At 35.2% G+C, this 72,089-nt stretch overlaps 1 protein-coding gene across 1 annotated transcript; it reads right to left on the bottom strand.

Annotated features, from left to right (window-relative positions):
- Positions 1–33,701: 33,701 nt before the first annotated feature.
- LOC113290711 (uncharacterized mitochondrial protein AtMg00810-like) lies at positions 33,702–64,428 on the bottom strand. The gene is made up of 2 exons (XM_026540295.1): positions 63,997–64,428; positions 33,702–33,989 (listed from the first exon to the last, which is right to left on the bottom strand). Exons 1-2 carry the CDS (start codon positions 64,426–64,428, stop codon positions 33,702–33,704), a joined length of 720 nt encoding a protein of 239 aa, XP_026396080.1.
- Between the last annotated feature and the right edge of the window lie 7,661 nt (positions 64,429–72,089).

The following is a 72,089-nucleotide window of genomic DNA, read 5'->3' as shown; positions in this document are numbered from 1 at the left end:
TCTAACACCATAATTTCTTGTAGTTAGGATATTTTCGAGAAGGATTTTGCAAGAACATGTAATTCAGTCTTGTATTGAACACGGAAGTGTGTCAATGCTTCAATACACTGATCTTTCTTCAGCATATTCTCTCTTTCCTTCTTGCTAAGCAAATCTCTCTTTTTGATCTTAATCCTTGATTTCTCGTCCAGAGATGATGCAGATTTATTCTTCAAGAGATATTTCTGATCTAGCATCTTATCAAGAGAAGACATTGGATCCAGACCCATAGTTCGGACAAGGAATGACCAAAGAATATAAGGATCTTTTTATTTATTTTTTCGAAAATATAATATTACCATAAATACGAATATCTTAAATATTTTCAATTGCTAGATTTTATTCCCGTAATTTACACAAAAGTGCCTTGAACTTTCTTCTTCCTCACATAAAAATTGGCACACAGTAAGGAAGATGTTCTAATACCGTTTAAGTGGTATTAGTGTGAGATTTTCTCCCACTATGGAATCTAGAACATCAAGAGTGTCCTTCATCTAGTACCATATGGAATAATCTATTTTCATTACTACTGGTTAACGAAGCATCTTGAGATTGATTGAGGTTGCATATGCAACTTTTAGCAATTCTGTTCTTGAGACAGTTTTTGCATTTTGTCTTATTTTTACCTTTACCATTAGATGATTTACAAACATCGGAAGACATGTCCATTTTTAAAATGGGTAAATCACTGATGGAGGAGGAAGAAATAAGATTAATAACTAATGAAATATTAGTTGTTTCCCCTTCCTCAGAATCATATGAATCAGAGGTCTCATGAAGAGTTACAACCAGTGACTTGCCTCCAGTGTATTTATTAAGATTGGGACAGTCTTTAGCAATATGACAAAACCATTTACACTTGAAGCATTGTGGCTGATATTCATCGTCATCTTCCTGATCTTTCTTGACTGGAACACGATCATGTGGACGAGACGATCGATGAGTATCTTTAATGAATCTCTTACTCCTTTTCTTTAAGAGATCTCGAAACTGTCTAGTGATCAGTGATAATGATTGTTCAATTTCATCATCAGACAATTCTGCAATCTGTTCATTTGAATCATCCAAATGTCTATTTTTCTCCATTAGAGCTTTCAGAATATTTGCAGCTTTAAAAGCAATTCCCTTAGTTTGAATAGACTGTGATTCATGATCAAAGATATTTAACTTTCCAACGAGTGTGCTTCGTGAGATTGTTGAAAGATCATTTGCTTCTATGATACCATGTTTCTTAGAATTGTATCTTGATGGCAACGATCTGAGAATTTTGCATACTATATCTTTTTCAGAGATAGTCTTTCCAAGAGAGAAAGAAGCATTAATTATCTCAGAGAGTTTGAGGTAAAACTCTTCAAAAGTGTCGTCATCCATTCGAAGGTTTTCCCAGTCGGATAATAGAGTTTTAATTCTAACTTATTTCTCTGAAGTGTTTCCTTCGAATACGATCTGAAGATTATCCCAAGCTTCTTTCGAAGTTAGGAATGTTGATACATGATGTTGCAGATCACGACTTACAACATGTACAATAACATTCAAACCATTTGAATTCTGCTTACCAAAAGCCTTTTCTTCAGTTGAGTAATCTACTAAGCGTTTAAACTCAGTTTCCGAATTTACTACTTTCGGGCGATCATAACCATCGACGACTAATAGCCATGTATTAAAGTCTCGTGATTGAAGAAAAGATATCATAGCAAATTTTCACCATAGATAGTTTGATCCGTCAAATCTTGGCGGTACGTTAATCGAAGTTGATTCACGAGAACTCGAATTCATTTCTAATAGGTTGGATCGCACCAAACACAGATTGTTAGATCTTTTCGTATGTGCCTGCTCTGATACCAGTTGAAAAGACGAGGGTAACCAAACATACCTCAATCTAAATATTTTCCACCTATAAGTCCTTTTCCGAAAGTGATTGTCTATGGACTAAGTCGAGACAATACAACTAATCGGTTCATACTTCGTGTGATTGTCTATGGATACGAGATCGAGACAATACAACAACGAAGTATGTTTACTTGATAATAGGTTCCGACTTAACCAAACTCTAGGGATTATCTATCAAGTAAAATAGGAATTAACGTTTGTGCGATTTACTTTAAATTATAATTACGGAAAATAAAAGTAAATGACACAGCAAGATTTTGTTAACGAGGAAACCGCAAATGTAGAAAAACCCCGGGACCTAGTCCAGAATTGAATACTCTCAGAATTAAGCCGCTATAAAAAATCAAACTAACTTCGTATAGTTGAGACCAAGAAACTAAACTTATAGTTCACCTAGTTCCCTCAGTATCCCTGCGCCTCCAACTTGTTAATAAGTCACACACTTGGAACAATTCCTATGGTTCGTATTCCAAACAGTAAAGGAACAACAAATATGTTCGGTAACAACTCTTTTCAAACAACGTGATATGAGTTTGACAAAGGCTCTTCCGTTTAACCAATAAACTCCTTTGTCGGGTCCTTAGATCAATCTCTCAACAACTACCGAAGTAATTGTTAGAATATGCAATCAATACTATTAATCACAAAGAGGTGTATTGGTGTCGATCTACGCAACTAATCAATCGAATCTATCACAAAGATAAACCGATTATAGTTGGATCCCTTTCCAGCCGAAACAAGTATTGTGCACACCAAAGATTATGAACCCAGAAAGTCTTCTTGTCTTCAAATCTTATTTAATCTTCAATCAGCACCTGCACACAATCAACTTGAATCTCTTGTGATCAATAACAAACAGAACGGAGTCTGTTAACGTTGAACTATCACAAGACGTCTTTAGATCTACAAACAGTCTAAATATCCCCATCGAAATTTCGATCTAGTTTGAGTGAATCTTATATCAGAAGAGAAGATTCTCAAGCATAAACAAACTAGGTTCAATCAAAGTTCAACAACCGTTAGTCAATCAAATCAATCGAAAACTAATAATAAACTGCAATTATCTAGTTTCCCAAAGAAGTCTTTAAACTGAACGGCCGAAAGAGATTTCTCCTAATTAGGGTACTTTCCTCTCTGATAGGCGGCTCCACCAGTAACAACACAACTGAGTTTGTTTTGCTGGCTCTGAGGATTAGTTTTCTAGAAATTCAAACTTCAATATTTATAGACAAGGAAGTTTGGACACCAAGGAATTTCCAAAACCGAATATTTTCAAAGATATGCAATAAACACAAAATCGGTTTTCATAACTCCGGGAAATGCATTGTCCAAATATTGACCGAAATCCCAATAGAAAAATCTATAATCAGTAAATGCACATTACTAATTATTATTTTATAAAGATATGCATTTAATTGCTGGAAATAAATAGCATATAAAAACTAAGAAACCTTAATTAAAAGATTCTCAATTTATTTCGATCTTGGGATTATCCTTTAGCTATTAAGGAATATCTTTGAACAATTAATGATACGAGTTACTGTACATGTTCAAAGTGTTGACATCTTTACTTTACAAGTCCTTTTTCATACTTACAATCTTGGAAACGATTTGCCACACTTCCAAACAAGTTTAGAATTGGTTCTTCTGAATTCCAAGAACTATGTGATTGATTATCCTATCAAATCACCAATTATGGGTTTCACGGTTCTACCAAAACAAGTTCGGTTCTACCTCCATGTGAGTACTGTGCATAGTCATGCTAGTTACCAAAATTCGGTTGACTAGGTACTAGGATCGATTCCCCACAACTTATGGTAACTACCTTTATTCGGTTGCACATGTACATAGGATAGGTTCCCCAAAAACTAAAAACTTGTTGCACATGTTCATAGGATCGGTTCCCCATCTGCTAAAAACGTGTTGTACCTCTTACAAGGATCGATTCCCTCTTGTAAATATTTTACACCTGTTACTAGGATCGGTTCCCCAATGACTAAATAAAAGTTGCTATTTTACAAGGCATTGATGATACCATCTTGAGTGATTACTTAAGATCGGTTTCACTAATAAAAGGCATACTAATACATAAGTCAGGCCTTGTGAATAATTTTACCAAGATACATAAACAAGTTTATGAGCGGTTATACTAAACACACATATTGGTAATTCAAAATAGATCTGCAATGAATAACAATACCAATAAGCCTAGAGATTTCCCTTTCGATTCACAAAACGAGTTTATGAACTTACTTCCTTTAAACGAATGTAAAACATAGTTTCCTAGGATGAAATCTTCACTCATACCTATACATAATCACAATAGTATTCATATGATCATGTCGATATCTTATACAAAAAGTTTAATGGTTAAGCAATAAACCTCGTATTGTATTCCTTAATACTATGTCTAACTAGAGTATTATACACAGCTTTGCAGTTATGTTTTCAATATGCACGACTTGAAAGATATGTTAGGGAATGAAACAGTTCAAGTCAAATATTACTAACCTCAAGAGGAAGGATGATGTTGTCGTTGTAGCTCCATACTTCTTCACATTCTTCAAGTCTTCATGTAATACTTGTAAGTCTCATATCCTAACACTTTCAAGCTAACCTGTATGAAGTTGACTCTAGTATATAATCAAGCGACTCTTTAAATGAGTTTTGCTTCACTAAAATATGACAACCAAACTTGACATGCAAACGATTTGTGGGTTCAACCGAGCTATGCTCTAACAACTTCGAAACATTCCTAAATAACATCAATGACACATATCACTGTTCCACCTATTTTCGAATGATAAACTTGAATCATGATTTGGTTTCGAACAATCAATTATTATTTACCGAACTTGATCAAGTATGAACAATGTTTATTAATTAAGCTTAGTCATTATATTTCGTGAAATTCGTAAACTAAATAATTAGTTCTCTACTCGAAATTCTTGTTTATGCAATCTAGTCTAATTAGTTATGCAACAAACGTGTCAAGGATAGAAAAGTGAATATAACTTGAGAAATAGGTGGTTCAGTCTTCACTTACCTTTTGTTGATGAAGTTCTCCAAAAGCTTCGGTTGATCTTCGTCTTCAAACGGTAGAACGCAAATGATGACTGGTTCGTTTCTCAACTACCTCTATCCTAGACCGAGATTTAACTAATTGTAGACTAGAAATTAAAATACAGTTTTGACAACTAAAATTGACAACAAGCTTGAGATAACAACACTTGTGAGTTCGACCGAGCAATGCTCTAAATATCTCCCCCTTTGTCAATTTTAGTGACAAAACTATTAATACATATGGATAACAAAAATAAAGCTTCGAAAAACTCCTCGATCCATCATGTCTTGATTTCCTTGGTTTCTTCAACTCTCCTTGAACTCTTCGTTATTTCAAGTCGCAATGACTCTGAACGTGTTCAACTCAGCATCACTGTTGTTGAAGATCCGTAGATAAATTAATATTGTGGGTGTTCAACTGCATATTTTCCATGGTTTTTATTTACTTGCATTTCATTGTGATTACGGATGAAAGTATGGAGACATACTCAAAAGAAAGTATACTATTGATTTATCAACACCTTAAAAACTAGGTGGTGACAGTATAAATATAGTTTGTGAAGTTGCATCTTCTTCGTAAGCAAATGCTAATGAGCAATAAGACAGTGGTATAGGACATCAGGTGTCACAACCATCGCCTCCTAAGACCAATGGTAACAATTCAAATCTATTAACCGGGGATGACTTGTATATATGGTTGTTTGTATGTGTATCAAACTTGTTATTTCGACATGATTCATATATGTAATCAAAGGGATGAATTACGAAATCTTCAAGCTATCCCGGTATGCCGTGTTGTTGTTTTCACCTCTTGTGCACAATTCCTTCGCCAAGATTGATATTATTAGAATGAGATTAATGATGTTACCCCGTAAGTGGTAAGCTTTTATACCAACAAGATTCCACGTTACCTTAAACTGTAGCTTGAATATGGATTTTATCTTATTTTTTTAGTTAACTTAGCCGGGAGAAGCTAATATTCTAAAGTTAAAAACGACAGTTTCTTATTCGTTATAATACTCTTTTATTTAGTAATGAAAAAGCAGGGGTCTAACAACCACACCCAATATTTCTCTTAGCAATATGTATGGACTAACTCCAATATACTTTCAAGAGAATCAACTAGACAGTCAGACTCAATCTTAAGAAAAGTATATCAAAGAGTTGTATCTCAATTTCTCAATTCAATACGCAATCAAAAAAATAGGAATTTGCGAGCCCGGTTGAATATAAGAAATAACTTGGACGGTATCAAAAATCAATATCCAAGTGTCAATCAATTTAATCAACAACCAAAGGTTGGATTCACAATTTATTGAACTTACGCATAACCTGTGATATTTCAATTATATAAACAAATATAATGCGGAAAAGAAATAACACAAACACCGGAAAATTTGTTAACGAGGAAACCGTAGAAAAACCCCGGGACCTAGTCCATATTTGAACAACACACTGTATTAAGCCGCTACAGACACTGGCCTACGCCAAGTTAACTTAGGACTGGAATGTAGTTGAGACCTAACCAATCTCACACTGATCAAGGTACAGTTGTGCTCCTTACGTCTCTGAATCCCAGCAGGACTCTACGCACTTGATTCCCTTAGATGATCTCACCCACAACTAAGAGTTGCTACGACCCAAAGTCGAAGACTTGATAAACCAATCTGTCTCACACAGAAAAGTCTATTGAATAGATAAATCTGTCTCCCACAGATAAACCTATGAGTTTTGTTCCGTCTTTTGATAAATCAAGGTGAACAGGAACCAATTGATATACCATACTTATATTCCCGAAGAACAACCTAGAAATATCAATCACCTCACATAATATTAACCGTATGGTAGCGAAACAAGATATTATGGAATCACAAACGATGAGATGAAGATGTTTGTGACTACTTTTTATCTTGCCTATCGGAGATTAAATCTCGAGCAAATCTTAGAGAAGATAGTACTCAATCACGATAGAAAACAACAAGATCAAAACACGCAACTACAAAGAAAATAGTTGGGTCTGGATTCACAATCCCAATGAAGTCTTCAAGTCGTTAATCTACAGGGTTTCGTGAAAAACCTAAGGTTAAAGGAGAATCAACTCTAGTCGCAACTAGAATCACACATGAGGTGTAGGAATTAGGTTTTCCAGTTGCTAGAGTTCTCCTTTATATAGTCTTCAAATCAGGGTTTGCAATCAATGCTACCTTGGTAACAAAGCATTACTGTTAGATAAAAACCTGATTAGACTCAAGCTAATATCTTTCAACCGTTAGATCGAACTTAGATTGTTACAAACAAATGAAAAATGACTTCATTTAGATAATAGTAACCGTACCTAAACATGTACACCTTTGTTGGCTCAACAATAGTTAACCGAAGTTATCCATATGAACACTTTCATATCAACCTCATTTATCTTAACCATAACTAGTTCAAATGACTCAAATGAAACTAGTTCTAGAGTTGTTCAATTGCTTATATTCTCATAGAAGTATACAAGACACAATCGAAGCAAAATCGATTTTGATTCACTCGAATCAAGTCATGAACATTTTATTCATGGTTTTAAAAATATTGCATTCCTTATTATATAAATGTATTAGTTCATGAACAAATCGATTTTAGAACTTAACTTACTCAGGTATTGATAAGCACGTAAATACCACATTTTATACCCATATTTATATTAGCTAGGATTCTATATTTTGGCTAATATCACTATTTTAGTGCTTTTGTAGAAAGTACAAGTGAATTTGATCGTCGGAAGAAAAAGGACTAAAGTAGGAGCTACAATGGTGTTTGCCACTGAAAAGTCCCAATGCCGCAGCGCACAACTTTGAGGACATTAAGAATTTGCAAGGGGCAGTCATCTTGCCAAACCATAATGGAACCATTTCCAAGCCGCAGACTAAACACAAGCACCTGAATTCCACTGGGGTCTAAGTTATGAAGTTGGAGAGGTGGCTTGTTCTACCAACACCGCATCTTATCTGTATCTTCTACCACACCTCGTTTCCTTGTAAACAAAAAGAAAGTCTCAAGCATGTGGTATTGTTATTAACGAGAAAAAAATGGTTTTGAGCATTATCTTTCTTCAAGTGTTCAAGAGCAGCTGCCGTACTTCTTATTCATGGTGCGAGGTCGAGAAATTACAGACGAGTGGTTGAAAGTCAAAACGTTCTTAACTACATCAGGATTCTTTACGTTCTCCTCTTTACCTCTTTGCTCATGAAGACGAAAATAATTCCAGGAAGTAACAGTCATTCTAGGAAGGGCTGTGTCCGTTGATGTTTATGTATGTTGGATGAATTTGTATGGGGCTTCCGGTATCGTGAATGGGTTAAAGTTCGAATTCAAGCTACATAGAATGGAGATGTCATTCCACATAAGGATTCAGTCCATGAAGAAGATTCAAGTGGTGTTCAGTCGATGGAGAATGGCTGGGTCTGTACTCGACATATATGGATTGTGGTTCGAATTATGTACAAGGAAGATGGATATGATGGATGAACTGTTGGTGGCAGTGGTGATTTGTACAAGCTGCTGACACCGGTGGAGGACAATGTTGTGGACTGAATGCGGCAACGACAAGCCATGATAACTGGTGGCTGAACTTGGACTGAAATCTGGTCGAAATGGAGGTTGAATGTGATGAGAATATCGGGTATAGATTGAATTATGAATGAAGGAACAATTGCTGCTACTGTTTAGGTTATGAGATGAACGGAAGTTGGTTGGTCAGACGATGGAGTGATGCCTAGACAGGCGGAGACGAAATGGTCGGTGCAGAGATGTGGTTGGACACGAACTGCAACAACAATGTCAAAGGAAGTGGGTCTGTGGTTAGTTCATTGAGAGAGGGAGATGGGTTGGCTGAGATGGCAGCGAAACAAGGAGCTGAGTTGCAGCCGTGGTGGTGATCGATCGGCAGCGAAGCTGGGTTTGCAGATGGAGTTGAATTGGAATTCAGGGAGTTGAAGTAAGGGTGCTGGAGTTATTGTTGTTGTTACTCGATTCAGCCGGTGGTTACATGGCCAGGTATTAGGAGTTGGTGACGTAACCGGACTTGGTAAAGAACAGAATGGAAAGTGGCCGGATTAGAAAGGAGTCTGAACTTGGAATATGGGCGGAGACTTGGATTGGGCCTTTGGAAACTTGTTTGGTCCGAGGTAGAGTCTCAGCATCATATATAAACACTAGGGCTACATACTGAAGAGGGGATCCGAAAACTAGAGGCCGACGACTAGTGAGAGACAACTGAAAATAGAAGGAGGGTTTGGAGCAGTCGTAAAGGCCATTGAAGATCAAATACAAAAGGGAAAGAGAAGATTCTTGTGGTTTATTTTCTTTTCCCTTGTTATTATCATTTTTAATGGGTTTTAAGAAACCCATAATCATGTTTGTCTAAATTTATGTAACTAGGGTTTATGTTGGAACCACGTGAAGTTTTAGGCCATTTTGATTTGAATAATATTGAACAAAGACTATTATGATTTGATTTGATTAATTCCATGATCTTATTTATTGATTAATAATAATATGGGTTGTTGTTTCACCAGTTTTGTATAAACTTTGTGCATAATTGTTAGGATAACAAATATATTTGTCTACTTATTTGATATTCCATGCTGGGATAAATCTTTTGATGGGGTATTATTTGTGAGCCTGTATTTAGTTTCGTATAACTTTCTCGCTAACACAATTTTATGGTGCATGCTTTGGTTTAATATTTTGACGTGCCATGCTTAGGGTGTCTCAGTAATATTTGCGATTCTAATACTTATAATAGGTGATGTCGATAGAAGGAATGATAAATAATTCATGAATTATGTTTCATTTCTTTAATTGAATAGAAGTTGTGGTGAATACAGAAGTTGTGGTGAATACTATAAACCCTGGTTATCGACTTTTCCTGTTGAATTTATTTTATTTGTTTTTTTTTATAATTCTAAAAAATCCAAAAACATCACTGCCTCGTGGGAACGACCCGTACTTGCCGTTGTTTACATTGTAGACGCCGTGGGATTGCGGTTATTACATATAGGGTTTTCTGGAATCCTATCAATTTTTGGCACCGCTTCCGGGGACTTGTGTTTATGCTAGAGTTTTCAGATTTATTTTTTTGCATCAGGGTACTTCCTCCTAGAGTCAATGATTGTATGCAAACCAAGGAGATTCTTTAGTGCCTTCCAAGGTTTTGCGTGGATAGGTAGGGTTCGGAGTAAAGGTTTTGTGTGTACAGCTCTGGTAAACCCTCCCGAGACTATATCTCGGTCACTAGAGTAAGTAGTGGCGCCAAAAATTGATGGTATTTTTACAGTGGTTGTAGAAGTGTTGTGAGAATTATGGAGTGATTGGGGCGAGAACGGAGTGAAGAACAAGAAGTTGCAGAGATTTCTGCACCTGCAGGAAGAGAAGAAGACGAAGAACAATAAGCTGTCAAAGCCTGTCGTTAATAAACCGTGGCTTATTCCCAGCAACAAAACCATTTTGGCGCCGCCGACGCGGACTTGTTTTTAGGTTTATTTTTATTTATTTTGTACAATATTTTTATTTCATTTCAGGTTTTATTTTTTCCTTTTTATACGTTTCTCTTTGTATTTGTTTTCAAGAATTTTTTAAGGATGATGACTTCTTCTGAGGAGACGTCACCTAAGATGACGTTGGCGAAATATAAGCGTAGGAATTCAAATTATCAGGCAACCTCATCTGAGATGACGCTTGGTGAATATAAGCATAGGCAATGTTATGGAGTTTCTGCTCCACATGAGGTAAGTGAAGAATCGCCTCTAATGATATATGATAAGTATTACAAATGCACACCACTTAGTTTGGAACAAAGAATGAAAATTATGGAATGCCAAAAGTTATTTAATGATGATGATGATCAGTCTTGTAGTGACTCTCTGTTCCAGACAGAATTTGTGGTTGACCATGTGGATGATTGTGTAGATGATTTGCCTAATTCCATTGATGAATCTATCTCACAGGATAATTCACCCAACTTAGAGGTTGTTTCTAGACCCCTAGACTTCCAAAAGTTACCTAATTTAGGGTTAGAATTGTATGCTTCTAAAATTTTGTTGGAATAATTTGCATCTAAATACCCAGAGGATTTACCTATTTCTGATACCATGCATGAGCCAATTGACAATTTCCCAGTCTCAGTAGTATCCCAATATTATGTTATTTATGCACTTCCTTGTGAAGTAAAAACCAGGTTTCGGGGTAACTTTTTCTTTTTGATAGTTTAAGTGTCTCCGCATTGTCATGACATAAATGTGAAGCTGTTATTTGTGAATATAATATTTTGGGTTGATTCCCAAATTTTCAGGTTATTAGTTTATAGGAATCTTTTATGTGCATTCTAGTAGGTATATTTGTTTATTTTATTTTTTTGAATTTCCCATCTTAATTTTTATGTTGGATGACTCAATTACATTGAGGACAGTGTAATGTTTAAGTGTGGAGGAGCGGTTAACTTTTTACTTTACTTTTTTCAGGAACCAACTGTTGAGCGGGTCAAAAAAAATTTATAATTGTTAGGCTTATGACCAGCTGTGTAGCGGGTCTATTTTCATGTATTTTCTTATTATGACTAGTTGTATAGCGAGTTTTGAAAAAAAAACAACGAATGATCAGCTGTGTAGCGGGTCTATAAAAAAAATATTATGATTGTTAGAGTTATGACCAGCTGTGTAGCGGGTCTTTTTTCTTTTTTCTTGCACTTGATGACCAGCTGTGTAGCGGATATAAAAAAAATTGATATGACCAGCTGTGTAGCGGGTCTTTCTTTCTCTCTTATTATATGACCAGTTGTGTAGCGGGTAAATTTCTTTTTTTGCTCGAGGACTAGCAAAATGTAAGTGCGGGGGAATATGATTAGCACACAAGTGTGACACATTTTCACCCATAAATACATCATCTGGGACTCATTTTATCACTACTAAACTTGTTTGTAGGTGTTTTGGGACAATAAACATTTTTAGAAAAATTAGCTTGAAAATTTGTTAAAGGCACCCCGGAGGACATTTGCTAAGAGGACTCCAAATTTGGATAAGAATCACCCATGGCTATGTACTTCCCAAATTCATTCTCAGCACCCACCTACTAAGAGTACCCCTACTATGGAAAGGGGCACACCCATCTTCTTCACGGGAAACTGTCTTTTTTTTTGTCGGGAAAAGAAAATCTCAGCTGTGTGAGATTCTGGTCGTGATTTTATGAGGATTTTTGTGTCTTTAATACTTTATTATCTTCTTACCATAACAAGAAGACTTTGTAAGTGTCTAGAGTTAAAGGAAATCGTATATTTTTGGAAAACAGGGAAGGTGTTAAATGCTCGATAGATAGTCATATACTGGTAGTGATTTGAGAGATTTTCTCATGAAGATTTTATGAGATTTGTTTGGGAATATCCTGTTACAATTAAACAGAAAAGTTTAACACATTAAATTCGAAAATAATGGGATAATTATTCGGTTGGAAGAAAACAGGGAGAGTTATATATGGTATTTTCCTGGATTTGGTTTGCATGAGTCTTACACGGATTTGGTTGCTTCTTGGGCTTGGAATAATCCTGTTTCAATTAAAAAGGATAGGTATATGAGGTGAATTCGAATAGATCACCGAGTTAGAGAAAACAGGGTAAGCACATTTTGTGAGTTATTCTCGGGATTTTCTATCCTATATTTCGAAGGTTTGTATGTGTCTGGAGAACTTTAACTTCTGTTGAGAACGTGTTGGTGTCGTGTTGGGAGAAATTCAGCTACTAGTTGACGTGTGAAAAGGAAAGAAAAGGAAGAAAATATCTCGAGGATTTATTCTTTTACTGCCAAGTAATGGAAGAATTTTTGGAGCGATTGAGCGAGATTTCTTGGTGTTGCTGGCTATATAAAGGGTGTTGGTGTTGCAGAGAAGGTCATGGAGTGATTGGGGCGAGAATAGAGCGAAAAACAAGAAGTTGCAGAGCTTTCTGCACATGCAGGAAGAGAAGAAGATGAAGAACAATAAGCTGTCAAAGCCTGTCGTTAATAAACCATTCACGGTTTTGCAACAGTCTTTGCAGCGACATACAAACAGTGACAACAACACTATTATTTTATTGTATATTGTAACCGTTTCTTTGCAACAATTGTTCAAGAGTTTAACTGTAACAGTAGATTATGGGACGTCAACAAAGCGTTGCGAACTTCTGTTCTCATTAGTTTTCATCAATAAAAGCACCATTTGAGCCATGAGTTATCTTTTTGAGTGTGTTTTTACTATGTGGAGCTAAACCCCAATGCTGGGACAACGGAGGAAGCCGAATATCATACATCCGTGAATTTATTTTATTCTTTATTTGACTTTTGCACTAATTAAATTAGATTTATGATTTTGATTAATTAGTTATCATTTTATTTGATGGGTCATGCTTGCTTAAATGTTTGATGTCCCATGCTTACAATTTATAACTAATATTTTTAGAATCTACTTTGGCAAAATAAGAGTCCATATAGTTTATTTATTGAGCGATAATTGTTGAGAATAAATAATTGAGCCTTATGATATGAATTCGGTGGAATTCTAGTCCCAGTAACTCTCGCTTTTGTTTATTATTTTCATTAAATCTTTAAAATTAATCTTCACAAGTCTTAGAGTTCGAATCTTATTTACTACAAGTTTGAAAATCAAATCAGGTATGCATGCGGGTACGCATACCTAAGTACCCAGACTAAGTTTGGGTTCGCCAGTTTGCGAACGGGTACGCATACCTTCCAAACTCAACAAAAATTCCCGGACCTGAACCTCACGCTAGTACGCGTACCGGTATGCGTATAAGGTTCCCGAACTTTCACTAAACCAACCTGTACGCATACGGGTATGCATACTATGGTTCCTGGTCTTGGATTACATATATGCAAGTACGAATACTATGCTTATATACAATTGTTCTAAACTCCATTTCAATCATTGAAACATTCTCGGAAGACGACAATAGCTGTCTCACACAAACTATTAGCTTCAAAGCAGTTTTCAAGTGATCGAATGATCAATACGAAACATTCCGAGTCTACATCAAATTATTGTCTCTCACAAATCATGTAAGATGTTACAGGGCGATTTTCACATGATCATCTTTTGACTTTCGTCAAGAATATAAGATGAACTTGGTTAAAGCGAAAGCTTACAAACACATATTTCGAGAAATATGTAAGCGAGTTAAACTCAGCTCGAAATATCAAATGTGCATAATTGAAGTCTATATAGCTATTTGACTTTTGTCTCAAATAGGAGATAGAGTAGATAGACTTTTGAGTGATAGATGAGTTCAAGTCTCCACATACCATTTGTTGATGGAGTTCCACAATCTCCCCTTAGTAGTTATTCGTCTTCAATCGATGAAAACCGTGAAGTCTAATGCTCAACTACACTTTATATCCTAATCTGAGACTTAGCTATAAGTAGACTAGAAATCAAGACTTATAGTTCTGGCAACTAAACTTGAAAAACAAGCTTGAGATAGCAACGCTTGCGAGTTCGACCAAGCAGTGCTCTAACAAGTAACTTGGATGCGTCGATAAGCATTGACTTTTTATGAATGTCGGAAAAAAAATCATTTTGACCCCACAACACGTATGTCCTGGCTTCGTCCCTGGTGTTGGGTATCTTGGGTTAGAGAGAATATATAACTAAAAAGGATTGTATAGATTATATTTGGAGATTAAATCTATAGATAATATAATTGGTTTTTCCCCTGGTTTTCGGTTCAGATTTGAGCAAAAACCAAAACTAAAACCACTACTTTCGGTTTTAAATTTCATAACAAGTGATAAAACACCAAGGTGACCAAATATAGTAGACAAAAACTCCAACCATAAGTTGAGATCTATAAAAACTCCATATGGAACAAAATTGATACAAAAACCGCAAATACTTTAAAGTAAGTAAATTACATCCATTTCATTTCTAAAAAGTAACAACACTACCCATATGTATTTTTTATTTTTCTATTTCGTTAAATTCAATCTTCATTTTATGATTGAACAACAACACATCGCCTCCTTATCTTTGTTATCTACCAACACCAGCAGCACCTCCTCCTCCTTCCTCACACTACCGTACCCACTATTATTTTCTGATCCTCCACCAATGCCAGATCTGCGTCCTTTTCATCCTCCTTTCCCACCACCTAGTACCACCTCCACATTCTCTAACTCCAATACAATCAAATCTCATTTCTAAACCACCTACATCATCTCTGCATCTAATTTTACGACCTTCATCTCTTATAAGGAATAGTCAGGTAAACTCATTATATGTCCAGATCCCCCACCAACAACGCCTTCTCCTTCTCCATTTATCCTCTACCAACATCACCAACACCTCCAGATCATCATCACATCAAAAAATAATGATACATCATCATCATCAAAACTAGGGTTTTGTGTTGGTAAGTATAGGATTCGATTCTCAGACTTTTTTAAGATTTGGTTTTTGATTAATAAAAGAAAATACTAAGACAATCTAATTAAAACTGATTTTTGGTTACCAAGGAGAGATGAGTCTAGGGCTTTGGATTCCACTACTTCTAATGTTTGTAAACTCAATAATTAAAACTTTGACATAATAGTCCTAATTTACTCAAAACAATTCGAACTCAATCTCATGCTTTGGAAGATATAACGTTATAAGTTTGTTTTTTTAAGACTCTCGTCACTATTCTAAGGCCTAATTTTCCTTCACTTATAAAAGATCGGCATCTCAAACTACCCAAAACAGTTTTTACGAAGCATACAAAGAAGAGAAAAAAATTTAGACAATTGAAAGCACAAATATGGAGTAAATATGTCAAAGAATTTAAATACTAAATATTACCCATTAAAAATAGTTTCCTCCAAAACCCAGAAAAGAAACTTAGCTACTCATAGGTCGAGAAGTAGAGAAAAATTGATTAATCATTGTATTAAAAATAATGAAGTTTGCTTACAACGATTTTTAGTCGCTAAAGGTGTTCAGCAAGAAAAACTGCTCAACTTCCTCAGTTGTTAAAGATCTTTTGCTACAGAACTGAGTACGATATATGTCTTCTGTCTTTGATAAACGATAGCTTTTGCGACTGTTTCGGAAAAACTATGTTCTTCGTGTTCTTGAGTTTTTGCAGCAGCAGAAGAATTTCAGAAACTCTCAATTTTTACGATTCTAAGCCTTTATTCTATCCCAGACTCTCCGTGTGACCCTTTTTGGACTCGAACAACTCCTTTTTATACACAGCAGCATCCTTCAGGGCAATTAATCTCCAAAACTATCTTCTTCTTATTCTTTTTTTTCTCGGCCAAGTCACATAACTTTCTTCTTTTATGCGTAAATTTCAGCTGCCAAAATTTCTATGTGATAGAAACAAATCCTACAGATTATATTCTCACCTTCTACTCCACGGAACTTCCAGAGTTAAAACCAAAATATCCCATAAAATAACTCCTTTCTATGGTTCATGGAAACATTCCTATTATACCCATATTTGCTCATTCTTTTAGCTCAAATACACGTCATTCTTCCTTGTTGATTAGATAACAATGTAACCAGACCGTAGAACCCTTGAAACTCTCCCAAACTTTCCAAACTCGAACCAACAGAGACCCGTGGATATTTTTTCCCCTGTTTTACTTCAATCCACGTAAACTTTCCTTGTTTCTCGATTCCAACTCATATACCATCCATGTTAAGTCGTAACAGGATAACTGCAATCCATTTGACCAGTTCAATCTCAGTGCAAAGGTCCAAATCTTCTAAACAGAACCCCGAGTGTATTACCGACTCTGTTTTCATCAACGGTGATTATCCAACCCAACTGCATTGAAGAAATCACCCATATCCTCCCTGTTTATCCTTAACATGCCCAATGAAACTAAATCTTGCAATTGAATCTTATTAACTCTCGGTCAAAATTCGAACTCAACTCTGCGAGTGATAGTAACAAAATTTCTTGATCAAACAGCCAATTCTAGACAGATCAAAAGCCATTACCAACCCTGTTTAGCCCAAAGGAAGATACCCAATGATTTTCAGCGATTTAGTCTCACTATTACTCCTCCAAATCACGAACCCTAATCTGCCAGTTGAGATTTGATTTTCCCGCCAATTTTCAGGTTCAAACGAGGAAGAAAGTGGATGCCCCCTATCCGACTATGGTGTCCCTTTTGCAATTTGGGGTGTATTTAGCAATTCCTGGGGTGCGAATAGCAATTTGTGGGGTACAAAGATGAATTTTGAGCTGCACATAATAGAATTTCTGGGGTGCCTTTGTCAACTCTTATGGGACATTTCTGGGGGTGCTCTTATCCAATGTTAGGGTGCCTTTAGTACTTCCTCCATCAACCATCTCTTACCTCTCATATTCACTTCTTTTCTTCAATTTTTATACATCACAAAGGCTGCCATGCTTTTCAGACATAACTTGCATCACTAAAGCTGACATGCCTTTCAGATAGAGATGAAGAAATAAAAGCAAATAATGAGAAATAATTCGCCTACAACATCAGTTGCTCATGAAATGACACTTTACCCTTTTAAGCGATGTTTCTTCTTCTTTTTCTCCAAAGTACCTAAAACTCAAAATTAACATAAAATACATAATTTACAAGAAAACTTAGCCAAGAAAGCATAAACAATAGATAAATATCAAGGTGTTTTAGACACCTATCAAATTCTCCCACATTTAGACTTTCCTAGTCCTTGAGAAAATCAAACTAAACTAATTTTATAACATACAACTCCCTGTTGTTGAGGATACGGTCACACTTAGCACGTATAACAAGCCTTTAAACCCCTAGGTGGCCCTAGTGGCCGAGTTATAGTCTCGGGTGGGTTTAAAAGAGGTTTACCCACAAACCTTTACTCCAGACCCTATATATCTACGCAGAACCTTGGAAGGCACTAAAAAATCTCCTTGGTTGGCATACTCTCATTGATTACAGGAGGAAGTACCTTGATGCGAAATTCCAATTGCTCTACACGAGTTTGTACTCAAGCATACTAAAATTCATATATAAGTGACAGAGCTCTACTCAGATAGTTTCTGGACATCATAACCGGAGTCAATCAATTACATGGATAGATTAAGAAGATGGATGTAGAGAAAAACGTAGATGTATTTGATGTTGACTAAGGTGAACGGTGTTTCCCATATCTGTCTGAAGGCCACTGCCAAAACGAACTTATCCTAATCGACTAAGATACTGGTCTGGACTAATATCAACACACTGACATATACAAGGTTACCAGTGGTCGATAATCCTAACTCTAGGTCAATTCAGCTGGCATATACAAGGGTACCAGTGGTCGACTTTATTGAATTTATTCTGGTTGGTCTGATGGTCTGGTCTCAATTTTTCTTTTTTTTTTCTTTTTTTTTTTGGTATCTCAATCACTCTATTTCACCCTAGCAGTGGTAACAACTTGATTCGTGAGCCCCACCTAATCACTTAGAGAAACATATTTTAAAAAGAAAACAAAAAACAGAAGTGAAAAGGATTCAACGAGATATGGCAAAACTACCATGTTTTTTTTTCCTAACACCTGAGCTCTGTGCTTTATGAATAGACTCTTTAGATGTTTCCATCTACTCAGATTGGTTCCTTAACTCCTACAACCAAGATGCTTCCATCCACTTAGATTGATTAGTGTCATCCTTAATAGGCATAAATTTCTAGGCTCTGGAGTTTAATAATTATTTTTCTTTTATTATTATTAAAAACTAACTCAAAGTTTTTCCCTCACCCCCAAACTTAAATCTAACATTGTCCTCAATCTTTCAAAATGAAAGTGTAGTACCAAAAAATGTAAGTAACGCGAGGAAACAGTAAAGAGAGAAGTCCGAAAGATACTACCTGGATGAAGCGTAGCAATCCTTCAATGGGGAATAAGACAAAACTAAAAACTAATGTACAACAACAGCAGGGTCCTCCAGAGGGACCTTAACATCACCATGTATGGGTTTCCTCCCTACAGCGCTAAGTTTATTGTCTTCGGCCAGACTTTGTTACCCGTAAAAATTAATCCTGGTAGACAGGGTCTCTCAGCTCCGACTCTTCTATTGCATGACTGGGTAACTCCAAGAATGGTTTCAACCGTTGACCGTTAACCTTGAAAGTTTCTCCGTTCTTAGGATTTTCAACTTCAATTGCACCATGAGGAAAAACAATTTTGACAAAGTATGGTCTGGTCCACCGAGACCTCAATTTACCAGGGAAAAGATGTAAACGAGAATTGTAAAGGAGAACTTTTTGACCTGGTTCAAATGTCCTTCGAATAATCTTATCATGAAATATTTTTGTTTTCTCCTTGTAAATTTTTGCAGTATGGTAAGAATCATTACGAATTTATTATCACTCATTGAGTTGCAGTCTACGGTGATCAACAGCAGTAGATATGTCAAAGTTTAGCCGTTTAGTGGCCCAATAAGCTCGATGTTCTAATTCTACAGGAAAGTGGCAGGCTTTACCGAAGATAATTCTATACAGAGACATCCCAAGTGGAGTCTTAAAAGCGGTTCAGTAAGCCCACAATGCTTCTACTAAGCGCAAAAATCACTCCCGGGGAATCATTCACAAACCATTGGGAACTGCTCGTATTGAGATGACTGCACATTTTTATGCTAATATTCATGATCCAGACCCAACCAATTACATGTTCAAGACTATGGTATGAGGTATTAATTTCACTGTCGATCGTCATATTATTGTTTATCTGTTGAATTTAACTCATATTGGTAGTGCTCGATTTCCTCCTCCTGAGAATGAAAGATTGACTCCACCAGTGATGTCAAATCGTCTCTTCGATAGATATGTCTCTCGGAGAGATGGCAAGATTAATGTTTGCGGTGATGGTTTGTTTCTCAAAGTCGCTGCAATACTTATTGTGGCCAATATGATGCTAAGCACTATTGACAACAATCTATGAACCAGGTCTCTTGCTGAATTGGTCTGTTATATTGTTGAAGGGAGAGACATTGATTTCTGCGGCCTTATTGTTAATCACATGATAAGTGTGAAACAGACTTCAAAGAAAACTCCAGGATTTTCTTTCCTCATCTCTAGGATTTGCAGTCACTTTAGCTTCACTCCTTTTGGAACTGAGATTGGTGGTCCAAAGGTTCTGAGTAACGCACGTATCAAAAAGATGAAACAATCTTCAACTAGTGCCCCAACAAGTACTTCTGCAGTTGCAAACTTTGAACTTGTTCGTATTCAAGATGAAGTTGATTGCATAAAAGAGCAGTTGGAGTATGCTGAAGTAGAACATCCATATCTAATCGAGAAGTTATATGAAATTGCTAGAGATTATTATGGGAGAAGTGATTGATCTCTGCTCTAGTGATTTTTTTACTTGCTTTATCTGTTAAACTTCTTATGTTGACATTGATGGTTGTAATAACTTTTATGGTATTTTAGACTTGAATGATTCTATATTTCAATTAAATTTCTAAATATGCAAAATTATAAGAAGTACAGATGAACTTGTTCAAAAGTTATCTCTATTATATGTCATATGAAAGTATTGATAAAAGATAGAATGAACTTTTGACTACAAAAGTTAAGCCTTTTATGTCATTATGAAAATATTGATGGAAGAAATGATGAACTTTTCTTTAAAAAGATTAAGTATATTGTATGTCATTGTGCAAATAGTGATGAAAAATAGAATGAATCTTTTTTATTCCGCAGTATTGGTCTTTTCCTGATCCACATCTTTGTGCATATACTGTGTTGCTCCGTAAGTTCTCTTATGTTGAGCATGGCCAATTGAATTGATCATTTTCCTTGTGGTTAATTCAATTGAGATTTTGGATACAAATTCATATTCTTATGTGTTTTTTTATTGTCCAAAATAAATCCTTCTTTTCTTGTAAAAGTAAGGTCTCTCTTGTTGTTCTTTCGGGAGTGTCATTTTATGGGAGAGAGTTCTTAATTGAACTTGTGCTTAATTGCCAAATACTTGTGGGGAGTACGGCTGTGAAATATTGTATGGGTTATCTTGTATCTATATAAACTCCTTGATGAATGCATGTAGTTTCGGCTAAATGATGGCATCTAAACAAGTTGATATGTTGTTCTCTTTTGGTCATGAAATATCTCTTTGAAAATTTCATGAGGATCCCAATAGTTTTCGTACCTTTGCCAATTTATATTGATAAAAGGGGGAGAATTATGTGTAGTTCACACTACAAATACATATGGTTTATGTATCATTATGTAAGGGAGAGTGGTTTTCATTGTGTGATGAAGTATTGACTAAGGGGGGGTGATACATATCACCATTGTATTGTTGTCAAAGTTGTGATACAATTGAACTTTGATGTTGTATGATGATATTATGACATTGTATAACAATGATTGAGAGCAACTGTTTTCTCATTGTTATTGCTACGAATCTTCAACACCTATGATGCTGCGTTGAACACATTTGGAATCATTGGAGTACTTGAAAGTGACGAAGATTTTGAGTAATGTTGAAGAACCAAGGAGGTCAAGCATTTGGATGACAATCTACAAAGTTTATTTATTTTGTATTCATATGTATTGATAGTTTTGTCACTAAAATGGACAAAGGGGGAGATTGTTAGAGAACTGCTCGGTCGAACTCGCAATCTTGCTATCTCAAGCTTGTTTGTCAATGTTAGTGATCAAAACTAGAAGTCTTGATTTCTAGTCTACTTATATATGTCTCGGACTAGGATAGATTATGTAGTTGAGCATTAGAATTCACGGCGTTCATCATTGAAGACGAAGAACTACTAAGGAGAGCTTGTGGAACTTCATCAACAAAAAGGTATGTGGAGACTGAAACTCATATATCACTTGGAAAGTCTATTTATACTCTATATCCTTTATTGAGACATAAATCGTGTTATGATATAGTTTTCTATTATACACATTTGAGATTTCGAGCTGAGTTTAACTCGCTTACATATTTCTCGGAATATGTGTTGGCAAGCTTTCGCTTCGACCAAGTTCATCTTGATCATGTGAAAATCTCCGAGTAACATCTTACATGGTTTGTGCGACACAATCATTTGATGTAGACTTGGAATGTTTCGTTATGATTATTTTAATAACTTGAAAATTGCTTTGATGCTAATAGTGTGTGAAAAAGGCTATTGTCATCCTCTAAGAAAGTTTCAATGATTGAAATAAGAGTTTAGAAGACTTAACCATTATTGGATTATGACATGTTGTGTACTCTTGCACATATGTGATCCACGTTCGGGAACCATAGTATGCATACCCGTATGCGTACCTGTTGGTTTGAGAAATCCGGGAACCTAAGTATCGTACCCGTATGCGTACTGGCGTAAGGTTCATGTCCGAGATTTTCTGCTGGGATTGGTGGTATGCGTACCTGTTCGCGTACTGGAGAAACCCAATTTCAGTCCGGGTATTTCAAGTATGCGTACCCGTTCGCGTACTTGAAGGTTAAAGTTCTAAAATCGGTTTAGTACATGTACTAATACATTTATATAATAAGGAATGAATTCTTTGAAAACCATGGCTATAATGTTCATGAATTGATTCGAGTGAATCAAACCGATTTTGCTTCAATTGTGTTCTTGTATACTTCTATGAGAATATAGCAATTGAACAACTCTTTAACTAGTTTCATTTGAGTCATTTGAACTAGTTATGGTTAAGATGAATAAGGTTGATATGAGAGTATTCATATGGATAACCTTGGTTAACTGTTGTTGAGCCAACATGGTGTACACATTTAGGTAAGATAGTCAAGATAAAAAGTAATCACAAACATATTCGTCTCATCGTTTGTGATTTCACAATATCTTGTTTCGCTACCATACGATTAAAATTATTGTGAGGTAATTGATAATACTAGGTTGTTTTTCGGGAATATAAGTCTGATTTACCAATTGGTTCATGTTCACCTTGATTTATCAAAAGATGGAACAAAACTTGTAGGTATTTAAGTGGGAGACAGATTTATCTATTCCTATAGACTTTTCCGTGAGAGACAGATTTGTTTATCAAGTCTTCAACTTTGGGTCATAGAAACTCTTAGTTGTGGGTGAGATCAGCTAAGGGAATCAAGTGCGTAGTATCCTGCTGGGATCAGAGGCGTAAGGAGCACAACTGTTCCTTGAATCAGTGTGAGATTAATTAGGGTTCAACTACAGTCCAGTCTGAAGTTCATTGGTAGTAGGCTAGTGTTTGTAGCTTCTTAATATAGTGTGGTGTTCAAATTTGGACTAGGTCACGGGGTTTTTCTGCATTTGTGGTTTCCTCGTTAATATCACAGGTTGTGCGTTGAACTGATCAATTGGGAAATCCAACCTTTGGTTGTTGATTGAAATTGATTGATCCTTGAACATTGGTCTTTGGTACCGCTCAAGTTATTTCTATTATATTCAATCGGGCTTGCAAATTCCTATTTGTTGATTGCAGATTGAATTGAGAGATAGAGATACAAAACTCTTTGATATACTTTTATCTAGATTGAGTCTAACTGTCTAGTTGATTCTCTTGAAAGTATATTGGAGTTTGTCTATTCAGATTGACAAACGAATATGTTGGGTGTGGTTGTTAGACCCACGCTTTTCCAGTCTTGCCAGACTGAGCTAAGAACTGAGTTAGCCAACCACTTACTGTCTTATCCGCAGCACTTAGGGGAGAGAGGTGGGTTTGAGTCTTGGACCTTAAAATGTTTATTGGCGCACCCAAATACTTCTCACTAAGGTTGAGATTAGTGATATTTAGAATTTTGGCTAGCATTTTCCTATGCTTGAATGAACCTTAAGGATAAAGAACAATCCTTATTTGTTAAAGTTTATTTCTTGATCACTTGTTTTACAATATTTTTGCAAGTAATCTCTAACAGCATGAAAGTCAGGGATTGTTGCCTTAGTAAAGAGAAGGCTATCATCTGCAAACAATAGATGACCAATGGATGGGCCAATCTCGGCATACTTTATGCCATGCACAAGGTTCAAGTCTTCCGGATGTTTAATGTACGTAGTAAGTGCTTTTGCACATATTATGTATAAATAAGGGGACATGAGATCCCCTTTCCTTAGGCCTCTTTTAGGTTGAAACTTCCCCGCAGGACTACCATTTAATAAAATAGAGTAGGATACAGAACTTAGAAAGTTCATGACCATTCTAATCCATTTTGAGTTGAAGCCCAACTTGGCCATAACCTTGGCCAAAAAGACCATTCTAATATGTCATAAGCCTTAGGCTTAGTTTGGTATTGCTGCAGCTTTTGTAGAAGCACTTTTCTGTTGTGCGTTGTTGTGTTATGCTGTGAGAAAAGAGCAGTTTGATGTTTGGTAAAATATTAACTAAAGTTAAAGCTGATTAAAAAAGCAATTAAAGTGTGTTTGGTAAAATATCAAATTCAACCATTGTTGTTGTAGCAAACGACAAAAACAGACATATCTTTGAAAATAGTTTTATTCAATTTTATTGGTTTTAAAAATAATTAATTTTTTTACTATTCAATATAAATATATATAATATTAAATTTACTAAGTATTGCTATTATTATGATTGTTAAAAAATTATTTTACTTAATCACTTTTTAATATATATATATATATAATTTTCAAACAAAAAAATCAAACTAAAATTCATTAAATAATTATTTAATATATATTTTTTATTTAATATTTGTTTTTATTTTTATTATTGATAAATGAAATGAAATAGTTTGAAAAAAAATTAATAATATTTAAAGACTAAAATATAAGAAATAAAAAATTGATTGTATAAGTTTAATGGTAACTTTTGTCATTTATAAAATAAAATAGGGACAAAAAAGATAAATCAAGCATTAAATTTAGGTGGGACCAAAGCTTATGCTTTTGTAGCTTTTAAAAGCTCCTCCTCCCTAGCTTTTGATAATTGAGGAATTTGGGAAGTGCTATGGGTAAAAAACACTTTGATTTTTTTTTACCAAACACCAATTTCAAAAATTATTGACATATATAGGTTTTGAAAGTGCTTTTGGAAAAATAAAAGCATTACCAAACCCAGCCTTAGACATGTCTAGATTAATGGCAGCAGTCCCAACTTTCCTTCTATTTTATTAACTATCATCTCATGGGATAGAACGACATTGTCCGCAATTTGTCTCTTAGGGACAAATGCACTTTGATTGTGAGAGATCACTCTATCCATCAATGGTTTCATACGATTAGCTAATGTCTTTGATACCACTTTGTAGGAAAAGTTGCATAGACCAATAGGCCAAAACTGATCCACAGAATCATCCATAAGATTCTTAGGCACTAAAACTATGTTGGTGTGATTAAACTGATTTACGAGATGCTCGGTTTCAAAGAATTGTTTAACCATTTGGGTTACATTGTCGCTCACCACATACCAATAAATATGAAAAAAGATGTCAGTGAAGCCATCAGGCTCTGGGGCTCTTTTACCCCCCATTTAAAAAGCAGCAGCTCTAACTACTTCGTCAGTTAGAGGGGCCACCAGAATATTGTTAGTGGTAATTATAAAATTGTCCCTCCTTTTCACGGGATTCACAAATAACCTTATGACACAACAAATATACCCCTCTCAGTACAAAGCAAATGAGTGGTCCATTAAGGATTCTGCAACATTACAAATACACCCTTCATATATATTTATTAATCTAAAACCAAAAATCAGTTATCAACGGAAAGAAAAACAGAAAGAGAGAAGTCGTTCTTCAGCTGAAAATCGAAGAAAAACAATTCGAAAATTTTCTCTGAGAATTCTAGGTTTGAATCAACAAAAAATCTTCTTCTACTGAATCAGTATTCATCAATTTAGTAGATTGAATCCATAAATCTGAGATCTGAGAGCCTTTTCTTCAACAACAACACAATCAACAAAACCTTCTCGATCTGTTTTTCTGAAAAAAATTGGTAATGGTGATTCGTGATTGAAGATGAATAGAATTGTATATGATATTTGCATGTTCGATTTGTAGTTTCTAAATCTTCATCTTTGATTTCAGTTTATTCGTATTTTGTGTTGCAGAGATCGTGATTTTGGAAACTTGATTTTGTGTGTTTGATTCTACTGGATTAATTGGTTCATTTACACATTTTTTGAATTCGAGGTCGTTATTCATCTCTTAAACAGGTATTATTCAATTTTTCAATCTCCGTTTTTTTATTTTGAATTTATGTTGTTTTACTTAGATCGTCTTATGATTCAATGTTAGGCTTATAATTCGTGATTTTAACTTCAATGTACTTTCTATGAAGAAGTTATGAATTATTTTGGAGAATACTGATTGTTGATTAATTATTAGGATAATTATTTGGAGAAGACCGAGTGTTGATGAATCAACTTTGTCATATTAGAAGTTAGAAGTTAGTGTAATCAATTAAAAGCATAATTAGAACTATCTAACATTCGACATTGAATATAAATTTCACGAGGGGGTGCAGCCCCCGAGTGATGTGCGATGCAATTTGAAATAAAAAAATAGGTTAGGTTTAGGTTGTTTTCTTATGGTTTGCAGTGAAATTTTTAACATGGAGCATGTATGGTCATGCATTATTTCACATAGCAGGTTAACATTTGCACTGATTGCATACTAATCCGATGCGAAGTAACATATATGATACTGTTTATGTTATTTTTTTGTAGAAAAATCTTGGTTGTTGACATAGTTTTTTCATTGTTGACACTGGAAATTTGTACAATATCCAGATTATTGTATCAACATTGGTTGTTGATGCAGGTTTGTTGGAACAACTTCCATTTTTGATGCAAATAACCTGGATAATTTTCTGATTATGGTTGTTGACAAATGTTTTTATTGGATCACATTGGTTGTTGATGCAGGTTTATTGGATCAACTTTCAACGTTGATGCAAATAACCTGGATAATTTCTGATTATGGTTGTTGACAGATGTTTTATAAGATCAAAATTAATTAGTTTTTGATGCAGGTTTGTTGGATCAAATTTCATTGTTGATGCAGATAACCTGGATAATTTTATGATTATGATTGTTGACAGATGTATTATTGGATCAACATTGGTTTGTTGATCCCAAATTCTGAACATAACTTCTTTTTTATATATATATTTTATTAGTTTTGTTGATCTGTTATGGTTGTTGCAGGCCAAAGATGGTTGTTGCAGAGTTCACATTTTGCAATTTGACCATCCCGCATGTTGTTTCGGAATCAACTACTGTCAGTGAGATGATAAGTATGGTGAAACAAAATTGTCTTTATGTCCCTGAAGACCTCGTACTTTTTGGTTACACTGTAGATGGAATTTCACATGTCATTAATCACGATCTGGAATTGAGGTTTTTCATTCACTATTGCATCTCGAAAGGGATTGATGTGTTGAAGTTTAACATCCAATTAAGGGTTTGTGTTGATTCTATTCCTTCTTATTCTTCTGTTGCTCCTTCTTCGTCATCATCAAGTGTGTTTCAAACAACGAGGTGGTTCTTGTAGAAGACTTGATGAATGATTCATCTTTGATCAAAAGGGTCCACAAGAAGTCAGATGCTTGGGCTAACATCTTAACCGGAGTAGGTCAGGTGTTTGAAAGTGTTAAAGATTTTCGTGATACTGTTAAGAAGTATGAAGTTCACAGTGGTTACAAAACTTTCATACTTAAGAGTGACCAGACACGATACACTGTGGAGTGTAAGAATCAGGAAAGTAAAAATTATCGCTGGAGGTTTCATGCCTCTCTCGTTGGCAAAACTAAAGGTGTGTTTCAGTGCAAGACATTTCACGGAGAGCATTCATGTGATTTAGCTCGTTTCGATCCATCAAAAGCCAGAATAACGAAGTCTTTTCTGAAGGATATCTTAATAGATGATTTTCGAGCATCAAAGAAAAAGGAGACTGCAGCTGATGTCAAAGATCATCTGGAATATGGTGTTTATCTCACGTATAGTCAGGCATACCATGGTTTACAGTTCACTAAAAAGTGTCTTTGGGGTGATGACATCAAGTCATATTCATATTTTGTTTGGTATAAAGAATCAATTGAACGTTATAATCCTGGAAGCGTCGTCAAGTTTGAGTATGATGGTGTAACAAAGCAGTTCCAAAGGTTTTTTGCTGCTTTCGAAGCTTCCATTACTGGTTTCAATAATAACTATCGTCCTATGTTATTTATTGATTGTACTTTTCTCACTGGGAAGTTTAAGGGCGGTTTATGGCTGCTTGCGGGAAAACCGATAACCAAGGTATGATTTTTAATCTTTTTTCTCTTTTTTAATTATTAAGTGTTTCAACTTTGGTTGTTGATTACATAATATAGTCTGATATGTCCTTGTATTTCAATTGTATGGATCACATAACTTATGTTGATCCCATAACTTTTTTTGTCGATCCCATAACTTTTGTTGTTGACTCCATATATTTGTATCAACTTTTGTTGTTGATCCCATATTTCTGTATCAACTTTTGTTGTTGGTCCATAATTTCAATTGTTGATCCCATAACTTTTGTTGTTGATCCCATAATTCCATTTGTTGATTACGTAACTTTTTCTGGTTGGTCCCATAATTCTTGTTGTTGATCCCATAATTTTTATTGTTCATCCCATAACTTGTTCATGGATTTCAGCTTTTATGGGTCACTTTATGATTTTTTGGTGTTTAATTGTTTGTTGTAGAGATCTATCCAGTTACATTTGGAATTGTTCCACTGACCATCATATCAGATCGTCCACTGACCATCATATCAGATCATGGAACTAGCCTTGTGAAGCATGTCCATGTGATCTTCCTAAACGCTCACCATTCCTACTGTTTGTACCACATGAAAGGGAATATTCCTGTTCCAAAAGGCTAGAGTAGGAAAAATGATGTGAAGTTGTTTGAAGAGTGCTACACTGCGTTAACAAAGGAGAAATTTCATGTTGCTGCAAAGAGTATGAGCAATATGAAGTTGGATTCAGTTATTGATGGATGGTAAGATTCTATTCGAGAACTGGGCTGCTCATGCATTTCAATGAGAAATATTTGGTGAGAACACATCGAACATTACTGAGAGTTTTAACAGTGTGATTAAGCATGATAAGCGGCTTACAGTACTTGAGCTTATCGATTGTATGCGTGCTAAGGTAATGGATCAGAACTACAAGAGGTTGGTGGAGTCTAGTAAGTGGACTGCAAAGCTTACTCCCCGGATGCAGGCTAGGCTCAACAAGAGGGTGACTGACTTACAAGTTCCGAAGATCAAGTGATAAAGTTTTTGGGATCATTTTTCCTACTGGAAAGAACACATTCAACTTGGATTCTAAGACATGCACTTGCAATTGGTGGCAGAAGCATATTTTCCCTTGCACCCACTCAATGAAAGCGATGTTGCAGATTGGGGAAGATGAACCTTACAAGTATATCATTCTGTATTATACAACCGAGTACTATAGGGGTTTGTATGCTCGTTCTATCTATCCTATTGCGGATAGTGAGAGGCCGCCTAAAATTTCTGAGGATGGTTATGTCTTGCCTCCCAATGGTGGTCAAGCGTCAGCTGGAAGGAAAACTACTGCAAGGTACAGGGGTTCTCGAGAGAAAGTTCGCAAGAAAAGAAAGTGTGGTCAATGTGGGAGGCTTGCCTTCGAAAATAGTCATAGATGTCGCAGAACTCCTTTATCTCCTCGTGCACCAGTGTTCCGCAAGGAGTCTAATTCCAGAATGATCAACTTTTTAAGGAGGATGTTGTTCTGAAGCTTTGTGAATTCTTTCCTATTTCTCCGAACTGCTTTTTTATGACATTCATTTTGCTTAGTTTATGTCACCTTGGATGTTAGTTCTTTTTATGCTTTCCTATTTTTCTTTTTGGATTTTTTATTTTTTTTAATGACATACATTTTGTTTTATTTGTTATGAATGTTATTCTTGTGTTTTGTAAAGCTTATGTAAGTTTGCAGGTTCCATGTTTACTGGTTTTTACAGGAAAAAGTACAATGTAAACAGTATCAACATATCATTGTTGATCCTATTCATGGGATCAACTTCTATTGTTGATTCCCTATTAGTGGATCTTTAATACTATTCATAAAAAGAAAAAGAAAATTGCATGGTTTTAGCTGTATATACAAGTTAACTCCATTAGTTGTACATACCTGAAATCTTTAATACCAACATTCATTTGTATATAAAAGTTAGTTAAAAGAAACCAATCACTCATTGATCCATTATTGTTTACCCATTGACTTTTTGGGATCAACTTCCATTGTTGATCCCATATTATTGGATCAACTTCCATTGTTGATTCTTAATAAAAAGAAAAAAGTTGCACGGTTTCATTTGTATATACAAGTTAACTCCATTAGCTCTACATACCTGCAATTATTAATACCAACATTTATTCACTTGATAACAAACTAATCATTCATTCATTAAACCAAACTAATGTATAGAAATCAGTAAACCAAACTAATACTAACATTAATTCATATCAAATCATTACAAATAAATCATCCAAATTGTTCAGAACATAAACAGACTTTCATACATTTCTTTACAGTAACTAAGATGTCTTTTCAAACTAACTTCCAATCATCATACTTATATTTTACTTACCAGGATATGTTAAACTACACTTAAGATGTTTCTTTGTCAGAGCATGAACAATATGTTGCACTAATCTAATGTTTCAACATAGTCTTGTAAATTGAGTATTTCTTCAACTGAGTCTGTAAGTTGTTTTGCTTCCTTATCTTCTTCAGGTGTGTCTGTAGTTTCTAAAATTGGTTTACATGCATCAAATTCCACCAATATTTGTGCAGCCATCTTCACTCTCTTCCTGTTAATCTTTTCCTGGTGTTCGACGCTCTTATCATCTAGATCCAAGAAGTGTCCACGCTTCACCAAAAACTTCATGAATAAGCAAATGTGGATTGCACAGTCCGACCCTTTTTGTTGTGGTACATGGTAGTTCAAAAATCATGTACTTACTGGTCCAAGTGTTTCGACATATGTTTTGCCAATTTTGTTCAGGACATCAGTCAATGGTTGTACCATGACAGTGTATTGGTGGTTGTATCATGGGTTGTGATATATTGTGTTGAAAACTAACCATCTTCCACCTATTAACGCAAGCAGCACCCAATGGAATGATCTCTTTTTCTTGCCATGAATACACATTGGTATAAGCAGGTACGTGTCATCGCCATTCACTGTGTAATTCTGCCTTACCTGAGTTGTAATCCCACATGCCTTCACTTTCGTGGCATCTTTGGTAGTTACTGCGCCCCTGATCGGTTGCTGCATCATATTTTTGACATTATTTTGTTTTTGATGTTATATAACAACAAGTATATCATAAATGTTTTATCAAATTTGGTTGTTGATACTATAATTTTGAAATTGTTATTCTCAAATTCCAGATTTTTGAGGGTCAACAGCCATTTGTTTATACAAAAAAACTGTAGTATTGTTCAGTTTTTTGTGTCAACTTTTGTTGTTAATCCAATTTATTTTTGTACTATAAAACTAACAGTAATTCATTCATGTGTACTTATACCATGCCTAGCACACTAAATTGTTTCATCTCACCTAAATAAGATGTCAACTACGATAATATAGACCTAAATAAGTTGATGTAACAAGTTATTGAAAAGACAGAATAAGAGTTTTCGTTACTTACATAAGCATTTGTTGACAGAATCAAGTGCTTCTTCCTATAGTAGTTCAGCTTATTTGGATCTTCCATCTTTGATTGCATCAAGTTGATGTAGTAATCAACAATCTCATTGTTAATGTTTTGGTTATCCATAAGAGCTTGGGTATGCTTTTCAAAGACGATCTCTTCCACGTCATTATTGAAATAAAAGCTACGTGCTCCGTCAGTGCATTTTTCAAATGAAAATATTATTATCATGACATAACATATTAGAAATTCTAACTGTAACTTGGGTTACAATCATTTTTCGCATATGTTACATGGCATCAACTTTGATTGTTTACACTTATAAATAAACAGGCAAGTTGATACAGAGATACATACCTTTTTTTCGTTTTCTCAAAGAATGAATGAAGGACCTTTTCTTCTTCCTCAGTACAGGATTTCCAAAGTTTGAGTTTTTCTGGCTTCTTCAGCTGTGTTGGCTCAGGTGACGTCACATCAATGTAATCGTCGAGGTCGATGTTTTCGGTTCTTCAACACCTCCCCCCTTATTCTTCTTCTTCTTTCACTTTTTTCCTTGCTTCCCCTTGTTTGCATGCTTCGTTATCGCTTTACCTTGAGGTATGTATTTATGTGGCGCCTTCCTTGACCTTGTGTTATGCTTCACTCCCCTTTCAATAGTGTCGCGCTGATTCATTTGGCTCTTCGTTGCTTCATAATCAACGTCTTGGCTGGTGTCCCATTCTTCCTCTTCAGTTGGCCCATCAATTTCATCTACTTTGTATATCACTTTAAGCCCTTCCAATACATCCTCATCTGCTGCAGGTGCAGAATCATCCTCTTTAGTTTGTTGTGTAGGAGTATATTCCGTTTGATGTGTAGGAGCATCTTCCATCTGCTATGTAGGAGTATCAAATATTCCGGCAGTGATCGCACTGAACCTTGGGGTAGTACCTGTAGGGAAATAATCCGATTAGATTAACAGGAAACAAGCGTATGTAAACAATATCAACTATCATTGTTGACCTATTGGTTTTGGGATCAACAATTGTTGTTGGTCCTTTCATGGGATCAACTTCCATTGTTCACCCCACATTATTGGATCCAACTTCTATTGTTGACACTTAAAAAAATAAAAAAGTATGCATGGTTTTATCTGTATGCACAAGTTAATTCCATTATGTGGAAATACCCTGCAATGCTAACACTCATTCTCTTGATAACAAACCAATCATTCATTATTGTTGACCTATTGCTTACATGGATCAACTTTCACTGTTGACACTTAATAAATAAATAAAAAATGCATGGTTTTATCTGTAAACTCAAGCAAACTCAATTAGTTTTAAATACTTGCTATATTTAATACTAACATTCACTCATTTTCATTCATTACGGATGTATAGAAATTAGTAAACCAAAATAACATTAATATTAATCCAAACTATGCATAATATAAACAGACTTACATACAATTCTTATAGCTAACACTTGCAGAGTTAAACACTAAGAAGTAAATTGATTACTTCTTCAACTGAGTTAAAATATTACCTGTAGCGACATAATCTGATCTATCTGGAAGTATAGCCTTATTGGAGGAGTTGAATAAACAACTAAATCTCCCACCATCTCCGCCTCCTGCATGTTTGTACTCCTTTCTCCTTCTTTGACTTCATTCTCCTCTTATAACTATTCAACTGAATTACCAATCTCTGCAATCACATTACTGATTTGAAGATTTGCTTCTTGTCTTCTTTGTTCTTCTCTTCCTGCATTGAATCTCATCTTCCAGTTTTCCAAGTGATTGTTCAACACGGGATTTACCTGGATATTTAGTCCACTTTGAAAACCCTTCTGAAAGCTCTTTTCTGAATTGCATGTACTTGTATCTGACAATGACAATGTCAGTTGACTTGATTCTGGTTCTTCGTCTACATTCAAGTCAGCTTTCAAGACAACTTCAGTCTCCTTTTCAGATGGTTCTCCACTTGTATTCTCCACTTGAGCTACTTTAGTATCTAAGATATCTTTGGTTGCTCTTTTGAATTCATGTTGAGTACTCTCTGATCTTGCTTTCTGGACATGCATTTCCTTTTCTTTCCATTCCTTCACTTGTTAGCAATATCTTCAAGTCTCTCTACATCTGCAGGTTGCAACTGAATCATGTCGTTGTTATTGTCAATAATATTCTTCATGAAGATTATGTTGTTTATCAATGTTCTTGTTTGACCCCTTCTTTGATAAGTTATTTCCTGCTTGTCACATTCAAGATACAAGTTTTCTTCTGCCATCTCTTTATTCTTTTGCCTCTCTACTTCCAATTCTCGTGATGGTGATGATAAGTCAATTAAATACATCTCATCTTCTGTAACCGGATCAACAAAATCTTCATGAACCTGCAAACCGGTGTGAAATACAGTGAGCAAAGTATTTTTTGGGCGATAATCTATTTTTTCTCACATTCTACCTTTAATCCCCGAGTGAGGTGCGACATATATGAATTCGCAGCTAAAACTCTATTTTAGGCAATATTTAAGTGGAGTACATTTCAGATATGATGTCAACTTTGGTTCTTGATTCCATTCATTGTGGATCAACTTCCATTGTTGATACACAAAATCTGTAATATATTTCAGATATCGTGCCAACTTTGGTTGTTGATTCCATTCATTGGGGATCAACTTTCATTGTTGATACACAAAATCTGTAATATGGCAACTTGGTATCATTTCTTTAACTCTATCATCTATAATCGCACTTGTTTTCCTAATCCGAATCTGAAGCACCTCTAATTTAAATACAAGGATACAAAAAAATGTGCATAATCATACTTTTCTGCAGTAGATTTCAGTTATTTTGTGTCAACTTTGGTTGTTGATTCACTTGCTGGGATCAACTTCCATTGTTTATACATAAAAAATTAGTATTTGTACTAGGAAATTTAAAGAGAGTAAGAAAACAATTACCTGATATTTAAACCAAGTCATGTCTATTCCCTCTCTAGCTTTTTCGCCAAAATTATTGCGAAGTTTTTTGCACAATGTGTGCTGGTTCCATTTTAGAAATCTCGGAGTTATGGTTACAAAACCCTTCATATTGTCGATGTAGTTCCCAGTGTGTTCACAAAACTAATACTGGATGCAGAGAAATGAAATAGGTTAGTTTTACTTACCGATATCATTGTAGTGCATCCAATAACAATCTTTTTTTTTTCTTTTTGTTTTGAGATGTTCGAAATCAAAAAATATACAATGTGATATGGCCATGATACTTTATCCATTTGTAGAACATAAGGTAATCATTTCCTCGCAAAGCTTGTTGTTCCAGAATCTGGGAAGAAAAACACTGCACATAATCACATGGCAAAAAGTCTGACAAAATACTCCGGGTCGGACTCATCTCCCGCTGCAATTCTTAGTTTTTTCTCAACCTCAGTCTTAATTATTTTATGCTTACAATATGCCTCTTTTTCTGGTCTGAACTTGGTATTCAAGAATTTCATGCATTCATCTTGGTACTTTGATTTGAGTCTCCTCTTGAAATCTTCACTCTCTATAATTCTTCTGATTTTGAAGATCAACGCAAATTCCCTTGCATCCAGAGAGCACTATGTATAATTCTGCTCATTTTCGGGATATCCAAATGCGAGCTCCTTCGTTTCTTTATTAAATCCACTAAGAAACAGTCGTATTGCAAGATTGATTATTTCTAACCATTTAGGAGTCACTATATTGTTGTTGTTTGCTATGTAGAATGGGCTGAAGAAGTCCCAAAAAGGATTGGCCTTCAGTGCTTTGGCAAGGATTGGTTTCTTCTTATTTCCTTCTTCTTCTACTTCAAACAGCTTGTATAGAAAACTCCCCATTTCAACCAATGGAATGACACCTCATTTGAATGTAACTTCGTTCGCCCTTGGCCTACCTGCATACATGCAACTCAACCATTGACTTATTTATTTTTAATAGTTAAAGACCTTAATGATATGGCAGCATAAAACACAACTCAATATTGTTACCTTTGAGTTCATTTTCCGGCTTCACACCTGATTCTTTCTTTTCCTCGGTTACTTTTTCTTCCTCTGATTCTTCTCTCTCCTCCTCTGATTTGTTCTCTTCTTCGTTTGAATCTTCTTCTTCCTCTTCTTCTGATTCTTCAATTATCATCTTCTTCTTTCTTTTACCTGATGGTTCCTCTTCATTTTTCTTCTTCTTCTACACATTTTCTTTCTGTTCATCATCTAATTTCTTCTTGTTTTCCTTATTTCTTTTTGTTGCTTTAACTTTTTCAATCTCTTGCGATTCGTCTTCTTCTGAATCTTCTTGTCCCTTTTCTGTTCTTTTTGTTTCTTTGACTTGTTCATTTTGTTGATCATTTTTCTGTTTTGTACTTCTTTCAATATGTTCCTGTTTTTCTTCCAATAACTTCTTCCGTTTGTTTCCTACATCTTTTGGAATTTGTTTCGGTTGATCGTCTTCTTGATTATTCAGGCTTAACCGTGGTGATCTCCTCATTGATTGCCATATTTCAAACAACAGTAATATAGTCAGCATTCTTATTCATTCAATAACACAACAATCACAGTTGAACAGTTAGTAAAATACAATCAACTTATGTTGTTGATCCTATCTAATATCATCAACTCCTGTTGTTGACAACTACTGGTATAATTGTATGATGTATTGTAGAAAGTGGTAGTAAAGATTCGATTCTCAAACTTGTAAAGAATTGTTTTAGACCCAAATTTAACAAGAAAGATTTCAAATAATTTTTTTTCAATATGTTGAGAACACTGAGACTCGGATTCCACCAATCTCTAACTTCTATGTGATTTAATCTAATCAATGTTCATGCAACTCTTTACGTTCTAAATGATTCTAATATTTTGCAAAGGCAGATTTTTAGATAACAAGTGTATTTCGAAAGCATAGAATATCAAAAACCTAGGTTTAAGCATAATCTATCGAAAGAAATCACAATTGCGTAGGAAAAATCATTCAATCGATTCTCAGTCAAGGCAGATAATAAAAGAGATTGAGAAAATTAATTAAATAAAAATTACCACATAGTAATTGGAAAAATGGCTTCCTCCGTCGCCTCAACAATGGGGTTTAGCTCCTCATATTAATCACTTGCTCAAAATACATCTTTATTTCCCAAAAGTTGATTAAAAAGAAGAGAAGGTATAAAACAGGCAGTTTGCAACGTTTTATTTGCGTTACAAACTGACTGTTACAGAGAACTGTTGTAATAGTGATTGTTACAAGAAACGATAGAAGCAGTATACTGTTGAATAAAATACATTTTTTGTAAGTCTAATGTTCTTCGTGTTCTTCTTCAGCAGCAGCAGAACCCGGTTTCCTGCAACTTCGATTTCGCGGCTCTGTAGTGTTCTAAACTTCCCCTAACATCTTCTAAACTTGAATACCCTTCTATGGAACTCGACAGCGCCTTTTATACACTTCAGCAACCTCAAAATCCCAATTACATTTCTTCTTTTCTTTTCGTGGAAGTCACAGAATAATTTCTTCCCTTACTTGTTTCACGCGTTTCTGATCTTTCCAACTCCTCCCAAAATCTTCCTTAGATAGAAACTCATCTTAGGAAATAATATCTCGCCGTTAGTCTCCCTGAAATACCAAAAACCAATTCATACAGGTTCCGTGTATAACTGCACCTCTGTTTCTATCCAACTCGAGTTTTATCCCAACCCAGCCCTACTAAACATCCATACCAGCATTGTATTTCCAAAACATGCCTAGCCCATGAAAACCAGCGATTCAATCTCCTTGAAACTGGTCCAAATCATCAACCCTAAATATGCAGCTTAAACCAGAATTTTCCCGCCAATTTGGAGAATATGACCTCCCCTTATCCTATTTTGGTGTCCCTTTAGCAAGTAGGGTTACAATTAGAAATCCTTGGGGTGCGAATAACAATCTGTGGGGTACGAAGAGTAATTCTTTGGGCTGTAAATAGTGAAAACTTCTGGGTGCCTTTATCAACTCCTCCGGGTGTTGCCAATGCCACTTTCTAATTTAATTCCTCCGGACATGTTTATTTCACCAAAAATACCTACAAAGACATAAAATACCAAAATAAGTACATAATGGGTACTAATATTATAGAAAATCGAGATCTAAATAGACATATAAATGTGTCTATCAAATACCCCCAAACTGACTGTTTTCTTACCCTATCCTGTTACTTATATGCTTTGTGAAAGCGGTTGGTGCATCTTTTCAATGTTTCGAATAAACGAAGCGAGAGTTTCTTCTAGGATTGAAATTTTCTTATCGGAATTCTGAAACTGAGCTAGTCCTGAAAGATTCTTAGTATAGCCAAAACCTGGGGGAGCATTCGAATTACTAAACTGACCTTGATTCTGGTCCTTAGACCATGAGAGGTTCGGATGGTTTCTCCAACCAGGATTATAGGTTTCAGAATATGGGTCAAATTTCTGACGGTTATCAAATCTAGGTTTATTATTATAAAGAATTGGCTTGCTCTTCAATAGTACGGCCTTCCCAAAAAGGCTCTATTCTACCACTAGTGTGACCCAATTTTATAGCTTCTAAGCTTTTAGCTATTGCTGCAATTTTGGCATCTGATTCAAAGCCTCCTTCAATCCTATTAATGTTTCCTCTACCTAGAAGAATTGTTTTCTTGGGTTCCCTATTATTTTCCCATAGGTGGGTCTTTTCGGCCATTTCATTCAAATATTCCATCGCCGCATCGACAGTTTGGTTTTCAAATCCACCAGTGCATAGTGACTCACCATAGTTGTTGTCGAATAATCTAAACCTTCATAAAGGATCTGAACTAGCCTAACCTTTTATAAACCATGATGAGGACATTGGGATAATAGATCATTGAACCTTTCCAAATACCTATACAAAGATTTTCCCTCCTGTTGAGAAAACGTGCAGATTTGCGTCCTAATAGACGATGTTTTGTGCCTAGGGAAAAACTTGTTCAAAAAGGCAGATGTAAGTTATTCATATGTTTCGATTGACCCGGAAGTCAAACTATTTAGCCACGATTTGGCTTTATAGTTCAGGGAAAAAGGGAATAACCTAAGTTTCAAAGCATCATCATCAAGGTCTCTAATTTTTAGGGTACTACAAATTTCCTCAAAATACCTAACATGGAAATAGGGGTTTTCATTTTCTTTCCCTAAAAATATTGGGAGCATCTGTAAGGTCCAAGATTCAAGTTCATAATTTGCTTCCGTTTCAGCTAATCTGTTACACGAGGGACGAGTAGTCCTAGTCGGATTCAACAAAGCTTTCAAAGTTGCCATTTTTGGTACTATTGGAGTACTAGGGATCCTTTCCTCAGAAAAATCAGGACATTCAAAAATAGGACTCTCTAGATTAAGGTAATCAAGACTCTTATTTCCTAAAATATCACTTCTAGGTTTTCACGCATAAACCGTCCTAGAGCGTCTCTCTTAAGTTTTGGCGTACAAGAATTCAACCAAAAACTGTTCACATGCAAATGCTGGGCTAACTAATTTAGGTAGGCTTGGGTTACCACAGCAAAATATACCCAAAGGTAGGAGGGTGAGGTTTGTGGTGTTTCGGATGATAATGCCCAGAGGGTTCACCATACTAAACCACTTGTTTTCCTAAAATCGGTGCCGGATGAAAATGCAATTGGTGTGTGCAAGTGTGTTTTTTTTCTGCAATAATAAATAAAATACTAACAAAAATAAAAAAACAATAAAAGAAAGTTACAAGTTCAAAAAGAAAATAAAGAAACTAATAAATAAAAGTCCAAAAATAATATCTTCAGTTTCTCCTTTTTTTGGCAAGTTCAACTTTCCACTTTTAGCTTCGAGTCAATCCTAGCAACAAGCTGGGCTCCATCACCTTTTTGAATAAAAATTTTAAAATAAAAAAAATAATAAAAAAAATAAATAATAATAATAAATAAAATAAAAATACAAAACCTAAAACCTAAACCTAAATACAAGTCCGCATCGGTGGCGCCAAAAATTGATGTATTGTAGAAAGTGGTAGTAAAGATTCGATTCTCGAACTTGTAAAGATTCGTTTTACACCCAAATTTAAAGATAAAGATTTCAAATAAAATTGTTTTCAAGATTGTTGAGAATACTGAGACTCGGATTCCACCAATCTCCAACTTCTATGTGATTTAATCTAATCAATATTCATGCAACTCTTTACGTTCTAAGTGATTCTAATATTTTGCAAAGGTAGATTTTTAGAATAACAAGTGTATTTCGAAAGCATAGAATATCAAAAACCTAGGTCTAAGCATAATCTATCAAAAGAAATCACAATTGCTTAGGAAAAATTATTCAATCGATTCTCAGTCAAGGCAAATAATCATAAAAGAGATTGCAAAAAATAATTAAATAAAAACTACCACATAGTAATTGGAAAAATGGATTCCTTCGTCGCCTCATCAATGGGGTTTAGCTCCTCATATTAATCACTTGCTCAAAATATATCTTTATTGCCCAAAAGTTGATTAAAAAGAAGAGAAGGTATAAAACAGGCAGTTTGCAACGTTTTATTGGCGTTACAAACTGACTGTTACAGAGAACTGTTGTAATAGTGACTGTTACAAGAAACGATAGAAGCAGTATGTTATTGAATAAAATACAATTTCTGTAAGTCTAATGTTCTTCGTGTTCTTCAGCAGCAGCAGCAGCAGAACCCGGTTTCCTGCAACTTTGATTTCGCGACTCTGTAGTGTTCTAAACTTCCCCTAACTTCTTCTAAACTTGAATACCCTTCTCTGGAACTCAACAACGCCTTTTATACACTTCATCAATCTCAAAATCCCGATTAAATTTCTTCTTTTCTTTTCGTGGAAGTCACGGCAATAATTTCTTCCCTTACTTGTTTCAAGCGTTTCCGAGCTTTACAACTCCTCCCAAAATCTTCCTTAGATAGAAACTCATCTTATGAAATAATATCTCGCCTTTAGTCTCCCTGAAATACCAAAAACCAATTCATACAGGGTCCGTGTATAACTCCACCTTTGTTTCTATCCAACTCGAATTTTAGCCCAATCCATCCCAACTAAACATCCATACCAGCATTGTATTGCCAAAACAGGCCTAGCCCATGAAAATCAGTGATTCAATCTCCTTGAAACTGGTCCAAACCATCAACCCTGAATCCGAAGCTTAAACCAAAATTTTCCCGCCAATTTGAAATTCAATTTGGAGAAGATGACCTCCCCTTATCCTGTTTCGGTATCCCTTTAGCAATTAGGGTTACAATTAGCAATCCTTAGGGTGCGATTAGCAATCTGTGGGGTACGAAGAGTAATTCTTTTGGCTGTAAATAGTGAAAACTTTTGAGTGCCTTTATCAACTCCTCCAGGTGTTGCAAATGCTACTTTCCGATCCAATTCCTCCGGACATGTTTATTTCACCAAAAATACCTACAAAGACATAAAATACCAAAATAAGTACAAAAATGGGTATTAATAATATAGAAAATCGAGATCTAAATAGACACATAAATGCATCTATCATTGTACTTGGTTTTCAATTGTTATGGGATCAACTACTGTTGCTGATCCCATCAATGGAATCAACTCTATTTTATGTGATCAACTACTGTTGTTGATCTCATTTTATACTTGTATAATTGTAGTTGGTTTTCAGTTTTATGGAATCAACTCTTGTTGTTGATCCCATTAATTGGATCAACTTCTGTTGTTGAAAAGAAGGGGAAAAAAGAAGGGAATGGCGTTCACCAACAACAATTATAAAAAAAAAAAGCTACTTCTAAGTAATAAGATCACTTATAATAAAATTTTGCTGTCAACTTTGGTTGTTGACACAATTTTATGGGATCAACTCTTATTGTTGATCCCACGTATGGTCTACCATTAGCATCAACAACAACAACTGAAACATCAACTTTTTTATTCTTATTTCATTGAACTTTTTTATTCTTATTTCAATAGATAACTGTAACATTATTCATCAAATATTTGTAGAATAAACATGCTATTATTTTAGATTACAACTCAAACAACACAGAGAATAAATCATTTTATGGGATCAACTCCTATTGTTGACCCCTTATTAACATCAACTGAAACTTGATTTTTTTCAGAATTTTTTGACATCAACATGCAAATACTGAAGAACACACTCACACACATAGAACAATAGATGCTGTGAAAATCAATATCAACTGAAGAAATCATTTCTTACCTCTTTTATCCGAAACTGCAACTGATGAAAATCAAAATTAACTCCAACGTCTGAAACAACCTAAACTAACCTAAAATCAAAATAAATCAATTAGATACCAAACTAATTAGATACCAAATCAAATCAAACATATTAGTAGCAGGAATTGATGATAAATCATACATGCAACAATTTTTTTTTTCAGAAAATAAAATCTGATTTCAAAATCGAAATCGTAAAACTGTAATAAAACAAAATCAACACCAAGATAGTCACGAAATATAGTATATCTATGAGGGAATTTAGTGTTTTCACCTGTGTAATCTTTATTTTGTTATTGAAACTCAGTAAACTCACTAATACCTATTTTTCGATCATTTTTTTCACTGTTTTTTTATTTTCTTTAAAGTATAGATGATTCAAATGATGCGGTTATGATGATACATATATATATATCGACGGTTTTGTTTATGGTTTTGATTGACGATTTTTTTCAGTTTCGTTTTCAAAATTTGTTGTTGCAGTTACGGCAACTGGATGAACGAGAAGGAGGAGGAGAGAGACAGATCGATTTGGAAACGGCTATTGCACTACATGACTAAAGTTATAATCCTGAAATATATTGAGGGGTACATTTGGAATCTGACTATCCGGATATTTTAGGGGAGAGTATATTTATTTTAGGGGAGGGTATTTTTGTTGGGCCTCTATTACAAGGGTATTTAATTAATGTTCCCATATCGTTATCCAAACTTGAAAGTTTAGGCTTAACATAGTCTATATTTACATCCTGATCTTGGGGACCAGATGGAGATACTACATATTAACATAGTTAAAATGCAACTCCTCATATCAACTTATTTAGATGATATCACATGATAATAAATACTTAGCGCTCATCCTAGGAGATTAAAAAGATACAAGCATCCCCTTCAAAATTCCACAGCCACACTCCCCACAAAGATATAGCAATTAAGCACAAGTTCATTTAAGAACTCTCCCCATTAAATGTCATTGCCAAGAGAACAACATAAGTGATCTTGTTTTTGTGAAAAGAAGGATTTTGGCGGACATTAACAAATCACAAGGATTTGTATCCAAAATATCGACTGATGCATGTCGTAACCACAACAAATTAATTAATATTTTTCTCACTAATTAACAAGTAATATAGCTATAGTAAGGATCGTTCCCACGAGGAGCAAGAGGTTTTAGTTGTTTTATAATGTCACAAAGGGGGTTTTGGTTTTAGATTTTATAAAGAAAAATAAATAAACAAAGCAATTAAAAGATAAAGGAAAATCAGTAAGAGAGATTAGATCAAGGAATCCTTCTTCGTTGCTAAACAATGATTCAAGTTATGTTTTTCATCCACATGTTATTAGTCACAGATTATCACCAACCGTGGGTAAAGCAGCTAGCTCAGTGCTAAACCCCTAAATCCCTAGTATCACCGGATACGGAAGTTCTCGACTACCGGATTCTATTCACCAAACCACCTAGTAGTAGCTCACTCAAGATGTAATTTAGTTAAACACATTAAGATTTATGAATTTATTAGGTTGATATTAGTAGTTAGACTCTTAGCTCAAGGTCTACTTGCTAACGTTGTTTCCACACACAATTGCTCCACGGAATCCCTCCGTGAAGGTCTCGTGTTTGCTACTTGTGTAAAGAGTCAAGAAACGATTACTTATACCCTAACTTTCACTAGCTTTAGATTAATTAACAAATCAATTTAGTATGCATCATAAACGACCTATCAATCAACCATGAATGTATAAACATTCCTATTAGTAAAAACAAACGATAATCATGTGAAAACTTCAAAGTAGATTTTAAAAAAAAAACTCAAAACATATTAAGAACTAGGAATTCATCCTTAATTAATAAAATTAGTTACTCATGCTAAGGAGTTCACACAAAGAATAAAGAAAAGAGAAGTGTTGTGTGTGTAAAAGGTGTGTAAAAGGTTATAGAGAACTCCTTTATTTATAGGCTTCAATGCTCTCCAATTCTTGTAGGAAAAGAATCCTCATTCCATAATAACACCACTTTCCCAATTTGAGCCTAATTCCAATTTTAAGTCCAATTCTCCAAATCTTCCAAGTTTCCATCCAACTTCCAAATCTAAGTATTCACACCCATGAGAAGAATCCACATAAAAATCTGTAAATTTGGGTTTCCTGAAAAATCCTCGAGATCACCGGAAATTCGACCTGAAATGTCGCCGCCGGCCACCTGAGTTCTGTTGCCGTAGACGTTCTGTTAAACTAAACGGTCAAGAATGTCAAGCTGTCAGTCAACTGGGTCAAGGTAGGATAGTCAGCTACTGAATCAGCTGCTATGACTCGGTCTTAATCGGATGAATTACTGAGTCACATGGATGGATCGGTCATCGAACTCGTCTGGAACGGTCATCGCCGACACTAAGTTAACTCGCCTGAGCAGAAAAATGGACAGAGTTTCTTCTATTTTTACGACAATTCTCAGGCCGATTTCAGGCCTATTATTTTTAGTCTTCTCCTGCTAAGAATCCTAACATACATCTATTCCAGCAACTCATTCATCAATTTCATACACAACCCATTACAGCAACAGCTCAACTCCAGACTTCATCTTTATAGCAACAGCAGAACAATCAAACCCATTTCTGAATTTCATCTCAACTCCACCAGAAACCCATCTTCTTCTTCTTCAAATTTCTCCATTCAAAACCCATCTGCTCTTCTCGATCTACTGAACCTCGACCGAAACATTCATGGCTGTAAATTCAATAAAATTTTATCACCACCACCGTCTTATTCTTCTCCATCGCCTAAATCAACAGCAACTACCACGAATTTCCATCTCAGATTCAAACCAAAAACCCATTTAATTCTCGGCAGATACCATCAACAACTTCATCTCTAACCCATCACCAAATTTAGCCCTTCAATTCACAGGAAAACCCTAAATTATCAAAACCCACAACTGCAATTTCTGCCTTCTTCTTTATAACGACCAACAGCAGCTACTCCATCATAATCTCTGTTGCATTCTTCTTTCCTAACAACACTAATTCAACAACTTCAATTCTTCTTAATTCATGTCATCGATTAGATTTCCTCTCTCAGTTCGACTATTTCCATCTAACCCATATCAGTTCTTGTCTTCTCCTTAATTCCCATTAAAAGCAACTCTCGATTTGATTCATCCACAGAACCCTCAATTTCATCCTCTATGTGTTGTTCAACAGAAACAATACTCTTCACTCTCTGATATATACAACAGTTCCTTCATCATTTCTTCTCGATCTTTACAATCGTAGACCGATCAAAATATTAGCTCTCATCAGTTTCTCGATCTGGTATTAACAGCAGCAGCTTCTGCCTCCAATTCTCTTTCTCAGTTTCTGGTGGGACTGAAAGAATAAATGAGAAAATCGATTTTAGGGTTATAAAAACGGGAAAGCTATTTGCACCCACTGCTGGAATATAGTCACCCCACGGTAGCCCCTTAACGTCGAGTTGCCCCTTAACCTTGCCAGGCTCCCAATAGTGCTTGTTGTGAATGACCTTCTTACCCTTTCCATGCTCAAATTGGGTGATTTCTTCTTCTTTTCCTCCGTATGATTCCAAAATACCTAAAACACTCAAAACAAACGTAAAATACAAAATTCACAAGAAAAAATAGCAAAGAAAGCATAACTACTACATAGTAGATTAGGTGTTTTAGACACCTATCAAATTCCCCCGCACTTAGACTTTGCTAGTCCTCGAGCAAATCAAATAAAACTTACAACTTCAAAGCGTTTCAGCGTCCCAAGCATCCAAAGAGTTATGAAGACATAGAGTTTCTGCATGCTAATAATAAGAAGTTAGAAATACTAAAGAACATATTCTCATTCTTAAATGTTGAGTGGGAAATAACCACACCATATGAGAGAATGCGTGTTTGAGAAGCGATCAATAAGCATTTCGCCTCGACTTCTGCCTCACCAAAAAGGGTTTTATGAAATTGCACTCAAAAGACGTGCTTTTATGGTTCTCACATGTGTGTAGGTTGGAATAAAGAGAAAAATCCTGCAACACGTTGAATGGTGGGAAGGACAACTTACGAAATATTTTAAAAACCCACAACTTTTATCATTTTGAAAAACCATTTTTCTGACGATCCCTAAGAAAGGAAATCAACCACTATTATCGAGGATGAGATTACTTACTTACCTTCACATCCGATTGCAAATTATGATAACACCACTCTCACGGCATCCAATAGAAACGTCTTTGCTCCTCTCTTTCATCTTCTTGGTCGTCGTCTTCGGCTTCAACTATTGATGATAAATGCTCGAACTTCGTAATTCCTTGACAATTTGTAACTTTCTTTCTCAAAATCCTTGTCGCTTGAAACTTCCTTATAGATTTTCCTTCCACACGGCTTATTAAATAAATAAAAACAAAATTTCTCTTGTCTCATTTTTTTCTTTTTTTTTTTTCTTTTTTTTTTAGAGACAAGAGAAATAAAATACAAAACAAAGTGAAAATAAAAACAAACCATGGCCGTGGGAAAAGTACTTTACCGCTTGATTCTTCACAACTTGTATCGTCTCGAAATCATAAACTTCAATAATTCTCACCTTTTGCTTTTCTTTGCTCTGTAAATAAGTCTTCAACTTGGATATAAAATTATGATCATTGCTATGTAAGTCTTCAACATGTATATATAAAAATCCGCTCATTATATGTTGCTATACTTGGATATGAAATTTACTCTTTTCTTGTTCCATTGCTTGTAACCTTGGACGTTTTCAACTTTCCTTGTAGATTTTGATGTCGCTCCCTTGTTGATGATGATAGTGTTTTTATGGATCCGTTTTTGTCGAGAGAGAGAATGGTGCTAACTACAAATCGAACTACAAGAAGGAGGCTTTCATCTATAGACGTCACCCTCATGATTGACAAAATTAGCACTCAAGAGATCAAAAAGTAGTGCTTCTATTGGTGGGAAGTTGGGTAACTAACCATTCTACCCGGAATTAACGTACGGTGACACACACTCAAAAGAAAGCTCTTTAGTTATTTATAAAGAAATCTGGTCGGTGCCTCGCATGATATAAATAGGGTAGTCTCTACTAATGATTGATCAACAACTCTAATAATGCATGTCTCCCTGCTCCTAATCTGCATCACCGGCATGATTAAATCCATTATTTAACACTCTAACAAGCAAGAAATCCGAACGTAGTTCCCTAACACTTCCAAGTTCAGTTATGTCGGTCAGAATTCTCTATGTAAACATACCTAGAAGTATGCTAGTGACTCTAAAATCTCTACAAGTTGGAGGTTTTATGCATTTTTTTTTAAATAAATGCTTAACCACTCCCCCACACTTAAACCTTACATTGTCCTCAATGTAACTGAATCCTCCTAGTAATGTCAAGGTGGGAAATCCTAACATGATATGGAACAAGAAAAAATAAATAAACGAAACAAAAAAAACAAAAGGATAAGAAATACAAAACCTATGGGTTGCCTCCCATTAAGCGTTTGTTTTAAAGTCGACGGCCCGACTTGGGTTCTTGTAAGATTCACTCCCCATATACTAACAATCTGAAAATTTGGGGATCCACCCACTGTACCTGTTTCGCAAACAATAACTCCATACAAATGTTAGAACAAGAAAACAATAGTGAAATTATCGCTCGATAGAAACTTCCCCCACACTTATTCTTGTCCACACTCGGAAGTGTATAAAGAACATAGAATTTGGGAACTTCCTTGTATTTCTCATGGCAAACCTGCATAGTGTTAGCATCAAGTGTTTCCAATGGTGGATATCTAGAAACAAAATCATCCAAAAATACTTTCGAAGAACATACATTCAAACCAATAAGAGGTAGAGGAGAAGAATCAGTATGCAAAGGGTTTGACAAACCTTTCACAATTTCTTGTATTACGGAATCCTCTTCATCCTTAAAAAATTCAAGTGAATTACTTACCTATTGTATTCGTGGTCCTCTATCAAACCTTGCAACCAGTATTCGTCGTTTTCTACCTTAACCAAAGTCTCGGCATCATTAAAATCATTGGCAAGTTCAATTGGGTCTTCCACAAAATCAATGAATTTGGTTTCATCCTCTAGCATCATCTCTTCAACATTCTCATCGTCGGAATCGGGCCATTCACTAAAATAATTTTCATCGGTATAAATTGTAAGATCTTGTAAGGGTGTTACATCGTTTATAACAATAGGTAAGTCACACCCAATCTCCTCTTTTTGAATAAGTGAAGGATCGTTATTATGATCCGGAGTTGGAATAACTTCCTCATTGTTGCAACGCTCATATACTACCGCGGACTCATTTATTTCCCTAAGGAATTTTTTAAAAGCACTAATTGCATCTTCCTCAAGCTCTACCTTTTGAATAGGTGATTGATCATTATTAAGATCAAGGATCGAGTAGGCTGCACTAGCGTCATCAAAAGTCTCCAAATGTTGGTCCTGTTCAAGACAATCATCTTCACTTTCAGACTCACCATAATAAGAATCTTCGTCGGTTTCATAACCTTTATCCAGACGTCGTTTAAGTTCCATATGAATGGTCCTACTAATTTCTGCGAAAAGCTCTTCCGAGGTTCCATCATCTTCCAACTTGTATAATTTTTGTGCAAGTTTCTTGACGTTCACACGCTTACCACCGTTGGCTACAATAGGTTCTATTTCCCAGGACTCTTCCCTTTGAATGGGTGAATGATCATAACTACGATCCAGAGTCGGATAAGAAAAAGTGTTGCAGAAATTGGTTTGTGCGACGTTCTTTTTATCACGGTCAAGTTGTTCTAGTATTTGTCCCATATCTTGCAATTCTTTCATAATCTGCATATAAATCGATTGAAGCCATTTAGAAGTAGACTTATCCCACCTTGGTGCTTGACTTACATACCTACTACAAGGTTGTTGATATGTAGGATAATATCCATAAGGTTTTGTAGGAAATTGATCATAGCCAAAAGATTGGTTTTGATTGTATCCTAAAGATGGTTGGAAGTTGCCATAATGTTGAGGTTGAAAACCATATTGATTGTTGTAATATGCTTGCTATTGTCCACCGTACATGGAAAACTGGTACCTGAAATAAAAAATCTAGAAAAAAAAGTTAAAAACAGAAATAAAACGAAAATAAAAACAACTAAAGCTGCTCCGCTGCTCCCCGGCAGCGGCGCCAAAATTTGATGCGTGTCGTAACCACAACAAATTAATTAATATTTTTATCACTAATTAACAAGTAATATAGCAATAGTAAGGATCGTTCCCACGAGGAGAAAGAGGTTTTAGTTGTCTTATGATGTCACAAGGGGGGTTTTGGTTTTAGATTTTATAAAGAAAAATAAATAAACAAAGTAATTAAAAGATAAAGGAAAATCAATAAGAGAGATTAGATCAAGGAATCCTTCTTCATTGCTAAACAATGATTCAAGTTATGTTTTTCATCCACATGTTATTAGTCACAGATTATCACCAACCGTAGGTAAAGCAGCTAGCTCAGTGCTAACCCCCTAAATCCCTAGTATCACCGGATACGGAAGTTCTCGACTACCGGATTCTATTCACCAAACCACCTAGTAGTAGCTCACTCAAGATGTAATTTAGTTAGACGCATTAAGATTTATGAATTTATTAGGTTGATATTAGTAGTTAGACTCTTAGCTCAAGGTCTACTTGCTAACGTTGTTTCCACACACAATTGCTCCACGGAATCCCTCCGCGAAGGTCTCATGTTTGCTACTTGTGTAAAGAGTCAAGAAACGATTACTTATCCCCTAACTTTCACTAGCTTTAGATCAATTAACAAATCAATTTAGTATGCATCATAAACGACCTATCAATCAACCATGAATGTATAAACATTCCTATTAGTAAAAACAAATGATAATCATGTGAAAACTTCAAAGTAGATTTTTAAAAAAAAACTCAAAACATATTAAGAACTAGGAATTCATCCTTAATTAATAAAATTAGTTACTCATGCTAAGGAGTTCACACAAAGAATAAAGAAAAAAGAAGTGTTGCGTGTGTAAAAGGTGTGTAAAAGGTTATAGAGAACTCCTTTATTTATAGGCTTCAATGCTCTCCAATTCTTGTAGGAAAAGAATCCTCATTCCATAATAACACCACTTTCCCAATTTGAGCCTAATTCCAATTTTAAGTCCAATTCTCCAAATCTTCCAAGTTTCCATCCAACTTCCAAATCTAAGTATTCACACCCATGAGAAGAATCCACACAAAAATCTGTAAATTTTGGGTTTCCTGAAAAGTCCTCGAAATCACCGGAAATTCGACCTGAAATGTCGCCGTCGGCCACCTGAGTTCTGTTAAACTAAACGGTCAAGAAGGTCAAGCTGTTAAACTAAACGGTCAAGAAGGTCAAGCTGTCAGTCAACTGGGTCAAGGTAGGATAGTCAGCTACTAAACTAAACGGTCAAGAAGGTCAAGCTGTCAGTCAACTGGGTCAAGGTAGGATAGTCAGCTACTAAATCAGCTGCTCTGACTCGGTCTTAATCGGATGAATTACTGAGTCACATGGATGGATCGGTCATCGAACTCGTCTGGAACGGTCATCGCCGGCACTGAGTTAACTCGCCTGAGCAGAAAAATGGACAGAGTTTCTTCTGTTTTTACGACAATTCTCAGGCCGATTTCAGGCCTATTATTTTTAGTCTTCTCCTGCTAAGAATCCTAACATACATCTATTCCAGCAACTCATTCATCAATTTCATACACAACCTATTACAGCAACAGCTCAACTCCAGACTTCATCTTTATAGCAGCAACAGAACAATCAAACCCATTTCTGAATTTCATCTCAACTCCACCAGAAACCCATCTTCTTCTTCTTCGAATTTCTCCATTCAAAACCCAACTGCTCTTCTCGATCTACTGAATCTCGACCGCAACATTCATGGCTGTAAATTCAATACAATTTTATCACCACCACCGTCTTATTCTTCTCCATCGCCTAAATCAACAGCAACTACCACGAATTTCCATCTCAGATTCAAACCAAAAACCCATTTAATTCTCGGAAGATACCATCAACAGCTTCGTCTCTAACCCATCACCAAATTTAGCCCTCCAATTTACAGGAAATCCCTAAATTATCAAAACCCACAACTGCAATTTCTGCCTTCTTCTTCATAACGACCAACAGCAGCTACTCCATCATAATCTCTGTTGCATTCTTCTTTCCGAACAACACTAATTCAACAACTTCAATTCTTCTTAATTCATGTCATCGATTCGATTTCCTCTCTCAGTTCGACTATTTCCATCTAACCCATATCAGTTCTTGTCTTCTCCTTAATTCCCATTAAAAGAAACTCTCGATTTGATTCATCCACAGAACCCTCAATTTCATCCTCTATGTGTTGTTCAACAGAAACAACACTCTTCACTCTCTGATATATACAACAGTTCCTTCATCATTTCTTCTCGATCTTTACAATCGTAGACCGATCAAAATATTAGCTCTCATTAGTTTCTCAATCTGGTATTAACAGCAGCAGCTTCTGCCTCCAATTCTCTTTCTCAGTTTCTGGTGGGACTGAAAGAATAAATGAGAAAATCGCTTTTAGGGTTATAAAAACGGGATAGCTATTTGCACCCACTGCTGGAATATAGTCACCCCACGGTAGCCCCTTAACGTCGAGTTGCCCCTTAACCTTGCCAGGCTCCCAATAGTGCTTGCTGTGAATGACCTTCTTACCCTTTCCATGCTCAAATTGGGTGATTTCTTCTTCTTTTCCTCCGTATGACTCCAAAATACCTAAAACACTCAAAACAAACGTAAAATACAAAATTCACAAAAAAAAATAGCAAAGAAAGCATAACTACTACATAGTAAATTAGGTGTTTTAGACACCTATCATCGACATAAATTAAACTCAAGGCCAGTTACGAAGAAAGAGACAATTTTATTCGATTTTACTCTACATAAGAGAATCTTACGGAGTGTCTCAAGCAGCAAAAACACAAAAGTGTGGTCACAAGCAGATCAAAACTGCGAGAAATATCTCAACGAGTTTTTTATATTTTCCGTTTATAAAAACATAATAGATTTAACTTCTAAGCATATATGAAATATTAGATCGATTCACGAGAACGTAATGGCAAAAATATTTCATAAGACTTTTGTAATAATTAAACCAACAATGATTACATACTGCAAGTTCATCTTCCAACAACTCTAGAATTTAAATAAATAAATATAAAAACATGCAAGATGAAAAACGTTGGAAATAGCCATGTGTAATCATAATGTTTGTTATACCAAATCCTGGTTATCCTTCTCAGGAAACAATTCTCAAAAGAAGTTTCCTAGATAAAACATAGAAGAAGAAAAAAATAAGCTAGATTTTTCTAGACTCTTCATCAGTTTTGAGACCCTTGCATTTGTCATCAATTTCATCCACGAGATCTTCAAGAAAATATCATCATTGAGAAGTTCACGAACATGAGATTTCATGAGAACAAGGTCAGTAGAAACCTTTTTCAACTCAGTTTTTAACATGTCTAGACTTTTGAGCATTTCAACAAGTTCTAACTTCGCTTCCTCAAATTGTTTAAGAAAATCATAAACAACATCAACAGAGATCATCTCTTCCTATCCAATATCTTGATGGTCATATGTAAAATAGCAATTTGCATCAGCAGAATCAACGACTTCATCATCGACCAAAGTTATCTTCTTTCCTCTTGTTTCAATACCATCGCGACTAAGAGATTTCTCCATGCTTTCAATAATTCAAAACATATGAGACATGCTTGGTTGCAGAACCTTGGATGATAACTTCTCAATCAAAAGTTATGGTATATAAAGGAGTTTGTAAAAGATATTCTCTGGGATGCACGTCGGTTCGTGACCTGATTTAGATATTAGGGTTTTGCACGGTCAAGACGGAAAGGTACGTGTACCTTTTGATGGTGCGAGACTGGTTGATTCTAACGGGTTTTGGAACACAATTTTTGAGGGTAAAGAATAGTTTTTATTTTATTTTATTTTATTTTTAAAGAGCACACAAAAATTTATCAACATTGAAACTATCCTTCTTAGCTATGACAAATATTCTTCCTTGAAAAATATTAATGCATTCTTAGCTCAACAAACGTGAGTTTATAGTACACGAGAATCAATATTGATGAGGAGATTTTAATCAAAGAACGTCATCTCAAGAAATTATAACATTCAAATCTAATTGAACTTATTATGAAGGGATTGCAATAAGAAGAAAAAAAATTGTTGCTTATGATATCCAAGTACAACTTGAGGCAAATAATACACCTTTCACGCAGTAAACCTTATCCAGCAGGATTTTTCATGGAAAAGGTTCCAAGACCTGTGCCTAGTTTGCACAAGGGTGAGTTGTACACTCACCACTGGAATAATGCTGCTGTTTTCTTTTGCTCTTACTTTTGAAACGTGAAAAATGATCATACAAATTACTGTCATCAAAATAATAGATATGATTAGAACTCTTACCTGAAGTTCCTTGTGTTGAAACAGACAGTTTGTCGATAAGATCCTTATATCCTGTAATGATCAAATTTAGATTAGCTTGTTGAGATATTTCAAAAGTTTCCACCTTTTTGTAGGTAAATAGGAATTCTTTCGAATCCATACTTGAGATGGTGTCACCAAATTCTTCTTAAACATATTTTGTATACTACTCTTTTGGTTTGTTCGAATATTTGTGGACCATGAGTACTGACATTTCTAGAAGCATAATTGCTTGAATGTGATTTTACCTCAAGAGGCTTAGACATTTGAATATCAGTTGCACCCTTCAGAATTAAATTCACGGTGTCTTGAAGACGGTCAAACTGATAGCTTTCCAACCTCAGTTTACACTTTCTTTAAACATGTCCTTTAGTGTTGCAATAGAAGCACACTTTCTAAGTTTCAGTGAAATCAGAACAAGTATTTTTAATAACTCCGTTTTGTAAAGAACTTTTCCTCCTTGGAGACACAGTTTCATCTTGGTCGGAGAATTTCAACTGATCATCTCCTAACAAAGCAATAATACTTTATTTTTTAGTTTCTGACTGCGATTTTGTTAGTATATCATGAACAGAATTTGCTCTTACTTTTTCTAACCCATCGCCTTGTTCAGAAGATGTTTTCACGGTAGTTTTTTCACAATCGCGACATAGAGCAGTGTTCTTACTCGTTGGTTGAATGATCCCCAAGGCATCATCTACATGAGACATCCTTGTTTTGGAACCAATGAGAGTATTGACTTCGCGTCTCAGCCGAATGACCTATGAAGTCTGAAATTCTATTCGTTTGAAAATTTCAGAGCTTTCCATAGCTGCTTCGCGTTCTACTTCTGAGTCAGACTCATCTGTAAAATAATAGTAATGACACTTAACAATATCCAACTGTTCTACGGAACTACAATGTTCGTCTCCAAGAGAGTTTGACAAATCAGATTCTTCTACAAGATCCATAAAAATAGTGTCTTTTAAATCGGTGCAGCGTTTATCAGAGATTCTACTTATGCCCATATAGTCATACTGCTTCAAACACATACTTATTAGATCTTAACGTGTTTGCCTGCTCTGATACCAGTTGAAAACACTGGGGGTACCAAAATACACCACCAACGTTTTCATAGGAAATCTGTATGGACAAACTCAACACAACTCCGAGAGTAAAAACTAAATCAAGGAAAGTGTCTAGAGTCATGTCACTCTCTCTCTCTCTTGTTATTAGAACGTTTACAGAATTGAATCCGTAAACCTAATTACAAAGACAGTTCTTGTATGGTACCAAAGACCAATGTCCAAGGATCAATCAAGTCGTATCCAACAAACTAGTAGAAAAACCCTTGGACCTAGTCCAGATTGAAAACCAAATTGTTTTAATCCGCTACAGACACTAGCCTACTACCAATTAACTTCGGTCTGTAAAGTCGTTGAGCGCGAACTCAGTCTCCCACTGATTCAGATACAGTCACGCTCCTTACGCCTCTTGAATCCCATTAGGACTCCGTGCAATTGATTCCCTTATACGACATCATATACACTAAGAGTTACTTCAACTAAATTGAAGACTTTAAACCAAAACTTCCTCCCACAGATTAAGCTTATATAATTGATTTTCTGATTCCGATCGAAACATATGATCAAATAAAACGTAGGATCAAGGTGATGGAAATCGATGAAAATTTGACAGAAGTCTAGCTATCCTCAAAATCTGGACTTATGCAACCCGAAGTGCAGCCTAGATTATTATTCACCTCACAAGTATAAAACTTACGGGATCACAAAGTTGAGACGAAGAGAATTTTGTAATTTGTATCTATCTTGTTCCAATGATAAATCAACAATCGAACAAGATCAGGATACTCAAGTTATCAAGATAAAAGATAACTGGACCTGGCTTCATGAATCCCAATGAAGTTATTGATAGTCGCTAAACCCTAAAAAGGTTTCTGGAGAGGACGACTCTAGATAAAACTAGGACACACCCAAAAGTAGTGTCAGGATTCAAAGATCCCAGTTTCCAAGAGTTCCTCTTATATAGACACTCAAAGCATAGGTTACTTTAGGTTAAAGCTAAGATAGCTTTGTAACCAAGCAAACAATATTCACCGTTAGATGAAAACGTTGAATCTCATTCACATAAACAAGATATACACTCTGGTTAGGTAAATTGTAACTGAACCGTGTACAAAGACTATGTTCTACATGGTTAGCCGAAACTAGCCGGTTTGAACTTAAAAGCTTAATATTCATTTTCATGAACACAAAGACATTGATCTTGAGTCACAATCATGTGATCAAATAATTCTAGTGTTTATTAGAGAATTGATCAAATGCAAATTATCTCATTGAAATTATTTAAGCGCAATTGAATCATAATCGACATAGTTGGTAAATGCACCAAGTACAATACATGAGTCATTCGTGAATCGACTGAGTCAGGGTACGCGGACCGGTTTGCAAACTTATGAGCAAAACCGAGTTCCGGAGTTGACAGAACTTTTTAAGTTTACGTACTGGTTTGCAAACTTAGGTGCAAAACCGAGTTCCAGAGTTAACAGGACTTTTTCAATTTGCGAACTGGTTTGGAAACCTTAAGACTTTACCGGTTCCGGAGTTCATAGAACCTTTTCAGTTTGCGTAGCGGTTTGGGTACTAAAATGGTTCGGGAACATAGAGTTGTATTGGTTCGCATACCTGGTTGGAAACTTAAACCCGGTTCACTTGCCACAGTTCCAAAATGGTTTACATACAAATATGCATACCTATCCGGACAACGAAACAAACAAATTTTCCCATGATGTACATACGAATATGCGTATCACACAAATATATAAGTTGATATATAGCTACTCCACTACGTGTACGAGTACATGTAATACGGCTTCAAACGTATAACAGTTATCTCAGTTTGTAAGACTGATAACACTGTCTTATATTCCGAATATAGTAGTTCTATATTTTTTTCTAAATCACTTCTGAAAAGACGAGGGTAACCAAACATACCTCGATCTAAATATTTTCCACATATAAGTCCTTTTCCGAAAGTTATTATCTATGGACTAAGTCGATACAATACAACTAATCGGTTCACACTTCGTGTGATTGTCTATGGATACGTGATCGAGACAATACAACAACGAAGTATGTTTACTTGATAATAGGTTCGGACTTAAACAAACTCTAGGGATTGTATATCAAGTAAAATAGGAATTAACGTTTGTGCGATTTACCTTAAATTGTAAAAAAACACAATTATAATTGCGGAAAATAAAAGTAAATGATACATCAAGATTTTATTAACGAGAAAACCGCAAATGCAGAAAAACCTCGGGACCTAGTCAGAATTGAATACTCTCAGAATTAAGCCGCTATACAAAATCAAACCAACTTCGTATAGTTGAGACCAAGCAACTAAACCTATTGTTCACCTAGTTCCCTCAGTATCCATGCGCCTCCAACTTGTTAATAAGTCACGCACTTGGAACAATTCCTTTGGTTCATATTCTAAACAGTAAAGGAACAACAAATCTGCTCGGTAACAACTCTTTTCAAACAACGTGATATGATTTTGACAAAGGCTCTTCCGTTTAACCAATAAACTCATTTGTTGGGTCCTTAGATCAATCTATCAACAACTACCGATACTATGCAATCAATACTATTAATCACACAGAAGTGTATTGATGTCTATCTACTCAACTAATCAATCCAATCTATCACAAAGATAAACCGATTATAGTTGGATCCTTTTCCAGCCGAAACAAGTATTGTTCACACCAAATATTATGAACCCATAAAGTCTTCTTGTCTTCAAAGTTTCTTTTATCTTTAATCAGCACCTGCACACAATCAACTTGAATATCTTGTGATCAATCACACACAGAAAGGAGTCTGTTAACGTTGGATTATCATAAGACGTCTTTAGATCTACAAACAGTCTAAATATCCCCATCAAAACTTCGATCTAGTTTGAGTGAATCTTATATCATGAGAGAAGATTCTCAAGCATAAACAAACAAGGTGCAATCAAATTTCAACAACCGTTAGTCAATCAAATCAATCGAAAACTAATAATAAACTGCAATTATCTAGTTTCCCACCAACGGTGCTAATAGAGCTTCTCAATCCCAAAGAAGTCTTTAAACTGAGCGGTCGTAAGAGATTTCTCCTTATTAGGGTACTTTCCTCTCCGATAGGCGGCTCCACCAGTAACAACGCAACTGAGGTAGTTTTGCTGGCTCTGAGGATTAGTTTGCTAGAAATGCAAACTTCAATATTTATAGACAAGGAAGTTTGGACACCAAGGAATTTCCAAAACCGAATATTCTCAAAGATATGCAATAAACACAAAATCGGTTTTCATAACTCCTGGAAATGCACTGTCCAAATATTGACCGAAATCCCAATAGAAAAATCTATAATCAGTAAATGCACATTACTAATTTTAATTGCTGGAAATTAAATAGCATATAAAAACTAAGAAACCTTAATTAAAAGATTCTCAATTTATTTCGATCCTCGGATTCTCCTTTAACTATTATGGAATATCTTTGAACAATTAATGATAAGAGTTACTGCACATTTTCAAAGTATGTCGACATCTTTATTTTGCAAGTCCTTTTTCATACTTACAATCTTGGAAACGATTTGCCACACTTCCAAACAAGTTTAGAATTGGTTCATCTGAATTCCAAGAACTATGTGATTGATTATCCTATCAAATCACCAATTATGGGTTTCACGGTTCTACCAAAACAAGTTCGGTTCTACCTCCATGTGAGTATTGTGCATAGTCACGCTAGTTACCAAATTCGGTTGCTAGGTACTAGGATCGGTTCCCCACAACTTATGGTAATTACCTGTATTCGGTTGCACATTTCCATAGGATAGGTTCCCCCAAAACTACAAACTTGTTGCACATGTTCATAGGATCGATTCCCCCATCTACTAAAAACGTGTTGTACCTCTTACAAGGATCGATTCCCTCTTGTCAATTTGTTGCACCTCTTAATAGGATCGGTTCCCCAATGACTATATAAAAGTTTCTATTTACAAGGCATCAATCATACCATCTTGAGTGATTACTTAAGATCGGTTTCACTAATAAAAGTCATACTAATACATAAGTCAGGCCTTGTGAATAGTTTTACCAAGATACATGAACAAGTTTAAGAGCGGTTATACTAAACACTCATATTGGTAATTCAAAAGATATTTGCAATGAATAACAATACCAATAAGCCTAGTGATTTCCCTTTCGATTCACAAAACGAGTTTATGAACTTACTTCCTTTAAAGGAATGTAAAACATTGTTTCCTATGACGAAATCTTCAGTCATACCCATACATAATCACAATAGCATTCATATGATCATGTCAATGTCTTATATACAAAGTTTAATGGTTAAGCAATAAACCTCGTTTTGTTTTCCTTAATACTATATCTAACTAGAGTATCATACACAGCTTCGCAGTTATGTTTTCAATATGCACGACTTGAAAGATACATCGGATCGTAAAAACCAACTTTCCGAAGATCTCTTCCTTCTCTTCGGGATCGAACATCAATTGCAACGATTCGATAGATGGCTCATTGGGATAGATGTAAATTAACAACGCCCCCTAGAAACGAATATGAGGTTTTCTCCTCGTACGGCTTTAGGGAATGAAACAGTTCAAGCCAAATATTGCTAACCTCGAGTGGAAGGATGATGTTGTCGTTGTAGCTCCATACTTCTTCACATTCTTCAAGTCTTCATGTAATACTTGCAAGTCTCATATCCTAACACTTTCAAGCTAACCTCTACGAATGACTCTAGTATATAATCAAGCGACTCTTTAAATAAGTTTTGATTCACTCATATTAGGTAGTTTTATTCATAATAGACTTTATAATTATTGAAAGAAATCAAAAACTGAAGTGTATTTTTCTGGATTTACTCCTTCATCTCAGCACTGGTGAAGGATAGGTTATTACTGTCGCACTTCCACTTGTGAAATTCTTCGAGTAGATAACCTTATTTCTTGACCAGATGAAAAGACGGGGGTACCCAAATATACCTCAAGCTAAAACTTTTCCTACCTATAAGTCCATTCTCCGAAAGTGATTTTCTATGGACTGAGTCGAGACAAGAAAACTAATCGGTTCACACTTCATGTGATCGTCTACGGATACGAGATCCAGACAATACAACAACGAAGTATGTTTACTTGATAAGAGTTTCGGACTTAAGCAAACACAATAGGATTACTATCAAGTAAATATGAATTAACGTTTGTGTATTTTACTTCTAATTATAATAAACATAATTATAATTGTGGAAATAGAAAAGTAAAAGATACAATAAGATTTTGTTAATGAGGAAACCTCAAATGCAGAAAAACCCTGGGACCTTGTCCAGAATTGAATACTCTCAGGATTAAGCTGCTATACAAAATCAAACCAACTTCATATAGTTGAGACCAAGCAACTAAACCTATAGTTCACCTAGTTCCGTCTATATTCCCACGCCTCCAACTTATGAATAAGTCACGTACTTGGAACAATTTCTTTGGTTCGTATTCCAAACACTAAAGGAACAACAACAAATCTATTTGGTAGCAACTCTTTTCAACCAAGTGATGTGAGTTCGACAAAGGCTCTTCTGTTTATCTGAATAAACTCCTTCGTCAGGTTCTTAGATCTATCTTATGATCAACTACCAAAGGTAATTGTTAAGATTTTATAATCAATACTTTTAATCACAAAGAATTGTATTGATTCCGATCTACACAACTAATCAATCTAATCTACCACAAGGATAAACCAATTATAGTTGGATCCTCTATACCGAAACAAGTATTGTGCACACCAAAGATTATGAACCCCAAATCAGAAATGTTCAATATCTTCTTTATCTTCAAATATTCTTAGATCTTCAATAAACGCCTGCACACAACAACTTGAATTTCTTGTGATCAATCACGCACAGAACAGAGTCTGTTAACAATGAATTATCACAAGACGTATTTAGATCTACAAACAGTCTAAAGATCCCTTTCGAAACTTCGATCTAGTTTGAGTGAATCTTATATTAGAAGAGAAGATTATAAAGCATAAAAAAACTAGGTCCAATCAAAGTTCAACCACCGTTAGTCAATCAAATCAATCGAAAACAAAAGATAAACCACAATTATCTAGTTTCCCACCAATGGTACTAATAGAGCTTCTCAATCCCAAAGAAGACTTTAAACTTAGGTTACTCTCCTCTCCGAATAGGCGGCTTCACCAGTAACAACACAACCGAGGAAGTATGCTGTCACGAAGGATTAGTTTGCTAGAAATGAAAACTTCAATTATTTATAGACAAGGAAGTTTGGACACCAAGGAATTTCCAAAACCGAAAATATTCTCAAGATATGCAATATATTCCAAATTCGGTTTCCATAATTCTTGGAAATGCTCTGTCCAAAATAATGACCGAAAATCTCTTTGGAAAATCTTCAACAAGTAAATGCGCATTAGTAATTCTCATTTTCCTAAAATAAAATTAAAAACCTTAAATAAAATATTCTCAACTTATTTATGTTTCGATCCTGGGATTTTCTTCCTTTAGCTATTAAGCAATAACTTTGAACAATTAAAGATTAGCGTTACTGCACATGTTCAAAGTATGTCAACATCCTTACTTTGTAAGTCCTCTTTCATACTTACAACCTTGAAACCGATTTGCCACACTTCTAAACAAGTTTAGAATTGGTTCATCTAACTTTCAAGAACTATGTGATTGATCAAGAACACTCAATCACAAATCATGGGTTTCACGGTTCTACGAAAACAAGTTTCGGTTCTACCTCCATCTGAGTAATGTGCAGAGTCACACTATCTTTCCAAAAATTCGGTTGACTAGGTACTAGGATCGGTTCCCAACATATATGGTATCTAACTTGAATGTGTTTCACATGTCCATAGGATCGGTTCCCCTTTGCCTAAAAACGTGATTTACATGTCCATAGGATCGGTTCCCCTTTATGCTAAAACATGTTGCACCTCATACATGGATCAATTCCCCTTTGTGATAGGTTGCACCTCTTACTAGGATCGGTTCCCCTTTACCCAGAGTCGGTCTTACCAGTAACACAAAATCGATCATACCATCTCAGGTGATTACTTAAGATCGGTTTCTGTAACAAAAGTCATACCAATACAAAAGTAAGGCCTTTGTGAATAGTTTTACCAAAAACACAAACAAGTCATGAGCGGTTATACTAATCACACATATTGGTTGTTCACAAGATATACAATGAATAACAATACCAATAACGCCTGGCGTTTTCCTTTTCGATTCACAAAACAAGTTCATGAATTTACTTCCTTAAAACACATGTAAAACATTGTTTCCTAGTATGAAATCCTCTCCTTATACCCATACATAATCACAATAGCATTTAAACGATTATGTCGATGTCTTATCTACAAAGTTTAATGGTTAAACAATAAACCTCGTATTGTATTCCTTAATACTATGTCTAACTAGAGTGTTCATGCTTCGCAGTTTTGTTTTCAATATACATGACTTGAAAGATACGTTAGGGAATGAAACACTTCAAGTCAAATATCACTAACCTCAAGTGGAAGGATGATGCTTTCGTTGTAGCTTCTTACTTCTTCACTTCTTCAAGTCTTCGCAATACTTGTAATGTCTCATATCCTACTACTTTCAAGCTAACCTATACGGAGTTGACTCTAGTACATAATCAAGCGACTTTTTAAATGAGTTTTGATTCACTAAAATATGACAAATCAAACTTGACATACCAACGCTTGGTGGGTTCAACCGATCTATGCTCTAACAATCTCCACCTTTGTCAATTTTAGTGACAAAACTCTTACATCATTATGGATAAACAAATTACAAGAATTTATTACACATACGCTTGATTCCCGAATTCAACAACACAATAACCTGTATACATTCAATCCTTAAATGTCGTTGTTGACATTATGATAACAAAGAATATTACTCCCCCTAAAGGTAAGATAGGTAGATTTTATCAATTTGCACGCATTTGTTATTCCCTTAGTAATGATATGTTACTCCCCCTTAGTCTATGCTTTCACTCTTTCGTTAGATAAACTTTTAAGCACCAATGTCCTTTTTCTTAGTGATACCAATCAATATAAATCAATGCCAGCATCACTTGTTTACTCCATATATTTCTCCCCCTTTTTGTCACAAAATGACAAAGAAAAAAATAAAAATAAAGGACAAACCGAAAGGGATCTTACAAATCTCAAAATAGACTTGCAACCTATAAAGTTAAGCACGAGGATTCCACACACCATTTTTGATAACCAATATCAAAACCGAAACTACAAAGTAATTTTGTTTTGATATGTTACCAAGGAAACAATTGCCCGAAGAAATTTTCCTTAATAATTTAGCAAACCAAAAATCAACAAAGCACCTTAGTCCCTTTGCTAAACCGATTGTACAAATACAATCGCTTTATTCGATAAGACCAAAATAAAGATAACTCTATTTTTCTCATTAGGTTCTAATTATCCATATAACTTAGACCTTTAACTTTTAAACAAGACAAGTACTAGGTTAGTTAACTAGCATTTCTTGTTAAGGCATTCGATTAGACTTGAATAATCGAAACCTCCACTTTGATAAGTCTAACTAAGATCAGAATTAACTTAGTTTCTCTTATCCGGAATTGAATTGGACTAAACAATTCATCCCGTAAACCTTTTATTTCGTTAAGCCATAAATAATTCATACAAACCAAAATAAATCAACTTGCATAATTATTCACCTCAACCGGAAGCAATTGAAACAACATAGATATTAAAGCACCGCGAATGCATCGAGATTTTGTAATCCTAAACAATTGATACCAAACAATAAAGCAAGATAACAATAGTTTTTCTTAACCGGAACCAATTGAATCACACACACATCCATACACACATAATAGAATAAAACATCAATTGTACCGAAATTTTGTTAAGCAAAAGCAACAAATATATGAAATAAAATAAGGCTTTTCTTAAACAGGAAAACAATTAACTAACAAGATTGTTACCTCAAATTTCGCATCCTCTTCTCCAATATGTTTGCATCTTCTTCCAGGGAGAATTGATATCGAAATATCATTATGTTGTCATCCTTATGCAAAACAAAATAATAACAACCAACCAACCTTTACCAGAGAAAGGTTAAAAACCGGTTTTTAACTATTGCAAGCAAAAGTTGAAAAACCGGACGCACAAGGTACTAATATACCTTGACTATCCCTATGGATTTCCTTAGATTTTTGAAAGTTGCTCTATCTAAGGGTTTGGTGAGAATATCAGTCAGCTGACGCTCGGATGGAACATACTCTAATTTGATAACATCATTCTCATATAACTCTCTAATAAATTAATATTTGATATCTATGTGTTTAGTACGAGAGTGTTCAACTGGGTTTCCAGTCAATCGAATAGCGCTTGAGTTGTCACACATTATGCTCATAGTTGAAATATTTATTCCATATTCAAGGAGCATTTGTTTCATCCACAATAGTTGGGTACAACATGTACCAGCAACAATATATTCTGCTTCTCAGGTTGACAAGGACTGTGAATTCTGTTTCTTGCTATGCCAAGCTACAAGATTTTCACCAACATAGAAACAACCACCAGAGGTGCTTTTACGATCTTCTACACATCCTTTCCAATCATTGTCTGAATAGGCAACAAGACTGTTGTTTGTATCCATAGAGTATGATAGACCATAATCTATTGTACCATTAACGTATCTAATGATTCGTTTTACAGCTTTGAGATGTGATTCTCTAGGATCTGCTTGAAATCTAGCAAAACATCCCACACTAAACGCAATGTATGGTCTTGTTGCAGTTAGATATAGCAAGCTCCCTATCATAGATCTGTATAGTTTCTGATCAACTGATTTTTCACCTGGATTCGATTGAAGTTTGCCAGTAGTTGGCATCGGAGTTGTCATGGGTGTTGCACCTTTTAGTTCGAATTTTTCAACTGAATTCCTTGCATATTTTTCTTGAGAAAGTAGAATACTATCTTGTTGTAGTTGTATTTGCAACCCAAGAAAATATGATAATTCTCCAACATTACTCATTTCAAATTCTCCACTCATAAGATTCAGGAATTCATCTGTTAGAGATTTTGAGGTGGATCCATAGATGATGTCATCCACATATATTTGCGCTACAAGAACGTTTTTTCCACTCCACTTGGTGAAAAGTGTCTTATCAGCACCACCTCTAGAGAATCCTTTTTGAAGTAAGAAGGATGTCAGTTTACCATACCAAGCTCTTGGAGCTTGTTTTAGACCATACAAGGCCTTTTTAAGTTTAAATACATAATCTGGGAATAATGGATCTTCAAATCCTTTAGGTTGAGCAACAAATACTTCTTCTTTTAAATCCCCATTCAGAAATGCAGATTTAATATCCATTTGAAAGAGTTTTATCTTAAGATAACAAGCATAGGCAAGTAACAATCTTATTGATTCTAAACGAGCAACAAGAGCAAAAGTTTCATCAAAATCAATACCTTCAATTTGAGAATATCCTTGAGAAACGAGCCTAGCTTTATTTCTGACAATTATCCCGAATTCGTCTGATTTGTTCTTGTAGATCCACTTTGTACCAACGATGTTTACTCCTGGTGGCTTAGGAACAAGTTCCACAATTCTTGTCTTTCAAACTGATTGAGTTCCTCGTGCATTGATTTTACCCAACCAGGTTCAGTGAGTGCTTCCTCAATGTTTTTCGGCTCTATTGAAGAAAGAAAAGATGAATAGTGACATACATTCTGTAGCTTTATTCGAGTCATAACTCTAGCATTAGCATCTCCAATGATGTCTTCAGACGAGTGTCTTTGATGTACCCATTTAACAGGTTTTAGGACAATATTTTCGGTATCATTGGGTTGTTCAACAATACTTTCATTATCATCTGTGTCACTAATTAAAGGAACAACTGATGGTTCGACTTGAGTCTGTTTTTCCTTAATAACAGTTTCAGAGGGAGGAAGCTCTGCTGCAGTGTGATTATCTTGGCAAAAAACGCTAATGTCATCAATAACCACATCAATTGATTCCATCATGACTCTGGTTCTGAGATTGTATACCCAGAAGGCACGACTTTCAGAAGCATAGCCAAGAAAAATTCCTTCATCACTTTTCGAATCAAATTTTCCTCTATGTTTTCTGTCTTTGAGAATATAACATTTGCTTCAGAAAATCCTTAGATAGCTTAGATTGGGTTTTCTTCCATACCATAATTCATATGGGGTAATTAGAGTTTTAGATCTCAAATAGACTCTGTTTATAAGATAACAAGCTGTAAATACAGCTTCCCCCCAGAAGGTTAATGGTAGGTTTTTATTATGAAGCATTACTCTTGCCATTTCTTGAATATTTCTATTCTTTCTCTCAACTACACCATTTGCCTGAGGTATAATAGGAGCAAAGAATTGATGACTAATTCCAAGACTATTACAGTATTCATATACTTTCGTATCCTTGAATTCTGTACCACGATCGCTTCTTATTTTCTTAAGCTTGCGACCTTGTTCATTTTGAATTCTATTCACAATAATTTTGAACTCCTCAAGAGTGTCATTTTTGTGCTTCAGAAAAGCAACCCATGTGAACCGTGTATAGATTATCTACCATAACTAAAGCATACTTATTTGCTCCAACAGATGCTTGTTGGATTGGACCAAATAGATCCATATGAATAAGATCGAGATGAGCACGAGTGGCTATGTCTCGAGAAAGTTGTGTGGAATTTTTCCTTTCTTACCCTTTTGGCATGTACCACAAACACCTTCTACTTTAGTGTTAATTTTTGGAACGCCTTTGACAAGTTCACGGTTAATGAACTTTCTTAGCATTCGGTAGTTGATATGACCAAAGCGTTCATGTTAAAAATGAGTTGACTCAACCTTAGTCAAGTTACAGTATAAATTGGATTGTATAGCAAGGAGATAACAATTATTCATACTTCTAAGTCCTCGAAAAATTACTTTTCCGGACTTATCTTCAATATCACAACCTCTCATATTGAAGATAACTTTGTGACCTTTATCACAAATTTGATTGACAGACAGAAGATTAGCTTTCATTCCTTTAACATAAATAACATCATGGATTTCGGGAATACCTGGAAGTTTGATAGTACCCTTTTTGCTAATAAGACAACTGCTTCCATCTCCAAAGGTCACAGATCCTCCTTTATAGTCTTCTGTTTTTGTGAACCAAGAAAGATCACCTGTCATATGTCTACTACATCCACTATTTAGAAACCGTTGGAATGATGAGGTTGTTTTGAGTGCAAAAGCTCCAAGACATTGTTTACTAGATTTAGGATGGTTTGTTAAGTTCTTAAAAAGTTCCTTAACACGGTTAATCAGACATTTTGTAAAACAAATCTTCTGAATTAAACAATTACATCCCTTTTGAAAGTGGTTCCTGGTATGACTCTTATTAGACTGTTTAAGATGTCTGAATGAAAGAATTGAGCATCCTTGAGAATCTCTTAATTTAGACTCTTCAGTGTTTTTCACCAGTTTTCTATCAATCATGATATTACTGATCTCATCAGTATATGACTGGTTTTGTTCAATCCTTTTATTTAACATTTTAACAAGAGTAGAGGGATATTCTTCAGAGTCTTCTTTCAGACCATCTAAAGTCTTTAAAACGTTAATCGAATGGTTCATCTAATTCAATTTCTTATAGGTTGGATCGCACCGAACACAGATTGTTAGATATTTTCGTGTTTGCCTGATCTGATACCAATTGAAAAGACGACGGTACCCAGATATACCTCAAGCTAAAACTTTTCCTACCGATAAGTCCTTTCTCTGAAAGTGATTGTTTATGGACTGGGTCGAGACAATACAACTAATCGTTTCACACTTCGTGTGATCGTCTACGGATACGAGATCCATACAATACAACAACGAAGTATGTTTACTTGATAGAGGTTCAGACTTAACCAAACACAATAGGATTACTATCAAGTAAATAGGAACTAACGTTTGTGTATTTTACTTCTAATTATAATAAAAACAATTATAATTGCGGGAATAGAAAAGTAAAAGACACAACAAGATTTTGTTAACGAGGAAACCGCAAATGCAGAAAAACCTCGGGACCTTGTCCAGAATTGAATACTCTCAGGATTGAGCCGCTATACAAAATCAAACCAACTTCGTATAGTTGAAACCAAGCAACTAAACATATAGTTTACCTAGTTCCGTCTATATTCCCAGCCCCCAACTTATGAATAAGTCACGTACTTGGAACAATTCCTTAGGTTCGTATTCCAAACAGTAAAGAAACAACAAATCTGTTTGGTAGCAATTCTTTTCAAACAAGTGATATGAGTTCGACAAAGGGTCTTCTGTTTATCTCAATAAACTCCTTCGTCGGGTTCTTAGATCTATCTTATGATCAACTACCAAAGGTAATTGTTAAGATTTTGTAATCAATACTTTTAATCACAAAGAATTGTATTGATGCCGATATACACAACTAATCCATCTTATCTACCACAAGGATAAACCGATTATAGTTGGATCCTCTATACCGAAAAAATTATTGTGCACACCAAAGATTATGAACCCCAAATCAGAAATCTTCAATATCTTCTTTGTCTTCAAATCTTCTTAGATCTTCAATAAATACCTGCACAAAACAACTTGAATCTCTTGTGATAAATCACGCACAGAATGGAGTCTATTAATAATGGATTATCACAAGACGTCTTTAGGTCAACAAACAGTCTAAAGATCCTCGTCGAAACTTCGATCTAGTTTGAGTGAATCTTATATCATAAGAGAAGATTCTCAAACAGAAACAAACTAGGTGCAATCAAAGTTCAACCACCATTAGTCAATCAAATCAATCGAAAACAAAAGATAAACCGCAATTATTTAGTTTCCCACCAGCAGTACTAATAGAGCTTCTCAATCCCAAAGAAGACTTTAAAATGAGCGACCGTAAGAGATTTCGCCTAATTAAGTTACTCTCCTCCCCGAATAGGCGGCTTCACCAGTAACAACACAACTGAGGAAGTTTGTTGTCACGAAGGATTAGTTTGCTAGAAATGCAAACTTCAAGTATTTATAGACAAGGAAATTTGGACACCAAGGAATTTCCAAAACCGAAAATATTCTCAAGATATGCAATATATTCCAAATTCGGTTTCCATAATTCCTGGAAATGCTCTGTCCAAAATAATGACTGAAAATATCTTTGGAAAATCTTCAACTAGTAAATGCACATTACTAATCTCATTTTCCTAAAATTAAATTAAAAACCTTAAATAAAAGATTTTTAACTTATTTATGTTTCGATCCTGGGATTTTCTTCCTTTAGATATTAAGGAATAACTTTGAACAATTAAAGATTAGCGTTATTGCACATGCTCAAAGTATGTCGACATCCTTACTTTGTAAGTCCTCTTTCATACGTACAACATGGAAACCGATTTGCCACACTTCTAAACAAGTAATGGTACATCTGACTTTCAAGAACTATGTGATTGATCAAGAACACTCAATCACAAATCATGGGTTTCACGGTTCCACCAAAACAAGTTTAGGTTCTACCTCCATGTGAGTATTGTGCATAGTCGCACTAGCTTTCCAAAAATTCAGTTGACTATGTACTAGGATCGGTTCCCCGCATATATATGGTATCTAACTTATATTTGTTGCACATGTCCATAGGATCAGTTCCCCTTTACCTAAAAACGTGTTGCACATGTCCATAGGATCGGTTCCCCTTTCTGCTAAAACATGATGCACCTCATACAAGGATCGATTCCCCTTTGTGATAGATTGCACCTCTTTTACCCAGAGTCGGTCTTACCAGTAACAAAAAATCGATCATATCATCTCAGGTGATTACTTAAGATTGGTTTCACTAATAAAAGTCATACCAATACAAAAGTCAGGCATTTGTGAATAGCTTTTCCAAGAACACAAATAAGTCATGAGGGGTTATACTAATCACACATATTGGTCGTTTACAAGATATGCAATGAATAACAATACCGATAACGCCTGGCGATTTCCTTTTAGATTCACAAAACAAGTTCATGAATTTACTTCCTTAAAACACATGTAAAACATTGTTTCCTAGGATGAAATCCTCACCTCATACCCATACATAATCACAATAGCATTTAACCGATTATTTCGATGTCTTATCTACAAAGTTTAATAGTTAAGCAATAAACCTCGTATTGTATTCCTTAATACTATGTCTAACTAGAGTGTTCCGCTTCAAAATTTTTTTTCAGTATGCACGACTTGAAAGATACGTTAGGGAATGAAACAGTTCAAGTCAAATATCACTAACCTCAAGTGGAAGGATGATGTTGTCGTTGTAGCTTCTTACTTCTTCACTTCTTCAAGTCTTCGAAATACTTGTAATGTCTCATATCCTACTACTTTCAAGCTAACTTATACGAAGTTGACTCTAGCACATAATCAAGCGACTCTTTAAATGAGTTTTGATTCACTAAAATATGAAAACCAAACTTGACATACCAACGCTTGGTGGGTTCAACCGAGCTATGCTCTAACACCATAATTTCTTGCCTTTGGGATATTTTCGAGAAGGATTCTGTAAGAACATGTAATTCGGTCTTGTATTGAACACAGAAGTGTGTCAATGCTTCAATATAATGATCTTTCTTCAGCATATTCTCTCTTTCCTTCTTTCTAAGCCAATCTCTCTTTTTGATCTTACTCCTTGATTTCTCGTCCAGAGATGATGCAGATTTATTCTTCAAGAGATATTTCTGATCTAGCATCTTATCAAGAGAAGAAATTGGATCCAGACCCATAGTTCGGACAAGGAATGACCAAAGAATAGAAGGATCTTTTTATACTTTTTTTTGAAAATATAATATTACCATAAATACGAATATCTTAAATATTTTCAATTACTAGATTTTATTCCCGTAATTTACACAAAAGTGCCTTGAACTTTCTTCTTCCTCACACAAAAATTGGCACGCAGTAAGGAAGATGTTCTAATACCGTTTAAGTGGTATTAGTGTGAGATTTTCTCTCACTACGGAATCCAGAACAGCAAGAGTGTCCTTGATCTAGTGTCATATGGAATAATCTCTTTTCGTTATCACTGGTTAACGAAGCATCTTGAGATTGAATGAGGTTGCATATGCAACTTTTAGCAATTCTGTTCTTGAGACAGTTTTTGCATTTTGTCTTATTTTTACCTTTACCATTAGATGATTTACAAACATCGGAAGACATGTCCATTTTTAAAATGAGTAAATCACTGATGGAGGAGGAAGAAATAAGATTAACAACTAATGCAATATTAGTTGTTTCCTCTTCTTCAGAATCATATGAATCAAAGGTCTCATCAAGAGTTACAGCCAGTTCCTTGCCTCCAGTGTATTTCTTAAGATTGGGACAGTCTTTAGCAATATGAACAAACCCTTTACACGTAAAGCATTGTGGATGATATTCATGGTCATCTTCCTGATCTTTCTTGACTGGAACACGATCATGTGGACGAGACGATCGATGAGTAACTTTAATGAATCTCTTACTCCTTTTCTTTAAGAGATCTCGAAACTGTCTAGTGATCAATGATAATGATTGTTCAATTTCATCATCAGACAATTCTACAATCTGTACATTTGAATCATCCAAATGTCTATTTTTCTCCATTAGAGCTTTCAGAATATTTGCAGCTTTAAAAGCAATTCCCTTAGTTTGAATAGACTATGATTCATGATCAAAGATCTTTAACTTTCCAACGAGTGTGCTTCGTGAGAGTGTTGAAAGATCATTTGCTTCTATGATTGCATGTTTCTTATAATTGTATCTTGATGGCAACGATCTGAGAATTTTGCATACTATAACTTTTTCAGAGATAGTCTTTCCAAGAGAGAAAGAATCATTAATTATCTCAGAGAGTTTGAGGTAAAACTTTTCAAAAGTGTCGTCATCCATTCGAAGGTTTTCCCAGTCGGATAATAGAGTTTTAAGTCTAACTTATTTCTCTGAAGTGTTTCCTTCGAATACGATCTGAAGATTATCCCAAGCTTCTTTCGAAGTTAGGCATGTTGATACATGATGTTGCAGATCACGACTTACAGCATGTACAATAACATTCAAACCATTTGAATTATGCTGACCAAAAGCCTTTTCTTCAGTTGAGTAATCTACTAAGCGTTTAAACTCAGTTTCCGAATTTGCTACTTTCGGGCGATCATAACCATCGACGATTAATAGCCATGTATTAAAGTCTCGTGATTGAAGAAAATATCTCATAACATATTTCCACCATAGATAGTTTGATCCGTCAAATCTTGGCGGTACGTTAATCAAAGTTGATTCATGAGAACTCGAATTCATTTCTAATAGGTTGGATCGCACCAAACACAGATTGTTAGATATTTTTGTGTTTGCCTGCTCTGATACCAGTTGAAAAGACGAGGGTACCCAAACATGCCTCAATCTAAATATTTTCCACCTATAAGTTCTTTTCCGAAAGTGATTGTCTATGGACTAAGTCGAGACAATACAACTAATCGGTTCACACTTCGTGTGATTGTCTATGGATACGAGATCGAGACAATACAACAAAGAAGTATGTTTACTTGATAATAGGTTCGGACTTAGCCAAACTATATGGATTATCTATCAAGTAAAATAGGAATTAACGTTTGTGCGAATTACATTAAATTATAATAAACACAATTATAATTGCGGAAAATA

Source organism: Papaver somniferum, chromosome 6 (genome assembly GCF_003573695.1).
Source record: "Papaver somniferum cultivar HN1 chromosome 6, ASM357369v1, whole genome shotgun sequence".
Taxonomy (NCBI): domain Eukaryota; kingdom Viridiplantae; phylum Streptophyta; class Magnoliopsida; order Ranunculales; family Papaveraceae; genus Papaver; species Papaver somniferum.
Note: the sequence above shows the minus strand (reverse complement) of the source record. Positions and strands in the feature narration are given on the sequence as shown.

Excerpts from the sequence above, each read along its gene's own strand:
- LOC113290711 (XM_026540295.1), bottom strand. The coding sequence starts at position 64,428 with ATGAGTAATGTTGGAGAATTATCATATTTTCTTGGGTTGCAAATACAA. Across the intron at positions 33,990-63,996 it reads ACAATGATTGGAAAGGATGT|GTTCATGAAGATTTTGTTGA; the intron begins GTAGAAGATCGT and ends ACCGGTTTGCAG.